Below are 72089 nucleotides of genomic sequence, written 5' to 3' on the forward strand. Positions count from 1 at the left end.
CACCGACCCTGGAAAGAGCCGGAGACATAGAAGTTGAGGGCAATCGTGACCTTCAACGCTATTGGCACGGGGTGTCCACCCACACAGTTGGCACAGATCTCCATCTGACAGATGGAGGTGGCTGCCTCCCTTGACAGTTGGAGCCTCCTTCGGCAATGCACTTCAGGCATATTGAGGTAGCTGCTCCGCTGCCTGTATACCCTGGCAGCAGGATAATGGCATCTTCTGTGGCCCCTTCCGCCTTGGCCCTGACCCCTTGTGCCTGCACCTCTCCTCCCAAAGTGGCTGCCCTGCAGGCTGAATCGCACGGGCCCCGAAAAATCACCGTCAATTGCTGCCTCAAGGGCCTTAAGTGGCCCGTTAATTAATGGCGGGCGAGCATTGGAGATCATCGCGCGCCCACCCACCGAATTATCGCGATGGCGCTCGGTGACATCGGGACGCTTGCCCGACATCACCTGGCCTCCTCCCCCTTCTGGTCCTCCCTTCCTCCTCAGGGGAGGTGTCTCCAGTGAATAGCACAGCTCCCATTCCCAGGCTAAGGGAAGGCTTCCTGAAGCCAGCAAAGCCCCAGAAATGATGTTTACTCAGAGTCCTGACCTGAAGGCTGTTACTCCTGTCCAAGCAGAAGAGTTTTGAAGTATTCCTGCTCACACAGGCAAGTATCAGTAACTTTAAGCATTAAATGTCTGACAAATAACCCTCGTGACCCTACTCACCCCTCTTATCATGCCCGTGGATGAGGCTTTTACAAATGTGGCCTACCCGCCTACCCGTTGCACCTGTGCAACGACCTGAAGATCACATGGGCCCCGAAAAATCACTGTCAATTGCTGCCTCAAGGGCCTTAAGTGGCCCGTTAATTAATGGTGGGCGAGCATCGGAGATCATCGCGCACCCACCCATCGAAATATCGCAATGGCACTTGGTGACATCGGGACGCTTGCCCGACGTCACTGCACGTCATTTTACGCAGTGTGGGCGCCCCCACACACCGACGAGAAAATTAGAGTCATAGAGGTCTACAGCACAGAAAAAGGCCCTTCAGCCCATCAGGTCTGCGCTGGTCAAACAAGTACCTAACTATTCTAATCCCATTTTCCAGCACTAGGCCTATAGCCTTGTATGCCATGGTATCGCAAGTGCACATCCAAATACTTCTTAAATGTTATGAGGTTTCTGCCTCTACCACACTTTCAGGAAGTGAGTTCCAGATTCCCACCACCCTCTGGGTGAAAAAACTCTTCCTCACATGCCCTCTAAACCTCCTGCCCCTTACCTTAAATCTATGCCCCCTGGTTATTGATCCCTCCACCAAGGAGAAAAGTTCCTTCCTGTCTGCCCTATCTAAGCCCCTCATAATTTTATACACCTCAATCATGTCCCCCCTCAATCTCCTCTGCTCCAAGGAAAATAACCCCTGTCTATCCAATCTCCCCTCAAAACTAAAACTCTCCAGCCCAGGCAACATCCTGGTAAATCTCCTCTGCACTCTCTCCAGTGCAATCACATCCTTCCTATAAAGCCGATTCCAGAACTGCACACAATATTCTAGCTGTGGCCAAACCAGCATTTTACAGTTTCAGCATAACCTCCCTTCTATTCTATGCCTCGGCTAATAAAGGCAAGTATCCCATATGCCTTCTTAACCACCTTATCTACCTGTCCTGCTACCTTAAGTGACTGGTGGGCATGCATACCAAAGTCCCTCTGATCCTCGGTACTTCCCAGGGTCCTACCATTCATTGTGTATTCCTGTGCCTTGTTTGTCCTACCCAAATACATCACCTCACACTTATCCGGATTAAATTCCATTTGCCACTGATCAGCCCATCTGACCAGCCAATCTATATCCTCCTGCAATCTAAGGCAAAAATCCTCACTATTTACCACCCCACCAATCATCGTGTCATCCGCGAACTTACTGATCAATCCTCCTACATTCAAGTCTAAATTGTTTATATATACCACAACAGCAAGGGATCCAACACCGATCCCTGTGGAACCCCACTGGACACAGGCATCCAGTCACAAAAACACCCCTCGACCATCACCCTCTGCTTCCTGCCATGCAGCCAATTCTGGATCCAATTTACCAAACTGCCTTACTATAATGCAGATTCCAGAACTGCTCTTACCTTCATTATCAGTCTCCCATGCTGGATTTGCTCCAACGAAAATAACCCCTGTCTATCCAATCTCTCCTCAGAACTAAAACTCTACAGCCCAGGCAACATCCTGGTAAATCTCCTCTGCACTCTCTCTAGTGCAATCACATCCTTCCTATAATGTTGATTCCAGAACTGCACGCATTACTTTAGCTGTGGCCGAACCAGCGTTTTATACAGTTCCAGCATAACCTCCCTGCTCTTATATTCTATGCCTCGGTCAATAAAGGCATGTATCCCATATGCTTTCTTAACTACCTTATCTACCTGTCCTGTCTCCCATGCTGGACCTTACCAAAAGCCTTGCTGAAGTCCAAGTAGATTACGTCAAATGCATTGCCCTCATCAACACGCCTGGTCACCTTTTCAAAAAATTCAATTAAATTGGTCAAACATGACGTCCCCTTAACAAAACCATGCTGACTGTCTTTGATTAATCCCTGCCTGTCCAAGTGTAGATTAATTCTGTCCCTCAGAATTGCTTCCAATAGTTTCCCCACCACTGAGGTTAGGCTGACTGGCCTGTAGTTCCCTGGTTTATCCCTTCCTCCCTTCTTGAATAACGGTACCACATTGGCTGTCCTCCAGTCCTCTGGCACCTCTCCTGTGGTAGAGAGTATTGAAAATTATTGCCAGCGCCCCTGCTATCTCCTCCCTTGCCCCACTCAACAGTTTGGGATACATTTCATCCAGGCCTGGAGATTTATCTGCTTTTAAGCCTGCCAGACCACTCAGAACCTCCTCCCTTTCAATGCTAATTTCTTTAATTATATCACAGTCCTGCTTGATTTCCATACCCATGTCATCCCTCTCACTTGTGAACACCGACACAAAGTATTCATTTAGAACCCTACCTACATCTTCTGGCTCCACACACAAATTATCACTATGGTCCTTAATGGGCCCTACTCTTTCCCTAGTTATCCTCTTACTCTAAATGTACTTGAAAAATAACTTTGGATTTTCCTTTATTTATCTGCCAATGTTTTCTCATGCCCCTTTTTGCTCTCCTAATTTCCTTTTTAAGTTCCCCTCTACACATTCTGTACTCCTCTAGGGCTTCTGCTATTTTGAGCCCTCAGTATCTGCCATAAGCCTCCCTTTTTCTCTTTATCCAATCCTGTATATACCTCAACATCCAGGGTTCCCTGGATTTGTTGGTCCCACCCTTTGTCTTTACTGGAATATGCTGGCCCTGTACTCTCCGTGTTTCCTTTTTGAATGAGTCCCACTGCTCTGATGCAGATTTACCTAAAAGTAGCTGCTCCCAGTTCACTCTGGCCAAATCATATCTGATCTTATTAAAATCAGCCTACCCCCAATTTAGAACTCTGATTTCTGGCCCATCCTTGTCCTTTTCCAAAACAACCTTGAATCTAAAGGAGTTATAATCACTATCTGCAAAATGCTCCTCCACTGATACCTCTATCACTTGCCCTGGCTTCATTCCCTAAAATTAAGTCCAGGACCACCCCCTCTCTTGTGGGACCTTCTAAGTACTGACTTAAAAAGCTCTCCTCGATGCATTTTAAGAATTCCGCTTCCTCTGAACCTCAGCTCATCTGCCTTATTCGTCAGACTCCTTGCATTAAAATAAATACCATCCAACCTTGCCAAACTCCCTTGTGCCTTAACTGGCCTATAATTTCTATGCCTTCTAGACTCACTTGCTCTCTCTTCTAATTTTGGCTGTGCATCTCTCCTTGCTGAACCTCCTCTCAGGATTCCATCCCCCTGCCAAGTTAGTTTAAACCGTCCCCAACAGCACTGGAAAACCTCCCCGCAAGGATGTTGGTCCCATTCCGGTTCAGGTGCAACCTGTCCACCTTGTACAGATCACACCGCCCCCAGAAACAGTCCCAATGTCCCAGAAATCTAAAGCCCTCCCTCCTGCACCATCTCTCCAGCCACGCATTCATCTAGACTAACCTCCTATTTCTATACTCACTAGCGTGTGGCGCCGGAAGTAATCCAGAGATTACTACCTTTGAAGTTCTGCTTTTTTAATCTGCTTCCTAGCTCCCCAGATTCTGCATGCAGGGCCTCATTCCTCTTTCTACCTATGTCATTGGCACCAATATGTACCACGATCTCTGTCTGTTTGCCCTCCCCCTTTAGAATGCCCTGCAGCCATTCAGTGACATCCTTGACTCTGGCACCAGGGAGGTAACATAGCACCCTGGAGTCACGTCTAGAGCCGCAGAAAATTCTGGCCATGGAGTAGCTGGTTCCTCACTGGTGTGTGTTAAGTTTACTGTGGTATAGTGACAGGATCCTTACTGATGTGCGTTTATTTACAGTAGTTTAGTGACTGGATTCTTTCTGGCTTATGTTATATTTACTGTGGTTTGGTGACTGGATCCTCACTGATGTGAGTTATATTTATTGCAGCTTAGAGACTGAATTCTCACTGGTGTGTTATTGTTACTGTGGTTTAAAGATGGGAATCATGCTGGTATGAGTTATATTGACAGTAGTTTAGAGGCTGGAGTCACACTGGTATGTGTTATATTTTCTGTAGTTTAGAGACTGTAGTTTAGTGTCTGGATCCTTACTGGATAGAGTTATATTTACTGTAGTTTAGAGACTGGATTCCTGATTGTGTGTGTAATATATACTGTAGTTTAGAGACAGGATCCTCACTGGTGAGCGTTATATTTACTGTTATGGAGCAGCTGGTTCCTCACTGGTGTGTGTCGTGTTTACTGTAGTTTAGTGACTGAATCTGCACTGATGTGTGATATATTTACTGTAGTTTAGCGACTGTATGCCCACTAGTGTCTAATATATTTACTGTAGTTTAGAGACTGGATCCTTACTGGATAGAGTTATATTTACTGTAGTTTAGAAACTAGATTCTCACCTGTGTGTGTTATACATTTACTGTAGTTTAGAGACTGGATCATCACTGGTGTATGTTATACTTACTGTGGGTTAGAGACTGAATTCTCACTGGTGTGAGTTCCATTTACAGTAGTTTAGAGACTGGATCTTCACTGGTATGTGTTATATTTACTGTAGTTTCAAGACAGGATCCTCGCTTGTGTGGGTTATATTTAATGTAGTTTAGAGACAGGATCCTCACTGGTGAGTGTTATATTTAATGTAATGGAGTGGCTGATTCCTCACTGGTGTGTGTTATATTCGTTGTAATTTAGTGACTAGATCCGCACTGGTGTGTTTTCTTTACCTTAGTTTAGGGAATGGATACTCACTGGTGATTGATATATTTACTATAGTCCATAAACTGGAAGCTCACAGGTGTGTATTATATTTACTGTAGTTTATTGACTGGATCCTCACTGGTGTGTGTTATATTTACTATATAAAAGCAAAATACTGCGGATGCTGGAAGTCGGAAACAAAAACAAAAATTGCTGGAAAAACTAAGCAGATCTGACAGCATCTGTGGAGAGAAAGACTGAGTTAATGTTTTGAGTCCAAATGACTCTTCTTCAGAACTAAAGAGAGGAGGAAATGTGATGAAATATATACTGTTAAAGAGGGTGGGGAAAGGTGAAGCCTGATAGAAGGCCAGTGACAGATGGAGGCAAGGGAGGGATAGCAAAAGATGTCATAAACAAAAGGTCGAAGGGGTGTTGATGGTGGTGATACTGGCTAAAGGAGGTGCTAAGGAGGTACTAATCGTGACATAAAGAGTAGAAAGCTGGATGAGCAAGTGACAGATGGCCCTGGTGGGGGTGGAGTGGGGTGGGAGGAGGGGACGTTATGGCCAACTCCAGCATGATGCACCACCAAACACATCTTCCCTTCACCCCCCCGACGGCATTCCATAGGGATCGTTCCCTCTGGGACACCCTGGTCCACTCCTCCATCACCCCCTATATCTCAACCCCCTCCCACAGCACCTTCCCATGCAACCGCTATTAGGTTAAAGGTGGTGATAAAACAATGAATGGAGATAAATTTAATTTAAAAAATAATAATTGAAATAGGTGGGGGGAAAATATATATGAAAATTAAAAAATAAATGTTGAAAAAAAGGGGATCAAAAAAGGGTGAGGATGGACGAGAGACTTCATGACCTGAAGTTGTTGAACTCGTTAAGTCCGGAAGGCTGTAAAGTGCCCAATCGGAAGATGAGGTGCTGTTCCTCCAGTTTGCATTGGGCTTCACTGGAACATTGCAGCAGGCCAATGACGGACATGTGGGCATGAGAGCAGGGCGGAGTGTTGAAATGGCAAGTGACAGGGAGGTCTGGGTCATGCTTGCGGACAGACGGAAGGTGTTCCACAAAGTGGTCACACAGTCTGCGTTTGGTCTCTCCAATGTAGAGGAAACCGCATTGGGAGCAGCGAATGCAGTAGACCAAATTGAGGGAAGTGCAAGTGAAATGCTGCTTCACCAGAAAGGAGTGTTTGGGCCCTTGGACAGTGAGGAGGGGGTAAGTAAAGGGGCAGGCGTTGCACCTTCTGCGGTTGCATGGGAAGGTGCTGTGGGAGGGGGTTGAGGTATAGGGGGCGACGGAGGAGAGTACCAGGGTGTCCCGGAGGGAACAGTCCCTACGGAAAGCCGACAGTGGGGGGTGAAGGGAAGATGTGTTTGGTGGTGGCATCATGCTGGAGTTGGTGGAAATAGTGGAGGATGATCCTTTGAATGTGGAGGCTGGTGGGGTGATAAGTGACGCCAACGGGGACCCTATCATGTTTCTGGGAGGGAGAGGAAGGTGTGAGGATGGATGCGTGGAAGATGGGTTGGACACAGTTGAGGGCCCTGTCAACCACCGTGGGTGGAAAACCTCGGTTAAGGAAGAAGGAAGACATGTCAGAGGAACTGTTTTGGAAAGTGGCATCATCAGAACGGATGCAGCAGAGGTGAAGGAACTGAGAGAATGGGATGGAGCCCTTATTGGAAGCGGGGTGAGAGGAGTTGTAGTTGAGGTAGCTGTGGGAGTCAGTGGGCTTGTAATGAATATTGGTGGACAGTCTATCACCAGAAATTGAGGCAGAGAGGTCAAGGAAGGGAAGGGAAGTGTCAGTGATGGACCATTGAAAGTGATGGAGGGGTGGAAATTGGAAGCAAAATTAATAAATTTTTCCAGGTCCAGACGAGAGCATGAAGTGGCACCGAAACAGTCATCGATGTACCAGAGAAAGAGTTGTGGGAGGGGGCCTGAGTAGGACTGGAACAAAGAATGTTCCACATACCCCATAAAGAGACAGGCATAACTGGGGCCCATGCGGGTCCCCATGGCCACACCTTTTATTTGGAGAAAGTGAGACGAGTTTAAGGAGAAATTGTTCAGTGAGAGAACAAGTTCAGCCAGATGGAAGAGAGTAGTGGTGGATGAGTATTGGTGGATGGGGATTGGGCCTCTATTCAAGGAAGAAGCAGAGAGCCCTCAGACCATCCTGGTGGGGGATGGAGGTATAGAGGGATTGGACATCCATGGTGAAGAGGCGGCGGTTGGAGTCAGGGAACTGGAAATTGTTGATATGATGTAGGGTGTCAGAGGAATTGCGGATATAGGTGGGGAGAGACTGGACAATGGGAGAGAGAATGGAGTCAAGATACTTTATGTACACTTTAATCACCTATTTACTTCCCCCCTCCTCACTGTCCAAGGGCCCAAACACTCCTTTCAAGTGAAGCAGCGCTTCACTTGCACTTCCCTCAATTTGGTCTACTGCATTTGCTGCTCCCAATGCGGATGTTGGAGAGACAAAATGCACACTGGGTGACCGCTTTGTGGAGCACCTTCGGTCTGTCCACAAGCGTGACCCAAACCTTCCTGTCGCTTGCCATTTCAACACACCATCCTGCTCTCATGCCCACATGTCTGTCCTTGGCCTGCTTCAATGTTCCAGTGAACCCCAACGCAAACTGGGGGAACAGCACCTCATCTTCTGATTAGGCATTTTACAGCCTTCCGGACTTAACCTTGAGTTCAAAAACTTCAGATCATGAACTCTCTCGTTCATCCTCACCCCCTTTTTGATCCTCTTTTTTTCAACATTTACTTTTTAATTTTCATATATATTTTCCCCCCACCTATTTCTATTATTGTTTTTTAAACTAAATTTATCTCCATTCATTGTTTTATCCCCACCTTTTAGCTTATTTTGATTTTTTTCCCACACCATCCCCTCTCCCCACCCCACCCTAGGACCATCTGTCACTCGCTCATCCTGCTTTCTACTCTTTATGTCACCATTAGCACCTCCTTTAGCCAGTATCATTACCATCAACTCCCCTTCAACCTTTTGTTTATGACATCTTTTGCTATCTCTCCCTTGCCTCCATCTGTCACTGGCCTTCTACCCAGCTTCACCTTTCCCCACCCTCTTTAACAGTATATATTTCATCACATTTCTACCTCTTTAGTTCTGAAGAAGTCATTCAGACTCGAAACGTTAACTCTGTATTTCTCTCCATAGATGCTGTCAGACCAGCTGAGTTTTTCCAGCAATTTTTGTGTTTGTGTTATATTTACTGTAGTTCGGAGATAGGATCTTCACTCGTGTGTGTTATAATTACTGTAGTTTAGTTGCTGGTTCCTCACTAGTGAGTGCTCTGTTTCTTGTAGTTTAGAGACTGGATCCCACCTGGTATGCGTAACAATTACTGTAGTTTAGTAACTCAATCCTTACAGGTTTGCATTATATTTATTGTACTTCAGTGACTGGATCCACAGGGGTGTGTGTTAGATTTACAATGGTTTTGAGACTGGATTCACACTGGTGTGTGTTATATTTACTGTGGTTTAGTGACTGAATCTTCACTGGTGAGTGTTATAGCGACAGTAGTTCAGTTACTAGATCCTCACTGGTGTGTCTTATATGTACAGTAATTTAGAGACTGGATTCTCACTGGTATGTGTTATATTTACTGTAGTTTAGAGATTGGATCCTGACTGCTGTGTATAATTTTCTATAATTTAGTTGTTGGGTCCTCGCAGGTGTGTTTTATTTACTGTTGTTAACTGACTGGATCCTCATTGGTATGTGTTTTATTTACAATATTTTCGAGATTAGATGCTCACAGGTGTGTATTATATTTTCAGTATTTTGTTGACTAGGTTCTCACTGGTGTGTGTTATATTTACTGTAGTTTAGAGATTGGATCCCTACTGGTGTGTATTATACTTACGGTAGTTTGGACTGGAACCTCACTGGTGTGTGTTATATTTACATAGTTTAGAGACTGGATCCTCACTGGTGAGAGTTATATTTACTGCAGTTCAGAGACTGGATCCTCACTAGTGTGTGTTATATTTACATAGTTTAGAGACTGGATCCTCACTGGTGATAGTTATATTTACCGTAGTTCAGAGACTAGATCCTCAGTGGTGTGTGTTATATTTACTGTAGTTTAGAGACAGGATCCTCACTGGTGCGTGTTATATTCATTGTAGTTTAGTGACTGGATCCTTACTGTATAGTGTTATATTTACTATCATTTAGAAACTGAAGCCTAAATGGTGAGTATTATATTTACTGTAGTTTAGTTGCTGATTCCTCACCGACGAGGGCTATATTTACTGTAGCTTAGAGACTAGATCCTGCCTGATGTGCTTCACATTTTCTGTAGTTTAGTGACATGATCCTGAGAGGTGTGCATTATATTTGCTGTAGTTCAGTGACTGAATCTACAGGGGTGTGTGTTATATTTACAATAGTTTTGAGACTGGCTCCTCACTGGTGGGTATTACTTTTGCTGTATTTTCGTGACTGAATTACCATTGGTGTGCATTATATTTAGTATAATTTAGTGACAGGATCCCCACTGGTATGTGTTATATTTACTGTAGTCTAGTTACTAGTTCTTCACTGGTGTGCTATATAACTGTAGTTTAGAGACTGGATCATCATTGGTGTGTATATTTACTGTAGGTTAGACACTGGATTCTCACCGGTGTGTTATATTTACAGTAGTTTATGGACTGGATGCTCACAGGTATGTATACAGTATTATATTTACTGTATCTCAGTGACTGGAGCCTCAATGGTGTGTGTTACATTTACTGTAGTTTAGTGTCTGTATCCTCATTATTGTGTGTTATATTTATTGTAGTTTAGTGATTGGATCTCTACTGGTTAGTGTTATATTTACTATAGTTTAGAGACTGGATACGCATTGGTGTGTGTTATATTTAGATTAGTTTAGAGACTGAACGTTCAATGCTGTGTGTTTTATTTACAATAGTTGAGAGATTGTATCCTCACTGGTGAATGTTATATTTACTGTAGTTTAGAGGCTGGATCCTCACTGGTCTGTTATATTTACTGTAGCTTAGGGACTGGATTCTCACTGGTCTGTTATATTTACTGTAGCTTAGGGACTGGATTCTCACTGGTCTGTTATATTTACTGTAGCTTAGGGACTGGATCCTCACTGGTCTGTTATATTTACTGTAGCTTAGGGACTGGATTCTCACTGGTCTGTTATATTTACTGTAGCTTAGGGACTGGATTCTCACTGGTCTGTTATATTTACTGTAGCTTAGGGACTGGATTCTCACTGGTGCGCATTATATTACCTGTAATTTAGAGTTTGGATCCTCAAAAGTCAGTGTTATATTTACCATGGTTTAGTGGCGGGTTCCTCACTGGTGTATGTTATATTTGCTGTAGTTTAGTGACTGGATTGTCAGAGGTGTGTTAGATTTACAATAGTTGCAAGACTGGATCCTCACTGGTGCATGTGATATTTACTCTAATTTATTCATTGGATCCTTACTGGATGGTGTTATATTTACTGTAGTTTAGAGACTGGATCCTCACTGGTATGTTTTATATTTACTGTAGTTTAGAGTGTGGATCCTCATTGATGTGTGTTATATTTACTGTAGTTTAGACTCTGGATCCTCACTGGTGTGTGTTATATTTGCTGTGGTTTAGAGACTGGATCCTCACTGGTGTGTGTTCCATTTACTGTAATTTGGTGGCTGGTTACTGACTGGCAAGTGTTATATTTACTGTAGTTTGGAGACTGGATCCCCGCTGGTATCTGTCATATTTACTTTGATTTTGTGACTGGATCCTCACTTCTTCTTCCTCTTTATGCTTCTTCCATTGCAGCCTTTGTCACCACAATGATGGTTGAACACCCTTCACAAGCTTCCCTTAGCAGTCACCCATTCCTTTTCCAATCCCACTGTGATTAAGTTAGTTGCACCGCATCTGTCCATCTGGTCTGATGCCTTCCTCTTCTACTTACTGGCAGTCCCATCTCTATCACTCAACACGCCACAATTTCTCTCTCGCTCCGCAGCAGATGATCATGCCATTTTAGTCTTTCTCAGCTACTCTCTTCCATGCTTCCCCCAATCTTCACTGACCTCATGATTTACTGGTTGCTAATTTTGTTCCTTCTCATTACTTCACAAATCCTCATTGGTTAATTCTTCCTTAACCAAGGTTTTCCACCCACGGTGTTTGACAGGGCACTCAACCATGTCCGGCCCATCTCCCGCGCATCCGCCTTCACACCTTCCTCTCCCTCCCAGAACCATGATAGGGTCCCCCTTGTCCTCACTTACCACCCCACCAGCCTCCACATTCAAAGGATCATCCTCCGCCATTTCCTCCAACTCCAGCATGATGCCACCGCCAAACACATCTTCCCTTCATCCCCCCTGACGGCATTCCGCAGGGATCATTCCCTCCGGGACACCCTGGTCCACTCCTCCATCACCCCCTACATCTCAACCCCTTCCCGCGGCACCTTCCCATGCAACCGCAGAAGATGCAACACCTGTCCCTTTACCTCCCCTCTCCTCACTGTCCAAGGGCCCAAACACTCCTTTCAAGTGAAGCAGCATTTCACTTACACTTCCCTCAATTTAGTCTATTGCATTCGCTGCTCCCAATGCGGTTTCCTCTACATTGGAGAGACCAAACGCAGACTGGGTGACTGCTTTGTGGAACACCTTCGGTCTGTCCACGAGCATGACCCAGACCTCCCTGTCGCTTGCCATTTCAACACTCCACCCTGCTCTAGTGCCCACATGTCCGTCCTTGGCCTGTTACATTGTTCCAGTGAAGCTCAACGCAAACTGGAGGAACAGCACCTCATCTTCCGACTAGGCACTTTACAGCCTTCCGGACTGAATATTGAGTTCAACAATTTTAGATCATGAACTCTCTTCTCCATTCCCACCTCCTTTTCGATCCCCCTTTTTTTTCCCAATAATTTATTTAGATTTTTCTTTTCCCACCTATTTCCATTATTTTTTAATGTATTTCCATCCATTGTTTTATCTCTACCTTTTAGCCTATTTCGATCCCTTCCCCCCACCCCACCCCCACTAGGGCTATCTTTACCTTGCTCATCCTGCTTTCTACCCTTAATGTCACTTATTATCACATTCCATAGATAATATCACCACCTTCAACGCCTCTTTCTCCTTTTGTCTATGACATCTTTTGGTTATCTCCACCTATCACTGGCCCTCTATCCAGCTCTACCTGTCCCACCGCCCCCCCCCCCTTAAACCAGCTTATATTTCACCTCTTTTCTATTTTTCCTTAGTTCTGTTGAAGAGTCATACAGACTCGAAACGTTAACTGTGTTTCTCTCCGCATGCTGCCAGACCTGCTGAGTTTTTCCAGGTATTTTTATTTTTATTTTGGATTTCCAGCATCCGCAGTTTTTTGCTTTTAACTGAGCATCCACTGTTGACATGCATATCGCTCCAAAACGTTGCAAATAAAAGGGCCGAATTTTATGGCCCATCCTGTCAGCAGGATTTTCCGGTCCTGCCAAAGTCACTGGACTTTTGAACGCCTCTCTGCACTTTACAGCCCTGCCCCTGCCACGATAGGGCCGTAAAATTCTGCTCAAACTTGGGAGTCCAGTGTTATGAGGGACAGGCAGGAAAATGGAGTTGAAGGCCACAATCAGATCAGCCATGATCTTACTGAATGGTGGAGCAGACTTAATAGACTCACTCTTGGTCTACTCTTGCTCCTATTATTATGATCTACATTATGGTATCTGCTCTGAACCATCGTTCAGAGATTTGCAAGAATGTTTCCAGGGCCTGAAAATTGCAGCTCTGAGGAGAGATTGGATAGACTAGGGTTGTTTTCCTCAGAACAGAGAACTAAGGTGTGACCTAATTGAGGTGTACAAAATTATGAGGGGCCAAGATAGGGTAGACAGGAAAGACATGTTTCCCCTAGCTGAGGGATCAATTACCAGGAGGCATAGGTTTAAGGTGATTGGTAAAAGGATTAATGGGGACATGAGGAAAAAACATTTTTACCCAGCAGGTTATGGGCATCTGGAATTCACTGCCTAAGTTGGTGGTTAAATGCTTAACTCAGCTCAAAGGACTAAGCGTGATGCAAGGAAAATCTTTTCACCCAGAGTGTGGTTGGAGTCTGGAACAAACTTCCTGAAAGGGTGGTGGAGGCAGGTTCGATCGGGGTATTCAAAAAGGATTGCTACCTGAATAGGGAGAACGTGCAAGGTTATGGAACAAGGCAGGGGAGTGAGACTAAGTGGAATGCTCTTTCAGAGAGCCAGTGCAGACTCGATGGGCCGAATAGCCTCCTTCTGCATTGTAAAGATACTGTGAACTAATTTAAAACGTACAAGGATCTGTATCTGAAGTGCAGTAACCCGCAAGGCTACGGACCAGGTGCTGGAAAATGGGATTAAAACCAGCGGCTAGTTTTTTTCTGGCTGGCGCAGACATGATGGGCTGAATAGCCTTTTTGTGCACTGTAACTTTTCTATGATTCTGTGGTTCATTTCAAAATCACTCCTGTACAGTGAACAAGAGCAATCTTGATTGCCCGGCCACGTTTACAAGCATTGTAGCAAGAGTCACTGAATGCTGGATGTTTTGAAACTTTATGGAGGAATGGTGGGAAGTTTGGAAAAGAATTAGGCCAAGTAGCACATCCCTGTGTTGTCTGTTATATAGTAGAGATATTTTAAACTACATTGTTCTGTATTGCTTTCTGCTGCTCAGGAAATTGTGGATTGTTTTTGTGTTCTTTTTTTCCACTGGTTAATCAGGTCTTACATTTTTGCTCAGGTTTTAGTTAGAATTCACCATTTAGTACATCTTGGGATTGGATGCACCACCCTGTCTGCTAATTTGCCAAACCTTTGTTGTCTTTTGTCAGACATATTTGAACAACAATTCTGGTGATTTAAGTGGTGAGGTGTGCCTTTTGTTCTGCTATGTTCATTCTTAGAAAAAAATACATTTAGCTCCGCAATAAATCTGATCTGTGCCTTGTCACTGGTTTCACTGTCACTGGGGAAGGGTAGTAAGTCCAGCCCTAAGCTTTGCTGCACAGAGACAAAGGTGGAAGGAAGAGCAAGTACTGGGGAAAGGGGGGAAATGCGCACGCGCATGGTCAGCACGGTTCCCATCCCCCTCTCTCTGCACATGCGCAGTTCGCTCTCCAGCGGGACCACGCCGACATTAACCCGAAGCCGCCATCACAGTCGAGACACCCGAGAGGGTTAAAGAACATGCAAAGGGCGTTGCTGCAGACCCGATACTTACGGGAGTCGATGCATCGCGGTGCCAATGCTGCATTTCGAGGGCGGAATGCTGGAAAGCGGTGGTCGGGGAGGAAGAAAAAGTGTTTTAAAGCCGGTGGCACGTCACGTGACCGACAGGCGGCCAATGGGCGGGCGCCTGCGGGGCGAGCGCTGACGTAGCCGAGGATTTTCTTTGTTAACATTTTGTGGAAAATGGAGGACAAAAGGCTGTTAAAAGCGGGCTCCCGGAGCCGGGCTCGACGCAGGGGACGGAAGAGGACGCGGCTGAGGCGAGGGGAGTTTGGCCGCCGGGCGAAAGGTGAGAAATGGGCTCGATTTTGGGGTGAGTTGTCGGCGAGGGGAGGCTGCGGGGTCATGTGACCGGCCGCAGCCAATTAGCCGTCGAGCTGGCTGCTCCGGCAGCCGTTAGGAAATGGAAGCTGGAGGAAAATTTCAAATCCAATTCCAAATTCCTGACAGCTTAACGGAATTTAACGGTGCAAAAACAAAACCCATCGTCGTCCCTTTGAAAACACCCGCTGTAAAAACCCTTGGACTGTCTGCTCGACGGCCATTCACTTATTGAGAGGAAATTTTTAAAATGTCAATTTTTTTTAAAAGTCATAAGTTAAAATACATATTTCGACTTGTTGAAAAACTGAGGCGAAATATGTGGGTTTGAAGAAAATCCTTCAGGCTTTTGATTTGGCTGATCTGGCTTGGGGGAGGGAGGAAGCAAAGCATCAACTAATTAAATCGATCAACTTTTTAAAAAAAACATTTTTCTTCTCCAATTTCAACATGGCCAAGAGCAGTTGGAAATATGCCCATGGATTAGAGTTTAATAATTTGGCAGTGATTTGGTTTGAGTTGCTGGTTTAAATTGGGGTTATTGGGGGAGGGGGAAGGAGGTTAGGGCTTCCATGGCTCCCCCTTTGCCCCACACCATGCTACGGCCCCTTAACCCTCTTGAGGGAATTACAGGGTGAGGTAGCTGCTCTTGCCTTAGGGCCTGAGCTGTTTGCGACACTCTCCTTTCCCCGCCGCGCCTCTCCTGTGGCAGCCCTTGTCTTGTGTTTTTGCTGTGTAATGTTCCCAAAGATGGCGGCGGGCCTGTGCTTTGTAGCCTGAGGCCTGGCTCCAGCCGGCGCCGCCTCTTACATTCCCGCGTTCCCCTGTTGAAACCCCCACTCTGTCGATGTATGTTAAGCCACAGGGTCTTATCTATCATTGGCTTCGCTCCCCGTTTTCTTTACTGGGGAAAAAAGACGTGCGGAATGAAGGAACCGTGTTAATTCCTCCAGGGAGTGAAGCTGGTGGGCTGGGTACTTTCTTCTCCTCCTGCCCCTATCTGACTCCACCTCGGTGGCTGCAGTGTGTATATATGGAAAGCCGGGGTTTCGGCTCCGGGTGCAGTATCCCTGCCCCCCCTGTAATATGTGTCTCCCCTCCCTGTTGTGTAATGGCTGACTTGTCCTTTCTCTCCCTCTCGGCTGACGGCCGCCACCGGCTCGGCCGCGTGACTCGGCCGCTCCGTCCAATCACAGCGCGCCCGGCCGCGGGGCCTGCGCTCACGTGTCGTTCCTCGGCCAATGGTGGGCGGCGGCGTGTGACGGGCAGGCGGGCTGCCGGCCGGCCTCGCCCAATCAGCTGCAGCGGCCGGGCGGTGGGCGGTATAAAAGGGCGGGCTGGAGCGTCGCGGCGCCATTTGCTTTTGCCGAAACCGGAGAGGGAGAGACGTGGGGGAGAGAATCGAGTGGACGGGCAATCAGGCGGCATCTGATGGAAACGGCCACTCATCCGGGGCTCGACAGGTACGGCAGAGCAATGCAGATCCCCGGCCGTGTAATGGAAGCAGTATTGAAGAGAAATGCAAGGGCAAGCAGGCAGAAAATCCCGGAGGCGGAGTGAGAGAGAGTGCCCAGGGAGCAGGAGCAGGCCCGGCAGCCGGGGCCGCCATTTTCTGCCATTCACAAACAGTATACATACAGTACACATCCGGGCTGGGATGCAGGGGAGCGGGGATTCACTGAACTGGGGGGAGGGAGGCGATATCCAAATTAATAAATGATCATTTCCAAAACAGATTATACTCATCTCTCCACAAGTGTAGTGATACTTCGTTTTGCAGCTGTGGATATTTTTTTTTATTTTTCTGAACCACATTTCCAAATTTTTGGTCTGTAACTTGTCAATGCTATTCGCATTATGTCTACATTAAATGGATCGCTCTTCACTAATATTTGCAGAATGTGTTTTATATAATCTGCAATTCTCAGGATATTTTCTGCTGCAGAACTTCTGTAATTTAAATGAATCGCAGGAGTTCTGTCATCATTGTGTTTTTGACCATCTTTTCGGCTGAGTTATTGGAAAACTGAGCCATGCTGTTTATTTTTGGTAAGGGTGCTATATTTGTAAAAGGACAAAGGGGACATTTACTGTTAATTGTAACATCTAATCTTAGACCCTTTGCCATTCCTTGATGTCTATGGTTCAGACCAGAACTTGATTACCTCTTGGTGATGAGAAAATATAGTTTGCGTTTAATTTAGACGTACATCAAAGGTGCACAGCCTGATGCACTTTTAGTGGGAATACACGTGGGTTCAAGTACACAAATTTCAGAATTATGTCTAATGATGAAAAAACTAATGGAAAGCAATCTTCTATAGTATGCTGTATCTCTTCGGTGTTCAACTATTTGCACTGTACTTCTATATACCTCTTAAATTAAAAATTACCAAACTGGCTTGTTGAGCTGTTTCATTTTTATTGGATTTATTTTAAATTTCAGTGCTATTTACATTGTCATGCATATGTTTGTAACAGCTTATATATTTTTTGGGCACAGTGCAGATTGTCTTCATAACGCAGGAGAAAATTGTTTTTTTTTGGGTAATAATCAGAATATTTGAACTGTTATTGTTGGAAAGAGGGAGGGGCTCCAGGACAAAGTAGCCATGTGGAAATGTATCTGATGTCACTTGTAGCAGAGTGGGCGTGTGTAGCAGAGCATTTAGATCTGATGCCAAGGGTTTTTCTGCCTCACCCGAGCCTTAACTGTACACAGTATTTGATCAGTTACTAGAGTTTTACACATTACACATAAAATTTCCCTGAGATTTGTGCAGGTGTGCATCCTTTCAAAATTGAAGGCAAGCAAATAATATTAGATTGCACAAGTGGACAGCAAGTAAAGTTTATTAGGATGGAAAAGTAGCCTACTCATTTTCTGCTTTAAGCAAATGTTGTTCAACTGTCTACTGGATGTGTTTTTCCATCTTTCCAGCCCAAAGATGTGATGAGGAACAGGTCTAACTGATCCCTTAAGCAAGCAGTCCTAACCTTAATTCCTTTCTATCTTTATCTTACATCACATTTCTTTACAATCATTTATTTGTAGTAGTTTTTTCTTCTGATCTGCAAATGCTGTGCAGTGTAGATTTGGCCTGAGATGTGTATTTTACCCTGCATTGCTTTTCATTTGAGAGTCTTGTAATTCACACTAAAGTTAGCTGTATAGGTGAACATTTTTTTCCTTATTTCATTTCTGATTCTATTCCCCTCCCACAGTACAGTTTTATTTTCATCTAAATGCTTCCACCCACAAAGTTTTGTAATTTTGTGCACCTTAAATTTTGATTACACTCTGACCAGCTTGAGGACTACCTGAAAACATTGAAATTAACATAATACATATCCTTAAATGATTTTTTTCAGTCCATTATTGAATGTCTTGTTTACAATGGGGCAGCCTCAGCGACACAATGTTATTATTCCATATTTTGGCTTCAATAAGCCCAATGGATCAGCCCAAGCAGCACGTATATTAACAGTGGATTGTGGATCCCATGTGTTCCTGTGAAATCTGATTCATTGCTGGCTAAGTCATGACATTGAATGTGTGTCCACATAGGATGACAAATTCTAGGACTGGGATTCCAACCAAAAATGTTTCTAATGCAAAGCTTCTGAATTTTATTTTGGGTTAAAAAGAAATTGAACCATTGATTCTCACAACTTGGGAATGTCATGCTAGGTTCTTAACACTGAATAAGTGGGTGTTAGCTTCCACAAAAGAGGTTGGGCTGCAGCGTTTAGTAGGAGACTGGAATTGCATTCATCTGTGTAGTTACATCTCCTATGTTTTGGTGGATGAAAAATCCTGCATTTGATGAAGCAGCTGTTCTCCTTGGCAAAAAGCTCTTGCTGTGCTGTCATTGGGGTTGCAACTGGGCCCCTGCGTTTCTTTAAATATTGCTGTTGCATTGGCTGGTGGGGCTGGACAGATGGTCTTGCTGACTATGTTGAGGGTACAAGCTGCAATGGGAAGACTACAGTCACTGCCATTGAATTGGCCTTGTGTGCATCTTAGTTGGTGATTCTCGAGCAAATTGCACTGTACTTGTATGCAACATGTTGCATACTTTAACTAGAAGGGAGGAGACGTGTTGTGACTTAATACAAACTGGATTGATTTGACCTGCAGAAAAAATGTATAGAGCTGGTCAGTTTAATATACCAGTGACTTCATTACCCTAGCTAGTGGATGCATCAATTCATTCGCACATCAGTGATCGATGAAACAATTCTCATTTAGCACTTTGGGTAAGAGTGTTTCCCTTTAGAGGTTCCTGGTTTGTTAAACAGTGCTACAGTGTTTCATGTATTCGTATTGGAGTATTTTGAGGCTGCTTTGTAACTACTGCATATACCAGGTACAACAAATGTTTACAGTTCTCTTACTGACAGCACAGAATAGCTGCTTTGTGTTGAGATAGATGAACTATGGATCATGTCCTGATCCTAGCATTAGTTACCATATAACCCATATAGGGTTAGTTACTTGCCTACTTTGGCAGATAGTGACCAAATAATCCTGGAAACTTGTGCTTTTACTGCACCTTGCCATTGGTCACATAGCAAAGTTGGAACTGTTTGCTTCAGAACACTGGTTTACAGTGAACTATTGTGCTGTTCATGTAGGCTGCAACATTCACTATGGAATTGAGCTTTTAAACATGGATGGAATCCAGTTTTTCCTTTGACTCTCATTCCTGTTTGTGTTTTTAAGCATGGAATGCTTTGACTGCAGTAATGAGTCATCCATGCATTATAGTAGAAACATATTGATCAAGTTTGTGAAGAAATCTATAGCAATTTTTTCCTCTTGTTCCTGCTCTAAAAAAACTTGTTAGCCATTGGAAATGCATCATTACACATGCATCAAAGTTACCTCAAAGACACTTTTGACAACCTGTAGTTTGGATTGGTTTTCGGTGTTTCCATTTTGAGTAATTTGGTAAATAACACTAATGGAGTTTGTAATATTGGAACCTGTTGGGGGAAAGGAGTGAAATGGATGTTTGAGTGATGTGACGGAGGATCTAATTTTGATAGGATATGGGGAGGGGAAAAAAGGTAGTAATCATTTTGGTGGGAGCATGTTTTTCCATCAATAACCCCATTTCTTTTGAGTGATTTTGAGTTGAGGCCCTTTTTTCACCTGTTGACCATGATGGATTATGATCAAGTAATACTATTAACTTGATGCCTTACAATGTGCAAATGCAGCTTTTATGATTCATTGCAGTCTTGAGTTGCCTGTTTTCCTGTGGCTCTGGAGGTGCTTGGTGGCCTGGTTTCTGGAAGTCATGCCTTGTGAGACTTTCTTCTTCCCTTGTGATGACAATCTATTCAAGCTGGTCATGGTGCTACCCTTGCTAGCCAATGTTCAGAAGGATTACTGAGTGCTGATTTACTTTGTGGGTGATAAAAAGTGACAAATGAAATTCTGCTGCTTTCAAAAAGGTGTTTGAACATTCTGTATTTTTTTTGTTTCTTATAGCAAAATTTCCCATGACGAACTTAGAATTATCAGGACTGAACAGTACTGACGGCAGAGAAGACGATCTACAGCCAGGCCTTTATGTAGTTGCCTCTCTATAGGGATCCTCAGAAAATCAAGCGACTGTTAGCCTGATTCCTAGTGGTTGGTATTTTTTATTTTATTTTATTATTTTTGCACCAGTACAACTCAGTCAGGTTGGAGAAGTAGTTTCCATCAGGCTGATAGCAGTAAACCGGTGGGAGGGGATGCCTGGGATTCCTTATGGTAAACGGGGTCTTGTCAATATAGTCCACATGGCATTAAGTCTGTCCTGGTGCAATGTGCAGTGTAGATGTGGCATTTAAACATTATGGGAGGAGGGACAGTCTGGATGGTGTCTTTGAACAGTCTTCTGAACATGATCCTTATGGAATTAAATAAACCTTGGAGTCTGGCTGTATCGGGCTAAATAGATGCAATCAGACAATTTTGTAAATTTTAGAGCTGCATTAGGATGTTTAATGCAGTGAACATTGAGCTGTTTTTGTTTTATTGAAGGTTGCAGGGGGACGCTGGTAATGGGATAACTGGCCTGTCTGCTGATCCAGGGTCTGGGAAGCGCATCCGCAAGCCATCTATGCTGTATGAAGATTTTGAGAGTCCCACAATGTCCATGTCTACTTCAATTCATTCTCAGAACAATTTTGTCATTAGTCCTCCTCCACCTGAGGTGTCCAACCCCAAGAAACCTGGCCGAGTGACTAACCAGGTCCAGTACATGCAAAAAGTTTTGATGAAAGCTCTTTGGAAACACCAGTTTGCGTGGCCGTTCTATCAACCAGTGGATGCAGTGAAACTCAGTCTCCCGGTGAGTGAGGATACCTGCAGGGCAAGTGTTGTGTGGTATCAGTTGTCATATAATGTGTTAATAATGTACTCCGGCTGCATATAGAAGTATGGGTAGGGAGTTGAGAGTATTGTGCACTTGAGTATGGTGAAATAAGTGACAAAAAGTAATGAGAAGTTTTTAAACATTGCTCTCAGTGTAAGCTAATTTATGACTGGCTAAGTAGATGTGGGATTTACTGCACCTACTACTGGGTATCGTAAAAGTGGGTCTCAAAGATAAATCTCAAATCACTTGTTCTAAGCAAGAGGTTATCTATTTTTTCTAATTTAATCTGGAAATTAAGTTCACACTTAAATGCTATCATACTGCAATTTCAATGACTGAGTCTGATTGCTTAAGATTTTGTTCACTGACCTGTGGGTGCCCCTGTTAACATGCAGTAAAGTTTCCTTTTCTTGTTTAAAGAATGGTGCTTGGAGGAGGAAGGACCTCATTGCACTACACTGTTTTATGATGATCACATGCGTGTCAGCTGATCCCAGAGTTTGCCAGGTGACTGGCTGCTTGCTGATGTTTTGTTAGTGAGCAATGTTGGTTACTGAAGGATTTTGGGAACATGATCATGCTATCTTTTCTGAAAACAGTTTTTGCATATGTGGTAGGATATTTGGATCAGAAGCCAGATTTTTTGAAGTGATATTTCTGTTGGAAACCAATAAACTGGATCCTTGTGTTTCATTTATTCAATTTGGAACACTAAAGTTGTCGATGGGTTTTTGCCTGGCTTTGCCTCAGTTTTCATTGTCTGCTATAACACTTTTGCAAATAAACATCAAATATGATTTCTGGCCTGTGTTCAATTAACTAATCTCTGCCAGAATGACAGTGGAGATAACACAATTTTATCTTGGTCTCCTGCAACTGCTGAGTGGTTTAGGTTTTAATACTATAGTTCCTGATCCTGATTGAATTAACAGAAATGCGCTTCAATCCTGTGTGATACAGTGTTTGTTTCTTTCTTTGTAAAAGAATAAGCAATACAGGGAAAGTTAACCTGATATTAAGCATGCTTTAAATTCAAATGAATAGATAAGTCACCGTGCAATTTAAATTAAGTTGTCGTGGCCCCCCTCCCCCATATCTAGCCCTTTGCAGGGCATCCCATGGCAGTTGAAAAGGGAGCTCAATTACTTTTGAGTGTGCTCACTTGTAGGAAAGGCAGCCCTACAATCTACAAAAACTGATGATGGTTTGATCTATTCTGATGAATGGTAGCTGGAAGTACTTCCCTGCTCTTTGGATGTTATTGTGGCACTTTTTCCATATGTACCCAAGCAGTATTTCTGAAAATACAGCATTCCCTCAAACTGCTTTGAAGCGTCAGCTTAGGGACTGTGCTCAAATGTTAGAAAAAGACATGAACCTGCAATAACGGAGTTGTGCACCTTTATTTGTGAATCCTAGTTAAGTTTATCATGATTTGTATGGTGATGTAGGCCACTATGTCTTGTGATTTGGTAGAGCTGCTGAGTTAGTTACCAGCTTGTCATCTGTGATATTGTGCTTATGCAGTATAATAACTGGGCAGTTTTATCTAGAAACACTTTATTAAATCTTATTCTTTTGCAGGATTACCACAAGATAATCAAGCAGCCAATGGACATGGGCACTATCAAGAAGCGTTTAGAAAATAACTATTACTGGAGTGCCAGCGAGTGCATGCAAGACTTCAACACAATGTTTACTAACTGTTACATTTACAACAAGGTATACTTTGGAGCTCTTCATTAATCCATGTGCTTTTTTTTCCCTTTTGGCTTACTGATTTTAATTTAGTTATATTCTGAAGTGTGTTGTGCAGTTTATGGCAGTAAGATTTTCCTTGATGTAGTGATTTGACTTTGTCTTACACAGCCTACGGATGACATTGTGCTGATGGCTCAGACTTTGGAAAAGCTTTTTCTGCAGAAGGTGGCGCAGATGCCCCAGGAGGAAGTGGAACTAACACCTGCACCAAAATCAAAGCAGTCAAAGGGCCGTAAAACGGGAGGTATGGTTAACCAGTTGGGATGGGGCAGTGTCGTGTTTTTAATTATGTGCACAAATTTGACAATTTGGAACAGGCCATCTCCCTGCTCAAGTGTCAGTGTTATGTCATTGTGACATCTAATGTAGAATTCCCATCCAGATTTGGAAATAGCAGTGCTTGTGGTCAGAATGTGATTTCTAAGTTTCGAAACTGGCTGGATGGCCCTTTTGGCTATTTCCTGATGTGTGATGGGACAGGTGTGCGTGTTTTCTGTGTTAGTACCAACTGTTTTTCACCAGTTTCAATGTATGAACTTGATGCACCTGAAGTTTCTGACTGCCATGGTAAATGGTGAACGTGGGAATACTCCCATTTTCACCCCTGAACTTGGACAGACATTAATTTATAATGGTGCGCACCTCAGTGTGTGGCCCTTGTGAGAGTTTGGACAGAATGTTGGCAGCTACATTCCGACAAGGATGTCACAAATGAACTCATTCTCATCCTTTGTTGCCCACACTGTTAAGCATCTGGGCAGCTTTCACTCAAACATGAACTTCCTTCACTGTCAGATCAAAATCCAGGAACTCCCTCCCTAACAGCACTGTGGGTTACCTACACCACATGGACTGCAGCGGTTCAAGAAGGCAGCTCACCCCCACCTCCTCGAGCCCAATTAGGGATGGGCAGCAAATGCTAGTGCCACATTCATCCCATGAAAAAATTAAAAAGATCAGCATGGACAACTTGCTTGCCATCATCATCAAGAAGTTTTACGTTTAATTGTATATGAAAATATGTTGCTTACTGTTAGTGGGAATGGAGAGGAGCTCTGCACTGCACTGTTTTGTGATGATCACATGCGTGTCAACTGATCCCAGCGGTTGTCTGGTAGCTAGCACCTTACTGATGTTTTATCAGTGAGTGATGTTGATTACTGGAGGATTCTGGGAGTATGATCATGCTATTCACTTCTGAAAATGGTTGCAGTGCTGATAAGGCTTGAAGGTGGGGATAGGGAGGGAGGTATTTGTTTAAAACAAAACATTGAACCCTTTTTTGCATTCAGTTAAATGGTTGCAGTAAGGTGAAGACTCTGGTGCTAATGGGTTCTTATTCACAGGGGTGCCATCTGTCCAAGGAGGAGTGACCATGTCTCAGGTCCCAATGGTATCTTCTGTGTCTCAGCCAACAGCCTACTCTCCTCCGACACCAGAAGTGCCCACACCTATTCTTGATGTGTCTCAGACGTCGGTCATCTCTACACCAATTGTGCATAAGCCCTCACATTCTCCTCCTCAGTCTGTATTAGCTGTACCACCACCTGCACAGCCTGTCACCAAGGTAAGCAGGTTTCTTTGCATACAAGCCAATACTTGGCTAAATTATACTTCCATTCTTGGTTTGCTCATAACTTGGCCTAATAAATTTGGTATATCAAGAATGAGTGACCTGAAAATGAGCTGCCAGTGGTAATTCAGTGGGGTGATTCTGATAAATTGGGAGTACACTTGAGGATCAGTGTAATATTGAATAATTAGAGCTTATACCCCCTGACTACTAAGGGGGTTTGATGACCTTACCACTTCCAAAAGAATGTTACGAGTACCTTTCCAGAATAGTGGTTTTGGTCCCTGAATTGTTTCAGGAAGTATAAATTCTGAGCGGTAAGAATGTCTTGCTATGGGATGGAAGTGAATGAACGATGTATCCAGTGACCTATATTGTGTCCTGTAAATGATGGGGTTGATGCCTGTAATCCACTTAACTGAAATGCCTTGTAGGTGGTGGTTGAACCTGTTGGAGTGCTAAAGGAATAGAATCGTTTTTGATTGGTGCCAGTGTGATTTTTTTTTTTAAGCATGAAGTGAGGTGTGCTTTTGCATGTTTTGGCAAGTTCCCAGTTGGATGGGATATTGGGGGTATAGTACAGCTCCTTCGTCAGCACAGCTTAGTAATTGCCAGCTGGTTGTTAACACATTTAAAATGATGCTGGTGCAGTTGATAGGCAGATCCCTGTTTGTATGTTTTTAATTACTTTAAATCCGTTTGAGCTGTATCAGGCTTAGTGGTGTACTGGGAATTCTGTTATGATATAAAGAAGTATTTGGATCTCTTCGCAATATAGAAGTTGTGCTTGTATGTGGATTGGTAAAGTATGTTAATGTTCCAACAGGATGAAGTTTGAAACCTCGTCAGCAGTTCCCACACTAGTACTTTGAAAGATCTCAGGATAAGTTGCCCTGTGGAGTTTTTCATTTTTGGTGCCTAGCTTAGAGCAAAACAACTGTTTGGAGAGCAGATTGCCTCCCTATTGGGTTGTGGGAAATGATGACATGATTGCAGTGAGTAATAATGTTTTTCTTTTACAGAAGAAAGGAGTGAAGAGGAAAGCAGATACAACAACTCCAACCACTTCTGTTGTCACCACAAGTGGGGAGTCATCCCCGTCGGTAGCAGAAAGTAAGGCTGCAAAGATTCCAGTTAGACGGGAAAGTGGCAGACCGATCAAACCGCCAAAGAAAGACTTGCCAGACTCCCAGCAACACCAGAGTTCGAAGAAAGGCAAACTGAGTGAACAACTCAAGTACTGTAATGGCATCTTGAAAGAGCTGCTGTCAAAAAAGCACGCAGCATACGCCTGGCCCTTTTATAAACCTGTGGACGCCAAAGCCCTGGGGCTTCACGACTACCATGACATAATCAAGCATCCCATGGACCTGAGCACTATCAAAGTATGTCGCGTCCAAGCAACACATTGTCTTAACGCCATACCGTTTGTACACGGATACAGTGAAACCTGTACGTTAAACTGACTCCTGTCTTCATGGTGCTCTTTCCCAGCCAAGGGCTTTACTCTGAATTAATTTATGTCTAGGTCCTGGAGTTAGCCGCCTGCCTGAGGTCACACTTGCTGCTTCTAAAAAATAAGAGCTAGCAATTTAAGGGAATGGAACTTGCACCTGGATTAATCAACACTTAGACACTGACTCCAAAGTAGTAAATTTTCAGCGTGGCTGGGTTGAGCTGTAATACTTTCCAGGATTCAGATGCTGTCTGTCTTTTTTTCCTTCAGTCTTAAAGGTGACTGCTAAATGCAGGTTTCACTGTACCATATAACTGAACCCCTCCCATAGCTACTTCAGAGAGATGATGTTGGGTTAGGGAATGTGCACATTTATTTGCTCATAAGCATTTTAAATGACTTATTTGGACAGATAACAGTGAAGCGTTTCAAGTCTTATGCAGATCCTCTTTTACTGCCTTTGGACATCGCAGCATTCCCCAACTGAATGAACAGCTAACATCAGTTACAGGACTAGAAGAATCCCTGATCCATGACACCATAAATCATAGATGTGGGTAGCATTATCGGGAGAATTGTATCCCTTGAGCTCTGAAACTCTCAACTATTGCATGTATTTTTAAAAATCTACAGAAACTGCTCAACTCGTAGACAGAAACATTAAAATACATACTGATGGAACAGAAGCTTGAATCACCTGTTGGATACATAAAGCAGGTGGCTGCTGTTCTCCAGCTCTGAACTACAAACCCTGACATAGTTCTGGTTTGAAAATATGTATAAGATTGACCTGTAGTAGGCCAACTCTTTCTTGTTTATATCCCAGTATCTGGTGCCATTTCGTTTTACTGTGAGGAGGGTGGGTCTTTGTTACACATTTTAGCACATGGGGATTGTTGCATGTTTTGGAGCCGTTTTACTTACTGGTATTCTGGCTAATTGCTGAGTTACATAGCAAATTGTGGATTTTGCCTGTGTTCTGCCGCTCGTGTTAGAAGCCTGTTTTAGCGGTAAAGATCACCTGACCCTCAACAATTTTAGATTGGTTGCTGCTTCTGGCGCTGTACGAACTTGAGGCTCTTCTGTGAAATCTGAAATTCACTTGTTACATCTCATTGTATATAAGGCAGTTGAGCATCCTGTCACTAAAATTCATCAACTGTCCTGGCATTGTATTTTCCAGTAAATAAATCTACTTATGGAGAGGTGTGCAGGATCGCATCTGCAAGATAGCATTTGTCCTAAACAGCTACACTTTATGTAGGCACTGTCCTTCTAAATATTCAGTGAATTTTGTTTTTTAAAGACATCTCATAGATGAATTGTCAGCACAGATAACTTCCTTTCTTGGAGTTGATGCATCTTCAGTTGAGTAGAAAATATTCAAAAGTGACTGAAATCAGGAATGTTGCTACTGTATTGCTTATGTCTCAAGGGAGGGATGAGCAATGTAGCCCCTTTAAGTTTTGATGGACTGTTCGCTGAGAAATCCATGCTCTCTGTTTGTGGTGCAGCTTGATAATCTGTCTTGTACTTTTCTCCCCCTGTAGAGGAAGATGGATGAGCGGGAATACCAGGATGCACAAGAATTTGCAGCCGATGTGAGATTAATGTTCTCGAATTGTTACAAGTATAACCCACCAGACCATGATGTGGTTGCCATGGCCAGAAAACTGCAGGTACCTTCAGCCTTAGTATTTGAGAGAGGAGTGTGTGTATTTACAAGCCTCTTCAGAACCTGATTTTCTACTGCTATGTGACATGACATCCATCCACCCACCCACCTTTATTTGAAGAAGCATTGAGGTCTATAACTTCTGCATTAGCGGCAAGATGTTCTATTTCAGTAGTGGGGTTTCACTTTTTTAAACTTTAATTTTAGTTCCAACTGTTAAGGATTTCAACCCTTTTAAACTGGCAGTGGTTTTGTGATGTTTATTCATTTATTAGTAGTAGCAGTAGTTGACCATTTGTGAACTGTAGCCTGATCCTCATCCCCACCAACTTGTTTTCATCCAGTTCTGGCTTTACATGAACCAGCAAATTTTTTCATATTAGGAACACAGGACTTAGGGCTGAATGGCCTACTCCTGCTCCACCATTCAGTAAGATGATCTGATTGTGGTCTGAACTCTACTTTCCTGTTAGAAACCCCACCCCCCAGTAACCTTTGAATGTTATCTATCAAAACCGGTCTTATTCTGCCTTGAATATATTCAGTGACCCAGCCTCCAATGCTTTCTGGGGAAGAGATTTCCACAGACTAATGATCCTCTGCATAGAGTACTCTTGTCCTTGCCTTGAAATCTTGCATGGTTTTACCTCTCCACACCTCTGCAACCTCATCCAGTCATATGTAGCTACCTGCAAAAAAGGCATTTTTCTGGTCTGGCTCATTCTTTCTGTAGCCAATGTAAATGACACCCTCTCTTCCCTGCTCTCTGGGCAGTTTTGGCTACATGCCCACATCCCTGTAATCTTTACAGTGTTTGTGCTGAGCATTATAGAATTGTGCGTTTAATGTTTTTATAGCTTTCATTTCTCTTCACACCATACTGAATATAGTGTCTTGGCTGTGTCAGAGAGTTGTATCATCAAATCTCTTCATTTGAAGAGCCCTGTTTTTGTTTCAGGATGTCTTTGAATTCCGTTTTGCCAAGATGCCGGATGAACCTATAGAATTCACACCTCCACCTGTACCAACTCCTCTTCCTCCTGTTGTGACCAAATCATCATCTGATTCTTCTAGTAACAGCAGCAGTGAGAGCTCGTCGGACACTGAGACCTCTGATGATTCAGAGGAGGAGCGAGCTAATCGCTTGGCGGAACTACAGGAGCAGGTAATCAATAATCCTGGTGATTTCTTAAATAACAACTGATTTCTCTTCCTACTATTGGTGATGCCTTGCCTGCAAAATGGATTAGCCACTGCTTGCCATGTTCTGGTTGTTACTGACTCGTGTTCTAGTAGTTAGCTGCAAGAATGACCATGAAGATGGAACTGGGAAGATGTAGTGTCTGTTCTACCCACCCCACAACCTCTTAGAGTTTAAAGAACTACAAGTAATGACTAAATTAAGGGGGAAAAGCAAAACACTGTGGATGATGGAAATCGGAAATAAAAACAGAAAATGCTGGAAAAGCTCAGCATGTCTGGCAGCATCTGAGGAGAGAGAAACAGTTAATGTTTCAAATCCATATAACTTCAGCTAAAGAGAAGTAGAAATGTGATGATATGCTGGTTAAGAGGGGATGGAGCAAAGTCGAAGGTCAGGTGTAGGTGGGAGCTCAGGTCAGATTGACAAAGATGTCATGGACACAAGACAAAAGGAGCGTAAATGGTTGGGTTAAAGACCAAAGAAGGTGTTGATCGTGGAAAAAAGGTAAGATAGCAATGTGTTTAGGAGAGTGAAGGTCAGCGCTCTGTGAAAGCACAACATAGAAACAAGTGACAGATTGCCCTGTGAGGGGAGAGGAGAGGGTTGGGGAAAAGGATAAATATACTAAAAAAATTAATATAATAAATTGAAAATAAAATTTAAAAATCAATTTTTAAAAAATGGATTTGAAAAGGGGTCAAGATGAGGGGAGGTTTCATGGTCTGAAGTCAGTGTCAAGTCCAGAAGGCTGTAAAGTGCCCAATCGGAAGATGAGGTGCTGTTCCTCCTGTTTGTGTTGGGCTTCACTGGACCATTGCAGCAGGCCAAGGACAGACATGTTAGCATGAGTTTGAAATGGCAAACGACAGGAAGGTCTGGGTCACGTTTGTGGACTGAGCGAAGGTGTTCCGCAAAGTGGTCAACCAGTCTGTTTAGTCTCGTCAATGTAGAGGAGACCACTTTGAAAGCAGCGAATATTGTAGACTAAATTGAAACGCTGCTTCACCTGAAATGTGTTTGGGGATGGTGAGGAGTTAATGTGGTAGGTGTTTCACCTTCTGCGATTAAAGTTGATGAGGAATTGGGGGTGATGGAGGAGTGGACCAGGGTATCACACAGGGAACGGTTCCTATGGAACGTTGAATGGTGGGGTGAAAAGTGAGGAAGTATAAAAACTGTCACATTTCTACTACTTTAGCTTTGAAGAAGAGTCATATGCACTAGACGTTATTTCTGTTTCTCTCTCCACAGATGCTGCCAGACCTGTGAGCTTTCCTAGTGTTTTTTTTATTAAATTAAGGGAATTTCTTTTCCCTCTTGGCTTCAGTCCCTGCCGTACCAAAAACTTGTGGAGCACCGTAACTTTTTTTTGAACGTTAGAAAAGATTTTATTTCAGAGCATTAGCAGTAAGGCATGTCTGCCTTGTACATGTGTAGATTCTTGTATCTGCTATTTATTGCCTAATTTGTTTACAGCATGATGTGGATGATAGGATGTTGTTGCAAATGTGACCAAGTCCTGTTAGAAAATTCTGAGCAAGCACCATATTGGAGTGATATATTTCTTTCTACAGCTAAGGGCTGTCCATGAGCAGTTAGCTGCCCTCTCGCAGGCTCCTATGTCCAAACCAAAGAAAAAACGGGACAAGAAAGAGAAGAAAGACAAAAAGAAGAGGAAAGAGAAGCACAAGGTTAAAGATGAGGAGGAAAAAGCATCCAAGCCATCCAAATCGAAACCAGCACCGAAAAAACAGTCAAAGAAAGCATCTGGAGGCAGCAGTTCAGGGAGTAACAATAAGTAAGTGTGTGTCTGTGCATGCCTGCTCACCCAGCTGCCCAATACAGTGGCCTGTTTAATCATATCTCAATGCTGTGTCTTTGTACCTTACAAATCTGGATTGGGGAAATTTATGCTAGTATTGATCTAAATATTGTGGGTTTGCTCAGTCTATGTCTGAACTCTGCAAAGAACATGCTCAACCGAAGCATCGCATCTAAGCCCAGCTGGTGAGACGAATAGCATTTAGTCACTGTGGCTCAATGATGACTATACTTTTTTCCCCATCGGATCGGCCATGTCGACATGCTATATTTTAAGCCAAAAATGTCTGATGGTGACAGTGACTCAATTCGTGTTGACCTCTCGTGAAACTGATTTATAGATGTTACTGAGAGACCAGGAATTGCTTGCATTTGCTTCAGAGTAGAGCCAGCTTCATTTAACTTTTCCACTTTCGGATTTACTGTTCGCAGGCAACCCAAGAAAGTAAAACAGCCTCCACCACAACCACCACCACCACCTCCTGGCTATGATTCAGAAGAGGAAGATAACTGCAGGCCCATGACATATGACGAAAAGCGACAGTTGAGCTTGGACATTAATAAACTACCTGGCGACAAGTTGGGTCGTGTGGTACATATCATCCAATCACGAGAGCCGTCGCTTAGAGACTCCAACCCTGATGAGATTGAGATAGACTTTGAAACTCTTAAACCATCTACCCTTCGGGAGCTTGAACGCTATGTTATGTCCTGTTTAAGGAAGAAACCTCGGAAACCTTACTGTAAGTACAGAATGGGTGCCTGTAATGTTATGCTGTTATTCTGGGGCCTTTGTTCATTTAACCCAAGTTTTGTATAACCCAAGTGATTTGACCTGGAAAGCATGGAATGTTGCACTTGTTCACCAGAACCATTTGCTTTCTATTTAGGTGTTCAACAGTCAGCAAAGTGGGTTTTGTGCAAAGCAGGCATTCTACAAACTGACTTGTGTGTACAGGAATCCTTGTTAGGTGGGAGCTGGTGTAAATAATGACCAGTTTTTATTGAAGTGCTTTCTAGTGTGCCCCAGCTTCTCACCATATGACTAATGTCAACATTGCTAATCAGACAGACTGACTGACTAGATTTGTCTGGTATTAGATAAAAAACCAGATATTTTTGAGATTTATCGATTTTGAAGATTTCTGTTCACGTGAGTGATCTTTACCCAAGTATTGAGTAAGAAATGCTGTGTTTGTAGTTAACATGTGTAACACCTGGCCTCAGCACCAATTATATGCATGAGTGGAGATAATTCTGCTTTATATCCTCTAAATTTAAGGAAGAGCTTATGACTTGGGTGCAGTTTAAGAGAAAGCTAGAAAATCACATGGGATACAGGGTGAGATGAAGTGGGGTGGGAAGAGTCTGTGGCTCTGAGCTGCAAATCTAAAGGAACTGATTCCAAAACTTTTTAAAACTCTTGACATTGAGGCTTTGATTCCAGCCATCCTGTTACCCACTTTGTTGCCCTTATCTGTCCAAATTGGGGAAATAATTTTACTAACCTGTTGCCTTGATCTTCCAGCCAAGAAACAAGCGGGGAAAACCAAGGAAGAATTGGCTCTGGAGAAGAAGAAAGAGTTAGAAAAACGACTGCAGGATGTGAGCGGACAGCTGAATCCCAGTAAAAAACCTCCCAAGAAAGGTATTGTTTAATAGCCAATGCCTGATGTTAGCAATTTGTAGTGAAATTTGTAGTGAAATATACTGAGGGTAAGTTATAATTACGCTATTAGCCTTTGACTTCCACTAGAACTCTTCAGATATCCTTTCTTTTGATTGAATCCCTTTTTGTTCTATCTGTATTTATGACTGATCTCCAATGTTAAAATCCAGTCTCTGCTTATCATACATAATTTATATCTAATTAGGATTAACTGCTAGGTGAAGAGCAGACTGCAGTGTGTGTTATCATTCTAGGTTGGATCCAGTTTAAATTGATCTGAACCAAATACTAAAGTACCATCTTGAGCATTTCCTACTCTTCTCTTAAAAGAAGCTGACAACAGAAGATTGCAAGTTTGTTTTGGGGAGGGGTGGAGATGGGGGCAGGGCATGGAGGTGGGATAAGAGAAAGTAATGCAAAATTGCATAGGGTAAATGTGTTCAAGGAACTCAAATGTTCAGCAAGCTCTTGAGATAGTAAAGAATTGTGCCTTTCTAAACAGGGTTACTGCAGTATGAGAATTGATACTTCTTAGACTGCCTTAGAGTAAGAAACACTAATAAGCTTTCTCTCTTTGCAGCAACTGAAAAGCCAGATCCTGTTCAGCCAGTAGGCCCTTCACGCCTGAGTGCCAGCAGCAGCAGTTCTTCAGGATCTGACACTAGTAGCACTTCCAGTGGATCGAGTTCATCAGACACCAGTGATTCTGACTCTGGTTAGAATTGGCAAATGCATTGCCAGGTTTCTGGCGGGGGGAAATTGGTGTAGGATTGGTTCGAACTAATCTGCAGGGTCGGACGAAGTATGAACCAGACTGTTGGGAGATGGCCTGTCCCCACTTGCCCGCCATTACTGACTGCAGTGTACATGGTTTGATGTGATTTGGTTTTTTTATATAAAAAACTACACAGCGATGCATCGCAAGGACAGACATGGTAGAGGATTGTACCACTCCCCTTACATATCAGCTAGATCTCTTAATTCGTCTGTCACAAAAACGTGTGCCGTGTGCAAGGCCAAACAGGGGCCAAGGGGTATTCGAGGCTGAGGTTTGGTTCCTTCTTACTCTCCATAGTGGAAGGCAACTCGAGGTCAGGACAGAAGAGAGACTGCAGCCTCTAAACCCAGAACCCTCCTCTTTGTTGCATAAAATCATGTGCAGGATCCAGTGTGATATTTGTAGAGGGGCGAGCAGCTTTGAACCCATGTGTAGAGTCGCAGTAAGCAGTTTTTTTTTGGAAAATTTTTCCAGTTTGAAAGCATTTTAAGCTGTTGGTCTCTGAACTGTCACTCTGAAACCCATGTTATATAGCAATGTTCAGTGGAAGAATTGTTTTTCTTTATACAGATTTTAGTTCATTACATCTTTTAAAGATGGTTCATAAGGATTGTGCTCCATCTCAACTTGTGTTCAGCCACTGTCCAGAGGCCACTGGCTCCTCTTGCTAACTTTACTGATTCTAGTTAGCATGGCAATTTGAGAAGCATTTTGAAAAGGCAGTAGTCTGGCTGAACGTGAGCAGATAATGCTGAGTTCTGCCCAATGCTTTTTTTTTTCTGATACATCCGATACTTGAATGCAGAGCAGTAACGCTGTAACCATGGTAGTGTTGGTCAGTGCACAGTCTGTAAGCAATTGCTTGATGTGCCTACCTTATTTCCCCTCCCTTTTTTGGTTTGGACTAGGCTGATGGGATAGTCTTGCTGATTATCTTCTAATTGGTGCCCTGTCTCGTTCAGTTGCACGACTTGGCTTGGAGCAACGGATTGTTTTTAATGTGTACAGTTTAGTTGTAGTCTTCATTTCTGCAGAGGTTACAGGAAAAGCTGACAGCTGAATTTAATCTTTTTTTTCATCCAGTTACCTGGTGTTTTATTTATTTTGTTACAAAATAATTATGTTTTATATTGTAAAGACTGAACCAATGTGCCTGTTGATGCAGGTCACAAGAGAGTGTAGAGTGAGATTTTAACAAGTATTGTATATACGAAGATGCACAATTGAGAAGCATGTTTCTTAATGTAAAGGTGATTTTATTTTTTATCTTAATCTGTAAAGTTTTTTTCTACAGTCCGTTTCTCCGTTTTTTGTTATTTGTAGAATTGGACCTCATGTAGCAGTTAACAACTTGTATGTGACAATGTGTATTTGTTAAACCTTCAGTTCTCAAACCTGTACAGTAAAAGTGTTCTTTAAAACTAGTTTGTGTGTTTGTTGACAAAACTGATTGTTGGAATTGGTGTTTGTCAGAAGTGAAGAGTTAAAACCTGATGAATAATATGTGTAATGTTGGGTGGAAGGCTGAAATGTGTTTGATATGAAATCGGAAGGACAATAATAGGGGCAATGGGGCAACCCTAGACACTGAACTAAGATACATTCAAAATCAGGAAGATTACAAGGTTTAAAAACTGCCCACTGTCAGAATGATGCAGATTTTCTTGGGGGAGCCATTTCTGCCCAATTTCTTAAATGGCTTACTTACACTATATTCAGTGGCTTTCATTAGTCTGAACTTCAATCATTGGGTGCGGTGAAAGGCAACTGGTTCTTCAAGACATTGAATCATACAGCAGAAGAAGTCATTTGGTCTAAGGTGTCTGTGCTAACTCAACTACCAATTGGTCTCTCAACTTGTTCTTTCAACAGGAATGGATCTGATTTTTATTGGCTTCCATGAACTTGTCTTGTCAGCTTTAGCACTGATGCTTGGGGACACACTTGCCATCAGTCTGAAGAACAATTCACCACTCTAATTTCTGATTAATTTTTTGTCCATGCTGATCCTTAAATAGTTTAGGCTTCAATATCATCTGCATTGTTCCCATCAACCCACTTGATTTGAGTTCTTTTGACCAAGTTAGTGAAAGATCATCAAGTCCATGCTGACTTTCATTTATGAGTCCATACTTTTCCAGAATGCCAATTAATCGTCTCTGGGATTGTTGTCTCTCCATTGTTAGGCTGGCCTGTAGTTGTCTGATTTATCCCTTTAACAGGTGTAGCACTTATATTCTTCCAGTCCTCAGGCGCCACCCTCGTATCTAGGGAAGATCATAAGCCTGGTCAGAGGCTTTGCTATTTGAACCTTGGCGACCCAGACCAGGTGACCTTTCTACTTTCTCATCCTATCCCATATTGCTGCCACCTTTTATTTCTATATTGGTATCATTCTCTTTAGTGAAGAAAAATGCAAAGTACTGCAACTTTTAGACTACTGTTTTACTATTTATAAAATACTTGGGTTTCCTTTTTCCTTGTTCACTGCTAATCTATTCTCATACCCTTTGCACCTCTTAACCTCTTTTGGATTTTTCTATACTCAGCTTGGTTCTTTACTATATTGTGTGGCATACCTTTGTCATAAACCTCTTCCTGTTTTAATTTTTGTCATTTAGGGACCTTGAGCTTTGAATGTCCTTCCTTTTCCCCCCTTGTGTTTATTCTAACCCTGCACAATCTCTTTTTAAAGACCTTCCATTGTTCAATTACTGTTTTCGGCTACCAATTTTTGATTCCTGTCACCTGGCCAGACTTCACCTGACTTGAAGTTGGCAGCCCTCCCTCCAGTTTTTAGTATTTTTGCACTTGATTGTGCCTTGCCCTTTTTTTCAGAACCATTCAAAACTTGATGTCACTGTCCTTTTTTAATATTTGTTCATGGAATGTGAGCATCACTGGCTAGGACAGCATTTATTCCCCATCGCTAATTGCCCTCTAAAGTGGTGCACTGCCTTGAACCGCTGCAATCTGTGTTGTAGGAACAACCTCAATGCTGTCAGGGAGAGAGTTTCAGGATTTTGACTGGGCGACAGTGAAGGAATGGTGATTACAGTTCCAAGTCAGGATGGTGAGTGACTTGAAGAGGAACCTGCAGGTGATGGTGTTAATCATGCATCTGCTGCCATTGTTCTAGGTGGTAGAGGTCACAGGTTTGGAAGGGGCTGTCAAAGGAGCCTTGGTGAATTGCTGCTGTGAATCTCTTAGATGGTACACACTGCTGTCACTGTCATGCTGGAGGAAGTAGTCCTTGGGGTGTCAATCAAGTGGAGTGATTGATCCTGGATGGTGTTGAGCATCTTGTGTTGTTGGAGCTGTACTTATCAGGCAAGTGGAGAGTATTCCATCAAACTCATGATTTATGCCTTGTAGATGGTGGACAGACTTTAGGGAGTCAGAAGATGAGTTACTCTGCAGGATTCTCAGCCCCTGCCTTGCTCTTGTAGCCAGTTTCTGGTCAATGGTAACCCCCAGGATGTTGATAGTGGGGATTCAGTGATGGCAATGCCATTGAATGTCATGGGGAGATGGTTAGATTCTCTTTTTAGAGATGGTCATTGCCTGGCACTTGTGTGGTGTGATAGGCCCTCACTGAAACATGCCTCATTCATTTCCGAGAACTAAATCCAACACTGCTTCCTTCCTGGTTAACTGAATCAGACTGATCGAGAAAGTTCTGTACCCGGACACTGGTTAGAATGTGGAACTTCTTACCATAGAAAAGCTGAGGCACCAAGAATAGATGCATTTTAGAAACTAGATTAAAAACAATAAGGAAAAAGGACCATGAAGGATAAGGAGGCTTGTGCAGATAGCATGCACAGTACAGGAATAGACCATGTATGAATTCCTTATCTTTGCACTTAGCCTGATACTATCAGGTCAGTTTTAGGAATGTTTGAAATCCCCATTACTTGCTCAGAACATGGAGCAAGAGTTGGTAATTTGGTCTGTCGAGCCTGTTCTGCCATTCAGGTAGATCATGGCTGATCGTCTACTTGAATTCCATTTTGCCATGCTATCCCCATAACCCTTGATGTGATTAATATCCAGAAATCAATAGATTTCTGTCTTGAGCATACGCAATGACTTAGCCTCCACAACCCACGGAGGGGGTAATTAATTCCAAGATTCACTACCGTCTGAGTGAAGAAATTCCTGCCTACCTCAGTCCTAAATGGCTTGCCCCTTATTCTGACTGTCCTCTAGTTCCAGACACCTTCCAGCCAGGGGAAACATCCTGCATGTACACTGCCCAGCCCTTAGAGTTTTCAGTTCTTTGTTCCCCATATCATTCAGCTCTTCATGCTCAGTTAATTTTATCAATACTGCCACAGCCTACCTTTTCCTTTCCAGAATAGTTTGGAGCCAGAAACATTAAATTCCTGACGATCCACTTCTTGAGATGGATCTTTGTCCCATGTGATGATTTGCAGCCGTATCCCACCAACCTTATTTATCATAAAAACAAATTGCTGGAAAATCTCAGCATGTCTGACAGTATCTGTGAAGCGAAAGACAGAGTTAACATTTCGAGTCCAAATGAATGTCAGAACTAAAGAGAAATAGAAATGTGGTGAAATTTAAGCTGTTTTAAGGGGGATGGGACAGGTGGAGCTGGAAAGAGGGCCAGTGATAGGTGGAGGCAAAGGAGAGATTACCAAAGATGTCAAACAAAAGGTCAAAAGGGTGTTGAAGGTGGTGATGTTAGCTAAAGGATGTGCTAATGGTGACATTAAGAGTAGAAAGCAGGATGAGCAAGTGACAGATGGCCCTAGTGGGGGGGGAGGGGACTGAAATAGGCAAAAAGGTGGAGGTAAAACAATGGATGGAAAGAAATTTAAAAATAATAGAAATAGGTGGGAAAAGAAAAAAAAATTATTAGAAAAAAGGGGGTAAGGATGGAGGAGAGAGTTCATGATCTGAAGTTGTTGATCTCAATGTTAAGTCCGGAAGGCTGTAAAGTGCCTAATTGGAAGATGACATGCTGTTTTTCCAGTTTGTGTTGAGCTTTACTGGAACACTGCAGCAGGCCAAGAATGGACATGTGGACATGAGAGCAGGATGGGTGTTGAAATGGCAAGCGACAGGAAGGTCTGGGTCATGCTTGCGGACAGAGCAAAGGTGTTCCGCAAAGCGGTCACCCAGTCTGCGTTTGGTGTCTCCAATGTAAAGGAAACCACATTGGGAGTAGCGAATATAGTAGGCTAAATTGAGGGAAGTGCAAGTGAATTGCTGCATCACTTGAAAGGAGTGTTTGGGCCCTTGGATGAAGAGGAGGGGAAGTAAAGGGGCAGGTGTTGCACCTTCTGTGGTTGCATGGGAGGGGGCTGTGGTGTAGGAGGTGATGGAGGAGTGGACCAGGGTGTCCTGGAGGGAACAGTCCCTACAGAATGCCGATGGGGGGGTGGGGGAAGAGGTGAAGGGAAGATCTGTTTGGAGTTGGCGGAAATGGCGGAGGATGATCCTTTGAATGAGGAGGCTGGTGGGATGATAAGTGAGCACAAGGGGGACCCTATCGTGGTTCTGGGAGGGAGAGGAAGGCGTGAGGGCAGATGCGGATATTATTTCTCATATGTTCTCATGCACTTCAAAGATTGTTTTGCATTTTTCCCTGGTCTGATCTGTCCATTTTTAAATTGTTTAATGCTATTTCTGCCCCATGTCCTCAGTTCACTATGCTCCACTTTTTCAATGTTTAATTCTATGGCCCAACCCCAGCTAAATTAGTTTAAAACCTCCCTTTTAGAACTTGTTAATCAGCCTACAATGAACACTTACCTTTTGGAACTTGCTATCCAGGAAATTCTGTTTCCTGTGTGCCTTGCTGTGACTCTAGCTGCTCCTCAAGCTCTCATTCTGAGCTTGAGTTTGAAGAACAGGAGACACTTCCTGCACGTGGGACTCTCCCAGAACATGAATCATCCTTTAGTTCTCCCATGGTATAGGAATTGCAAGCAACTGACCTCGGTTGTTCCAACATTTTGCAGATAAATAGGTAGACTTTTAAAGTTTTTTAGTTTAGCATCCCTTTAATCCAATTAATCAATTGTGTACCAGATTTTTAATTGCATTATTTACTCCAATTTAAGGAGAAAATTAGAATTATGAATTTGTTCCATGTTATTTACTATTGCCTCAGTTTAAAGTATTTAGCACTTCTTCTGCACTGAATTCCCAACACCCTAAATTCTGAATCTGTTTAGCAGATTCTCCTATATCTGCATTGACCAGTTGTAATCAGTGCCTGCAAATTGCCAGCTTCAATAATTTAACACCTAGTCAGGGACCCACTTTACAGCTAGCTGGTTGACGACTAACTGCCACTGCCTTCAGTAAAGTCAAGGAAAGAAAATTAATTACTTTGATTAGTACAGATTGTGTTATCTGCGGGTTTCCACTTAAAAGAATTTGTGTTGTCACTGGTTAGCATATTCACTCAGCTGGGTGACACTTTTTAGCCTTTTGAAAGTCAGTACACACAATCAAAATGGGGGTAATATGTTAACACAGATAATGGATTGTTTAATGAATGAAGTTATTTTCCGATTAGCAGGCTGTTTCTAATGGGGTGCTACAAGGATCAGTACTGGGCCCTCCCACTCTTAGATGAAGGGTCTGAGTGTAATGTATGCAAGGTTGCTGATGCAAAACTAGGCGGTAGTGAGGAGAGCAGAATCTGCAAATGGATGTATAGGTCAAGCTAGTGTGCAAGAAGGTGGTGTATAGAGTATAAGTGAAGAAATGAGTTTATTCACCTTTTTTTGTAGTAAAGCAGAATATTCAATGTTTGCTTGGAGAGAGTTGGTAAACTTGTATAAGAAACCATGAAAGTTAACAAGCAGGTTCAGCAAACAAGGAAGGCAAATAGTATAAATGAAAGGAAGACTTGAATTTATCTAGCACCTTTCACCATCACAGGATGTTACAACTTGCTTTCCAGCCAATGAACTTTTGAAGTGTAGTCACTGTTGTAATTTAGAAAACTATGGACATTTGTACTCCAAAACCCATTCAATAAAGGCCAGAGCAAGGTGGTCTTGGAGTGATTGGTGAGACCATGCCTCTGAAGTAATGGGTACAGTTTTGGTCTCTGCACCTAAGGAGGGATATATTTACCTTAGATGGGGTACAACAAATGTTCAGTAAGGTGGACCAATAAGGAGAGACCAAATAGATTGGCCTACACTCAGGAGTTTAGAAGAATGGGAGGTGATAAGATTTTCAGGGTTTGACAGGGTAGATGCTGAGATGCTGCTTCCCTTGACTGCAGAGCCTAGAACTAGGGGACATAGTATCAGGATAAGGGGTCAGCCATTTTGGATTGAAATGAGAAATTTCTTCGAATGGTGAATTTTTGGAATTCTCTACTGCAGACGAGAGGGCTGTGGATGCTCTGACATTGTGTATGTCAAAGGCTGTGATTGATAGATTAAACCAATAGGAAAATTGAGCGGTGTGAAGATATGGCGTGTTGAAGACGAGGATGACATAAATTGAATGGGACCGTATGGCCGCCTTCCCTTTCTTGCACTCAATTGTACTACCTGCTCTGGTAGCCGCCTGTGACCTGAATTATAAATTCATTTTTAGCTACCCATAACTGTCACCTTCAGTCCACAGCTATTTCAATATTCCATTAGGTGAGTTCCTATCTCCTGCCCCTCACCATATGTGAATGTTATGTCACCAAAACTGCCCCCTGTATTTTATCCAGCCTTTCCCTCTCAAAACCACCCCCCTCCCCAGCCAAACTCTGTTCCTAGACTCTTGGTTTTTGTACATTCCACCTTTTTCACCTAAGACAAGTGGCTGCACCTTCCAATGCCTCAGCCCCAGACTCTGGATTTCTTCCTCTAAACTACTACTCTTCTCCTTAAAAACCACCTCACCCCTCCTAATATCTCCTTTGGCTTAGCGTCTAGTTTAGAAATAAGAAATACGACCAAGGAACCATGAAGTTTCTCGAGCTTGCACTGCCATTTAACAGGATCGTGGCTGATCTTTGACCTCAATTCCGCTTTCCACCCTATTCACTAACAATCAGTCAATCTCAGCCTGAATATACTTAACAAGTGAATGTCCACAGCCCTCTGGAATAGAGAATTACAAGGATTCACAACCTTCTAAGCGCAGAAATTTCTCTACATCTTAGTCCAGAATGTCTGACTCCTTATCAACAACTTATCATGAGACCCTCTAGCCAGGCGATACTGGCTCTCAGAATCTTGTATATTATAAATGTGATCACAACCTCTTAACTCCAGAGAGTATAGTCCCATTCTACTCGATCACTGCTAGAAGGACAGTTCCATCATCCCAGGGAACAATCTAGTAAACCTTCACTGCACCACCTGTAAGGCAAGTATATCCTACCTTAGGTACATAAACTACACTGTATTCCAGCTGTGGTCTTACCACAGCCTTGCATATTTTCAGCAAGGCATCCCTTCTCTTGTACTCCAATCCCCTTTCAATAAAGGACAATATACCATTTGCCTTTCTAAATGCTTGTACTGGCCTTTTAACTCTGTTTTGTATACAGGGACACCCAAATTCCTTTGAACATCAAAATGTAATAGCTTCTCACCATTTTAAAAAATCTGTTTTTCTATTCTTCCCACCAAAGTAAATAACTTCATTTCCTCACCTTTAATTCCAGCTGTCATGTTCATTCTGGCTCCTGTCTTCCTTTATTGTAGAGGTTCTGACAAGTTATTTACATTTCTTGCTATTTTATTCTTATTCTATTTTCTCCCTGTTTTAACAAATATTTTGCTCATACTTTGCTGGTATCTAAAACTCTCCCCAACCCCAAACTTACTACTCTTCTTGGTAGCATTCTAAGTTATTTGAAACCGATATAATCCTTAACCTCTTAAGTTAGCCACAAATGGATCACTTTTCCTGTGGAATTTTTCTTTCTCAATGGGATATAGATTTGTTGAAAGTTATGAAATATTTCTTTAAATGTTTGCCATTGCTCATCTACCATCTTTCCATTTACCTTAACCAACTTGCCCCACATACTTGGGTGATTAGCTTTATTTTAAGCTTAGTACTCTTGTTTTGGATCTATATATAATGTTCTCAAACTTTAGAGAAATGCCATCATATATTATCATTCTTTCCCAGAGGATTTCTTACTAAGACATTACTGATTAAACCTGTCTCACTACATGAATCAAGATATAAAATAGCCTCTTCCCTGATTGGTTCCATGGCCTTTTGTTCCAGGAAACTGCCTGGAATGTGTTCCACAAGCCTGTCCTTCACATTTGTCGATTTTCTTTGCCTAGTCTATACCAAGATTAAAGAACCCCCTCCCCCACCCCAGCTTGATCCTAGCACAAGGGAAGCAACAGGCTATCCTGGATTCATGTTTGTAGCTGCCAGAACCACATGTCTGTTTCCCTAACTATATAACCCCTGATCTCTATTGCTTTTCGATGTTTTCCCTATACAGCTATGGTGACATAGCCTTGGCTCTGGCTATGCTCCCCAGGTGCACTATCACTCACCAGTTTCCAGAAGAGTGGGATGCACTTGGGAGTTTGAAGGTCACCCATTCCCTCTCTGCATATCTATAAGCTGCAGGGTTATCACCTTCTGAAATGGACTATTCATGTGGCTCTCAACCTTACTGATAAACTACAGTGAGTCCAGCTCGGAAACCCTGAGCTTCATCCCCTGCAGCTGATGACACTTCCTGCACACATGGTTGACCAGGACAAAAGAAGCATCTGGAATTTCTATATGGAATATGTGGATGTGCGCTGAAAAGGACTGAGGTCGCCTGCCATGTCTTTATTTATTAGATTATCTAAATTTGCCAGAAAGAAACTTAAGACTCGTCCTTGACCTGGACATAAAAAAAAACACTCACTAGCTACTCAACAATCAGCTTCTTCCCTTACGCTGATTTAGCTATTTTTTTTGCCCCTCTCCTGCCTGTCCTCTGTTACCTCCTGGATCTCTGACTAAGCACCCTGATTGTAACTTGAGGTCATCCAAAGCTCAGAGGGTAGAATGTGGGAACCAACCAGGAGTATGTTGGAATAGTCAAGTCTAGAGGTAACAAAGGCATCAATGAGGGTTTCAGCAGTGCGCAGTAGACTAAGATACGAAAGAGGTGTTCAAAATTATGAAGCTTTTGAAAGAGTAAATAAGTGGCAGGAGGGTCAGCAACCAAAGGATACAGATTTAAAATAACCGGCAAAAGCAGTAGAAGGGTGGGGAGCGGATTTTTTTTTTAAAGAGCAAATTGTTGTAATCTGGAATTTGCTACTTTCGTGAATTTATTTTGACCATCCATTAACAACTTTCAAAAGGCAATTAGATAAATACAAGAAAAGGAAGTATTTACATAGGGAAGGAACTGGGCAGTGGGACAAATTGGATAGTTCTTTCAATGAGCCAGCACAGGTACAATTGGCTCCGTTGTGCAGGTTGCCACAGCAATGAATCATCCTTTTGTATTGACCAGGAAGTGTGACACAGTCCTTTATAATTCAACCTGTCTGCAGCCAGGTTATGCAGATTTCCATGGTGATCAGTCTTTTCTTTCAGCTTTGAGGTATAAATCAGCAGCGCTTTTCGTCCACCCCTTCTGGAGCTAATTTCACCCTTTGTATACAGCACCTACTTTATTATATATAATATAAAAACAGCAAAAGCTGAATATATTCAGCAATCAGCTGCATTTCAAAACAGTGATTTTACTTATACTTCCAATATAGCATATTGTATGCACAATATTCTCTCCCCTACGTTGAGGAGACAAATTCAGATTGGGTGATCGGTTTGATGAACAGCTCTGTTCAGTCCCCAAGCGTCAGCTTGAGCTTGCCATTTGAATTCTCTGCTCCACCCGCACTCTGACCTCCCTGCCCTCGGTCTCCTTTACTTCCATTGAAGCTCGAGGAACAGCACCTCATCTTTCGATTAATCACTTTACAGCCTCTGTACTCAATAATGACTTCAACAATTTCAGGTCATAATTGCTGTTGTCATTTTCTCAGACAGCAAGTGCTGGTTCTGCTATTGCCATTTTCAACTCCTCCAGACACATTTTTGTTTCTTGTCCTTTTGCCTTGCACCACCAATCTTTTTGTCATTTAATCTCATGCCTTCCACCCTATCACAGATCTTCCCTTTACCAACCCTCCCCCTTTCCCTTGCTTAAAACCTGTTGCATTTCTAATTTTTCTCAGTTCTGATGAATTAGCATTTCACGTCAATGACTAATCTGTTTCTCTTTGCAAGGATGCTGCCTGACCTGAGTATTTCCAGCATTTTCTGTTTTTATTGCACTTCAGAATAACTGTTTTGAGATGTTGAAATATAATAAATCACATTGATCCAATTTTATAGGGTTAAAATTGTTCTGAACTAATGTAAAATTGAGTAGAATCTTTTTAAATGTACAATTAAAATATTCTCAGGGAGCATTTGGGAAGAATAGTTACAATTTCTAAATGCTCCTATTTTCCTTTCTGAGCAATAGTGTCACTTCCCTGTCCATCTGACTGGGCAGTGAGTGCAATCATGACCCATTCACTAACTCAGCACACATCAGGCATTGAGCCTGGACGGTCTGTACGCCTGAGAGGTGATCTTTGGACCATTGCAATGGCAGAGATTGAGTTCTAAGCGGATGATAGGAAACTGGTTTGTGAAATGTAAGTGCCTGTAAACCAGTGGTGTAGTATGACAGCATCCATCAGAAACCACTCAACTGGCTGCTTTGTGGCTGCTTGCTGCAGCAGTATAATTAGAGTAATCTTTATGCCTTCTTAAAACATTATTGTCTTGACATGGTTCTGAATCTTGAGGAACAGTCCTGCACAATGCTGGTCTGATATCAATCCTCAGAACCCTGACCAGTTGCTTTGCAGCAAGAATAAACTGGAAAGGTTGACAGATCACTGACCACAGGGGGTCCAATGTGAAGAACAAGAGAACATTCTGATATAAATAAAAGCGAAAAACTGCGGATGCTGGAAATCCAAAACAAAAACAAAAATAACTGGAAAAACTCAGCAGGTCTGACAGCATCTGCGGAGAGGAACACAGTTAACGTTTCGAGTCCGTATGACTCTTCAACAGAACTAAGGAAACATAGAAAAGAGGTGAAATATAAGGTGGTTTAAGTGGGGGGTGGGGGGTGGGGGGGGGGGGGGGGCGGGGTGGGACAGGTAGAGCTGGATAGAGGGCCAGTGATAGATGGAGATAACCAAAAGATGTCATAGACAAAAGGACAAAGAGGTGTTGAAGGTGGTGATATTATCTAAGGAATGTGATAATAAAGGTACAGCCCTAGTGGGGTTGGGGTGGGGGGAAGGGATCGAAATAGGCTAAAAGGCAAAGATAAAACAATGGATGGAAATACATTTAAAAATAATGGAAATAGGTGGGAAAAGAAAAATCTATATAAATTATTGGAAAAAAGGGGGATCGGAAAGAGGGTGGAGATGGAAGAGAGAGTTCATGATCTAAAATTGTTGAACTCAATATTCAGTCCGGAAGGCTGTAAAGTGCCTAGTCGGAAGATGAGGTGCTGTTCCTCCAGTTTGCATTGAGCTTCACTGGAACAATGCAGCAGGCCAAGGATGGACATGTGGGCATGAGAGCAGGGTGGAGTGTTGAAATGGCAAGCGACAGGGAGGTCTGGGCCATGCTTGTGGACAGACCGAAGGTGTTCCACAAAGCGGTCACCCAGTCTGCATTTGGTCTCTCCAATGTAGAGGAAACCACATTGGGAGCAGCGAATGCAGTAGACTAAATTGAGGAAGTGCAAGTGAAATGCTGTTTCACTTGAAAGGAGTGTTTGGGCCTTGGACGGTGAGGAGAGGGGAAGTAAAGGGGCAGGTGTTGCACCTTCTGCGGTTGCATGGGAAGGTACTGTGGGAGGGGGTTGAGGTGTAAGGGGTGATGGAGGAGTGGACCAGGGTGTCCCGGAGGGAATGATCCCTGTGGAATGCCGCCGGGGGATGAAGGGAAGATGTGTTTGGTGGTGACATCATGCTGGAGTTGGCAGAAATGGCGGAGGATGATCCTTTGAATGCGGAGGCTGGTGGGGTGATAACTGAGGACAAGGAGGACCCTATCATGGTTCTGGGGGGGAGAGGAAGGTGTGTGCGCGGATGCGCGGGAGATGGGCCGGACACGGTTGAGGGCCCTGTCAACCACCATGGCTGGAAAACCTCGGTTCAGGAAGAAGAAAGACACGTCAGAGGAACTGTTTTTGAAAGTGGCATCATCAGAACAGATACAACAGAGGCGAAGGAACTGAGAGAATGGGATGGACTTCTTCCAGGAAGCAGGGTGTGAGGAGCTGTAGTCAAGGTAGCTGTGGGAGTTGGTAGGCTTGTAATGAATATTGGTGGACAGTCTATCACCAGAAATTGAGACAGAGAGGTCAAGGAAGGAAAGGGAAGTGTCAGAGATGGACCATGTGAAAATGATGGAGGGGTGGAAATTGGAAGCAAAATTAATAAATTTTTCCGGGTCCAGATGAGAGCATGAAGCAGCACCGAAGTAATCATCGATGTACCGGAGAAAGAGTCGTGGGAGGGGGCCAGAGTAGGACTGGAACATGGAATGTTCCACATACCCCATAAAGAGACAGGCATAACTGGGGCCCATGCAGGTACCCATAGCCACACCTTTTATTTGGAGGAAGTGAGAGGAGTTTAAGGAGAAATTGTTCAGTGTGAGAACAAGTTCAGCCAGACAGAGGAGAGTACTGGTGGATGGGGATTGTTCGGGCCTCTGTTCGAGGAAGAAACGGAGAGTGATCAGGCCATCCCAGTGGGATGGAGGTGTAGAGGGATTGGACGTCCATGGTGAAGAGGAGTAGTTGGGGCCAGGGAACTGAAAATTGTTGATATGATGTAAGGTGTCAGAGGAATCACGGATGTAGGTGGGAAGGGACTGGACGAGGGGAGAGAGAATGGAACCACTTACATTACTCTGTATTAAATTCCATCTGCCCATTCTGCTAGCCAATGTTCTGTTGCAGTAGATTGGTATCATCCTCACTGTTTGTCACACCTCTAAGTTTGGTATCAACAACAAATTTTGAAAAATCTACTCAGTATTCCAATATCAAAGTTGTTTATATATAGCAAAAGAAAGTAGTGATCCTAGCACTGACCTTTAGGGAACAACATTGTCGACCATCCTTCAGTCTGAAAAACAACCATTTACCATGACTCACTATTTTCTTTCCTTCAGCCATTTTTTTTAATCCAAGCTGACACTGACCCTTCTATTTCATAAGCCTCAGTTTTATTAACAAACCTTTTGTGTGGTATTTTGTCAAACAGTTTCTTATTAAAATCCACGAAGGCAACATTTGCATTCCCTTCATCAACTTTCTCTGTTACTTCATCAAAAAATTGGTCAAGCGTAATCTACCATTTACGAATTCATACTGGCTCTCATTTATTAACCCAAACCTCTCCAAGTGGATTTTTGTTTCTTTTCCCACGTGTTAAACTGACCAATCTATACTTACTAGGAATGTCCTTCTTAAATAAGGGAGTCACATTTGCCACTCTCCAACCCTCTGGCACCTCACCCGTATCAAGGAAAGCTTAGAAGATTATGGCAAGCCCTTCCGTTATCTCCACTCCCACTTCCTTTACCAACCTGGGATGCAATCCATCCAGACTTTGAATCTTAACTACTCTAAGCTAGCCTTTCTAGTACATCCTGCCTATCAATCTTCACCCCATCTATCACCTCTACTATCTCTGCTTCTACCAATATTTTGTCAGCATCCTTTTCCTTAATAAACACCAATACAAAGAACTTATTCAGTATTATAGCCTTGCCCTGTACCTGTAAACATATATCACCCTCTTTGTCCCTAATAGGCTCATCCCATTTCTTACTAGCTGCTTACTGTTCATATGCCAGTGGAAGATCTTTTTGGAATAAAAACAGAAAATGCTGGTAAAACTCAGCAGGTCTGGCAGCATCTGTGGAGAGAGAAACTAGAGTTAATGTTTCAAGTCCATATGACTCCTCTTCAGAGCTGAAGAGAAGTAGAAATGAGATGGAATTCATACTGTTTAAGGGAGGGTGGAGCAAGTAAAGCAGGATAGAAGGTCAACAATAGGTGGGAGCTGAGGAGACATTACAAAGGTGTCATGGACACAAGGCAAAGGGAGTGTTAATGGTAGTGGTGAAGATTAAAGAAGGTGCAGATAGTGCAGAAAGTTAATAATGTGTTGTAAGATATCCTGGGTTCCTTTTATGCCAACTGCCATTCCATTCTCAAATTCTCTCTTTGCCAGTCTTATTTTCCTCTTCACTTCCCCTCTAAAATTATTGTATTTGGTTTGGTTCTTGCTTGAAGAATTCACCTGACACCCATCATACACCTTTTTTTATTTCTTCATATTCTCTCTCTCGTTGATCATCCAAGGTGCTCTGACTTTGGTTCCTTTACCTTTTGGCCTTGTTAGAACGTACCTGGCCTGTACCTAAAACATCTCCTTTGTAAAGATCACCCATCTTCTTCTATGTGCTTGTGTTCATGAATAGATGGATAAGCTGAGCAAAACAAATTGGCCAATCTGAATACATTCACCTGCTATGTATATCTCACCGCTACAACAGTCTCATTGTCTTCTGCCTTTTATTCCTCCACAGCTTCCTCAATTCTCCCAGAACTAGTCCAAAGGGATTCTTAGCTCCCGAGGGTTTACTTCTGTTCTTTTCCTTCTACAGCCTGGCAAATTCAACTCTAGATCTATCTTTTACGGTGAGAGTTTTCCTGGAGATTCTACCTCTAGCCCAAGTTAGGTGAATCTTCCAGCCTTGTTTTAACTCATCATGAATTTGATCTTTTCAATTCGATTTGCGGGCACCACCACATTTCTGCATGGTGAATCAGAGTGACGTGCTGCCTCTATATGCCCTCTCTCAGATCCTGGTGGACTGTCTGACCTGTCTTTGAAATTATTTTTAGAGAATCTTGTACCCCAAGCACACAATGGCTTCCTAAGGACTCTCCCCATCTCAAAATTCATCCCCATGGCAACGTGAATTACATGGGCCTGGTATCAATGTAGAAATGCTAATTAATCATCCTCTAAACTCCCAATGTTACTCTATTTGAAATCACACAGACAATTAAAGTATAGTCGTTTATAAAACTTGACATTCTCAACACTTTTCTGCAACTTTGCAAACTAATAGTTTATCCACTGTTAGCACAGGTGCCTTTGCCATTGTCTACAGGCATAAACACTTTGCACCTTCTCCCCAGCAAAATAATTCAAGCATCCCTTTAAGCTTTAACAATCAAACCACCTAAGTTTGCTATCTGCAGAATTCAGAACAGGTCACATGACCGCCTTCACTCCCCCTAAGTTAAAACACACAGGGCAGAATTTTTTGTGCCTGCTGGCGTCGGGCGTGCTCGGTGGCGTGAGTGGTCAATACGGCGAGAAGGCCAGAAATTGGTTTCATGACATCGTGAAACCAGTTTAATTTATTCGTTCATGGGATGTGGGCATTATGTTCAGAGAGCATTTAAGAGTCAACCACATTGCTGTGGGTCTGAAGTTACATGTAGGCCAGATCAGTTAAGGATGGCAGATTTCCTTCCCTAAAGGGCATTAGTGAACCAGATGGGTTTTTACAACAATCGGCAATGATTTCATGGTCACCACCAGACCTTTTAATTCCAGATATTTTTTATTGAATTCAAATTTCACCATCTGCTGTGGTGGGATTTGAACCCAGGTCCCCAGAACTTTACCCTGGGTCTCTGGAATACTAGTCCAGTGATAATACCACAATGCCACCGCCTCCCCTAGTTTACAATTGTCCGCTCAGCCCTCCGATGGCGGGCCACATTGTAATACATCTGCATATCATTATGAGGCCAGTCCATTGGAATCATCCCCCCACTGCTGGATTGTCCCTCCATGTCAACGTGATTGCATGCTGAAGTGTTTCACAACAGCATATAAGGCATGCGCTTGGTGGGCTGTACTTTGAGGGGAACCCAGAGGTGAGTGCACAGTAACGTTGTGCAGAGCGCGCGAGGGTCGCCTGTTGGACTTCAAGGTTGAGGTGCGTTGGTGGGGGGGCGGGGGGCAGGAAAGAGCTGCCCTGTGGTTGATACAACTTGGGGTGGGGGGATGTAAGGGCTGCCCTGTGGTTGAAGTAGAGCGCAAGCACGTGTGGGGTTCTGGAGGGGGTGGGTGCACGGGGGAAGTGACCATTCCTCTGCAGCTGACACAGTTCAGGTGCAGCCACATTGACATGTGTGGAGCCGGGCCTCTAGTTTATCTGCCCACTCAAGCAATGCCAAGGCATGAAAGTGCCACCAAGTGCTCCAGAGCTTTTCATCTCTTGGGCACAGACTGCAAACTAATGTGCGTTTTAGTGGACTGTAGAACAGTTGGACGACTGCGCACATTGTACAATCTCCCTGCTAAAGCTGGCCATGGAGCAGTCACTGCTGGAGATGCTCACAGCCCCTTGCAATGTCATCATTCAAGTTTGGACCAGTCTCCCCCATGGTTCCAGCTAACAGTGCAGACTCGCAGCATGGGTTAGGAGAATGTCTACACCTGAACTGAGAGCACAGCATGTAGTCCAATGGGTAAGGCTGCAGCCAATCGGTCAGGTGGAGGAAGGTGAGGTATCGGGCAGCCATGCAGCGCACTACACAGTGGCCATTCAAGTGCCGGTCAGCACTCTCTGGGATGCGTTAAGGGTCCTTCAGACTTAACCAAGAGAAGTTCTTGGTACCCAAGCTAACCTACATGTCTCTCTCGTTCATCCTGAAAGGGGAGTACATCAAGATCATGGAGCCTGATGAACTAGCTGTATGCCTCATGGCTTACAGAGAGCAACTAAGGCACCTGGCTGCAGAGATAGAGGAGCAGCACCCTGAGAAAGAAGATTTGGATGGGGCTCCCACACATGCTGCCAGAGAGCCACAGCAAGCAATCGCTGGTCAGCGCCTAGCTAGACCCAGAGTCTATAGACAGCGCCTTTCATTCCTGCAGATGATCGAGAACCAGTGTCGCTGAAGACTGCACGTGTCTAGGGAACTGGTCGGTCACATCTGCCGCCTGCTGCAGGATTTGACGTCGCGTGGACATGGAGGCCAGTGGCCGTCAAAGCGACATTGGTGCTCAACCTTTACACAAGTGGCTCCTTTCAGGGCTTCACAGGTGACATATGTGGAATATCACAAGCCTCTACTCACAAATGGATCCGTGAGGTCACAGATGCCCTCTTTGCGAGGGTATATCGCCTGGGATCAGGACAGCCAGGATGCAAGGGCAATTGGATTTTCCCAGATCTCGGGTTTCCCACAGGTGCAGGGTGCGATCGACTGGACTCACGTATCACTCAGATCTCCCTCACAATACGCGGCAACTACATCAACCACAAGGGCTTCCATTTGCTGAATGTGCAGCTGGTGTGCAGCCACCACAAATGCATCCTGTAGGTCTGCGCACGGTGCTGGGAGCACACAGAGAGAATGAGGGAACTCTGTGACACCTGCCCACTACATTCTGGCAGCAATAACAAGCACCATCGAGATAAAGGCATCAGTAATATGTCCAGAGAGTGTGAGGCCGGACCATCAATTTGGTCTGAAGGCTGCACAAAGCACAGGGAAGATGCCCTGGACTGAGACACCTGCCTTTATCTTGTGCAGAAAGGTTTCCCATCTGAGTGACAAGAATACTGCTCATCAGAACAAGGAGCCATAGGCAGGGAGACATTCTTGGGAGTTTATTTACAATGATGAACATTAATTACTTGTACATAACACCAGTGGCCAGGCTGTGAAACTACATCTTCTTAACCTTCCTAACCCTGTCACTATGCCTTGGTGCTCCCCAGACATCCACAGTGGAGGTGGAGGCAGCCTGCTTACTGCTACGCCCTGTCTGTGAAGACCTTGACAGGTATCCTCTGGAGGGCTGAGGTCTGGAGGGCGATGGCCTGCTTTCGGGATCCTGTTGTGTGGCAGTGGCACCCTCCTCAGCCTGTGGAGCTGGAGCTGCTGAGGTCACAGCATGATGGCGGGCAGGTGAATGACAGCGCACCAGCCATTGAAGCGGCGTGTTTCCCGGGCACGCGGGAAATAATTAATGCGGCGGGTTTGGGACGATATGGCATGAGAAGCTGCCATTGTGGCTGGCGGGTAAAATGTTGTTTTTCCTGCCCGCTACTGCACTTAGTGCAAATCTGGGATGATTTCCCCCCACAGTCCCAAAACATAACAATCATATAAAACTTTACATGTGTAACAACACTAACACACTAACATACACACGTGAACTAACATCCACACACATGAAAAAGCTAACACACATACACAATTTAGGCATACATAAATAAACACAAAGACAGAAGGGCACACAGCCAACACACACAACCCAACACACACATCTTAAGTAACCCAAACTTGCAGAAACAAAGTAAACTACAGCACAAACTAACACAATGTCACAGATGTGATGGTCATAAATAATGAATGTGTGTTAATTGATTAACTTGAACTGTATAGAGCACAAATTATTGTGTTCAGAGAGCTGAAAAATTATTTTACGATGAATTGTGAGATTAATGCACTGGATATTGAGTGGTTAACTCCTGCCATCTGCTGGAATTTATTAGAACTATTCCAGTAATAATCTGTGCACAGTTAATGCTGATTTTTTTACAAGATCACAAATACACTCAATATGTGGGGTCCATGTTGTATTTAGACTACACACTTGCTAACTCACTCTTATCCTCATTTTCCAAAAATTTAACCCTTTAGAATACAAGGGGCATTTCACCACCAGAAGAGTACTCAAACTGAGCTTCAGGATATTTACCCAGGAACAATGAAGGAATGGTGATCTCGTTTCAAGTCAGGATGCATGGTGTGTGGCTTGGAGGGAAGCTTGTAAATGGTGGTGTTTGCTACACCTGTTGATCTCATTCTTCAAAGTGGAGGAAGTCACGGCTTTGGAAGGTATTATAGAAGGAGCATTGGCAAGTTGCTAATGTGCATCTTGTATATGGTAGGCACTGCTGCCACTACGTGCCATTGGAGGATGGAGTGAATGTTTAAGGTGGTGGACAACAGTAACAACAAGAACATGCATTTACATAGAATTTTCAACATCATAAAATGTCCCAAGGTGCTTTGCAAGAGCATGATAAATCAAAATTAGACACCGAGCCATGTAAAGTAGTATTAGAGTAGAAAAGCTTGGTCAAAGAGGTAGGTTTTAAAAAGTTTAAAGGTGGAAAGTAAGGTGGAGAGGGTTTAGGAAGGGACTTCCTGAGTTTGCGGCTGAGGCAACCAAAAACATGGCCACCAATGGTAGATCATTTAAAATTGGGAATACTCAAGAGGGCAAAATTAGATGAATGCAGGTATCTCAGAGGGTTGTAGGGCTGGAGGAGATTGCAGAAATAAGAAGGGATGAGGCCATGGAGGGACTTGGAAACGAAGATTTTAAAATCAAGATGTTGCTTGGCATGGAAGCCTATGGAGGTCAGCAAGCACATGCGTGACGGGGGAATGAGACATGCTGAGAGTTCATAAACAAGCAGCTAGGTTTTGGATGATTTCAAGTTTATGAAGAATAGAATGTGGGAGACCAGCTAGGAGTGCATTGGAATAGTCGAGTTTAGATATGAGGAAGACATGTACGAGGCTTTCAGCAGCTGATGAGCCGAGGCAGGGGCATAGTTGGTCAATATTATGGAGATGGGAATAGGCGAGCTTAGTGATGGTGTGGACATGCGGTTGCAAACTCAACTTGGGTTCAAATATGGCACCAAGATTACAAACTGGTTTGTACAAATCAATTACAAATTGGTTTGGTGCCAATCAGTAGGCCGCTTTGTTCAGGATAACATCAATTTTCTTGAGTGTTTTTGGAACTGCACTCATCCAGGCAAGTGGAGAGCATTCCATCACATTCCTGACTTGTGGCCTTGCAGATGGTGGACAGGTTTGGGGGCTCAGGAGGTGAGTTATTTGCCAAAGAATTCCTGATCTCTGACCTGGTCTTGTAGTCTTTAGCTGGTCCAGCTAAATTTCTGGTCAATGGTGACCCCCCAGGATGATAATTCAGTGATTATAATGCCATTGAAAGTCATGGGGAGATGGGTAGATTCTCTCCTATTGGAGATGCCCATTTCCTGGCACCTGTGTGACAAGAATGTTATTTGCCACTCCCCAGCCCAAGCCTAGTGTTGTCCAGATCTTGCTGCGATTGGACATGGACTGCTTCAGTATCTGAGGAGTCGCGAATGGTGTTGAACGCTGTGCAATCATCAGCGAACATCCCCACTTCTGACCTTACGAAGGAAGGAAGATCATTGATGAAGCAACTGAAGATGGCTGGGCTGAAGACACTACCCTGAGAAACTCCAGCAGAGATGTCGAAGGGCTGAAATAACTCCAATAACTACAACCATCTGCTAGTAATGACTCCAACCAGTGGAGAGTTTTCCCTTTGAATTCCATTGACTTCAATTTTGCTAAGTCTTATTGATATTACACTCAGTCAAAGGTTGCCTTGATGTCAATGGCAGTCACTCTCACCTCAGCTCTTGAGGTCAGCTCTATTGTCCATATCTGGACCAAGGCTGCAATGAGGTCAGGAGCTGAGTGGCCCTGACACAACCCAAACTGAGCATCACTGAGCAGGTTATTGTTTAGCAAGTATTACATGATAGCACTGTCCATAAGACTTTCCATTACTTTACTGATGATAGAGAGCAGACTGATGGGGTGGTAATTGGCTGGGTTGGATTTCTCCTGCTTTTTGTGGGCAGGACATACCTGGGTAATTTTCCACATATATGGGTAGATGCCAGCGTTGTAGCTGTACTGGAATAGCTTGGCTAGGGGTGCAACTAGTTCTGGAGCACAAGTCTTCAGCACTATAGCCAGGATGTTGTCAGGGCCCATTATCTTTGCAGCATCCAGTGCCTTCAGCTGTTTCTTGATATCACGTGATCACGTGGAATGAATTGCATTGGCTGAAGACTGGTACTCGTGATGCTGGGGACCTCAGGAGGAGACCAAGATGGATCATGAACTCAGCACTAAAATAAAAACAGAAATACCTGGAAAAACTCAGCAGGTCTGGCAGTAACGGCGGAGAAGAGCAAAGTTGACGTTTCGAGTCCTCATGACCCTTTAACAGAACTCAGCACTTCTGGTTGAAGATGGCTGCAAATGCTTGTGTTATCTTTTGCACTGATGTGCTGGGCTCCCTCATCAATGTTGGTGGGGATTTTTCTGGAGACTCCTCCTCCAGTTAGTTGTTTAATTGTTCACCGCCATTCACGACTAGATGTGGCAGGACTGCAGAACTTACATTTGATTCTAATCAAGATCGCTTGATACTCATGATAGGCATACCTATTGCATGCAAGTAGTCCTGTGTTGTAGCTTCACCAGGTTGACACCTCACTTTTAGGTATGCCTGGTGCTGCTCCTGGCATGCCCTCGTGCACTCTTCATTGAATCAGGGTTGATCCCTTGACTTATTAGTAATGGTAGAGTGAGTGAAATGCCCAGCTTTGAGTTTACAGATGGTGGTTTAATACAATTCTTCTGCTGCTGATAGCCTATAATGCTTCTTTTGAGAAATGCCTCCTTTGAGCTGCTAGATCTCTTCAGAATCTATCGCACTTAACATGGTGTTGGCACACCACAACATGATGTAGGGTATCCTCTGTGTGAAGATGAGACTTTATCTCAAAAAGACTGTCCAGTGGTCACTCTTATTGCTATGGCATAGCAGATGGACTACTTGCATGCAATAGATAAAGCTAAGCGATCTTCCTTAGAATCAGATGTAAGCTCTGCAGTCCTGCCACATCTAGTCGTGAATGACGGTGAACAATTAAACAACTAACTAGAGGATGAGGCTCCAGAAAAATCCACATCTACAATGATGAGGGAGCCCAGCACATAGGTGCAAAAGACAAAACTGAAGCATTTGCAGCCATCTTCAGCCAGAAGTGCTGAGTGCATCTTGGCCTCCTCCTGAGGTCCCCAGAATCATGAATACCAGTCTTCAGCCAATGCAATTCACTCCATGTATTATTGCAGTACAGCTACAACACTGGCATCTACCCATATATGTGGAAAATTACCTAGGTATTTCCTGCCCACAAAAAGCAGGACAAATCCAACCCAGCCAATTACCGCTCCATCAGTCTACTCTCGATCATCAGTAAAGATACGGCTGAAGGCACTGGATACTGCAAAGATAATGGACCCTGACAACATCCTGGCTATAGTGCTGAAGATTTGTGCTCCAGAACTAGCTGCACCCTTAACCAAGCTGTTCCATGGTAAATACTAAGCTGCTCAAATCCCAAAGGGAAAATGGAAACAACTGCCACAACTGTTTTGCAATTTGTATATTTATTTTGAGATGCCTGCCTTGAATTCAGTAATAATAAGTCCACTGAGTCTTAGAGAGTTTTTACAAAACTAAATTAAACATTTATTAATAAAAGAAATAAACTTAATATTTTTAAATAATAATTTAATAACAATTTTAAGCACATACTTAGGTCTACAAATTACTACTATGATAACTCTTTGCTCCCCTAATTAATCTGACTCCCAGTTACACCTCCGTTAAAGCAACAGTAAAAATAAAATAGATTTTAACAGACCCAGGCAAAGCAACACACAATACCCTGGACAGGGATGTTCAAAGTGAGTTTTCTTAACTTAAGTTCTTGCAGACAGCAATTTGAGGCCCAGTGCTGGAGGCTTTTCTTACTTGTTAGATCTTAAAATGCCTTCCCCTTACAAATAACCTCATCTCCTTTATACGTTTCTCCCTTTTTAATGTAGATCCCATCGTGTCAATGTGTCTTTGGACTTTACCTTTCTAATAATTAAAATCTTTCATAGTACCAATTTTATCAGTAAGCTTTGTGAAAAATAAACACACTATTTGGCTTCTTCTGGCTAAGCGTAACATATCACCTTCTCTTTGAAATTCACGACTACTCTGGTTTATATCAAAATGCAAATTTTCCATTTACCCTCACATTCTAAATCTTCAACCATGTTTACTTATTTAACATTTCAAACCTAGCTTCTCTTCTGACACATCAAAGCCTTCAGATCGGTTGTCTTTAATTTAGTTAAGTGCCCCCTACACACACTCCAGACCCCACTATTCCTACTTTACAATAAATCCAAGTAACATTGTGAAAATTATTATATTTTCATGACATTACCAATACTGTCAGGAGACTTATGACTGATTCCATAAAGTTCAGATTCAATATTGAGGACTCACAGGATCACTCTCTCCCAACTGTGCCACCACCTCTGGTGGGTCTGCTCAGTTGGTGAGACAGGACATACCCAAGGAGGGTGATGGGGCTGTCTGGGACATTATCTGTAAGGTATGATTGCTGTGTGTAACTATGTCAGGCTATTGCTTGTGTGACAGCTCTGCCAACTTTCGCACAAATCCTAGAAATTAGTAAGGAAGATTTACTGGGCTGGGTGTGCCTTTATCATTTCTGGTGCCTATGTTGATGCCGGGTGGTGTGTTCAGTTTCAGTCTTATTGGACTTTTCTGCTGTAGTTTGATACAGCGCAATGGCTTACTGTAGTAATGTGATATGTAATACATCTTTAAGACAAGTATTGTAATGTAAGGTTACATGATCTCAATACCCAATAGCAGAGTAGCATAGGCTACCTCTCTGTGTCAGGAGTCTAGAGGTAGTCACTGATGAGTGAAGACAGAGTTTTACGTTGAGAGCATACAAGTGTAGCTGCTGAGTTTAGTTTGTAAATAAACAGCATGTGTTTATTCTAACAACCATCTCCTGATGTTCTCTGTCTCTGTACCAACTCGGTCACCCTGATACAAGTGTGCAACCCGGATCCTTAAGCCCCAACAAACCTAAGGGCACTGGATCCAATATTTGCTCAGCTGTTTCGGGGGCAGTAAAGAGTCAGCCACATTGCTGTGGATCTGTAGTAATCTAGGCCAGGCCAGGTAAGGACGGCAAACTTCCTTTCCCTAAAAAACGCTAGTGAACTAGATTAATTTTTATGACAATCGTATAGTTTCATTGTCTCTGATACTTTTTAATACAGATTTATTAATTAATTGAATTTGTATGCACTTTCTGCCATGTTGAGATTTGAATTCATGTTTTACAGTGGATTAGTCCAAGGTTCCGCATGACTAGTCCAGTAATATAATCATTATGCTACTGTTCCTGATACATTACTGCTCTCAAACAAGGGCACCTGTAATTTGTGAGAAGAATGCGAGCAGGAGATCGAGCAGTTATGTATCAATGCAATTCAGTATAAACAAGCTGCAGGAAGACACTGCATACTGAGATGATTCTACAGTGTCCAGGTCACTACCACTCTCAGCATTCGCTGGCATAAAGGTTGGTCTTCAGTTGTTGCAAAAAACAGGCAATGGTTTGTTTATTTCATCCCTCGCTCACTGATGCATAAAGCGCAATGGAAAAGGAGATGTGATAGTGTGTAAAACCAGCTGCTCATTCCCTATTGTCCATTCTGTACTCCTCCCAGAGACAGATTTCTAAATATTCACGGTCCCAAGTCTGGCACTTGGTCAGATGAAGCTGATTCAATAGCATTTTGCAGACTTCCAATGACGAGAATCAAAATGGTACATCCATTTATATTAAATAACTCATTCAGAATCTCCCAACCCATCACTCTTACAGGTGGTGCTGGGGGGCGGGGGGTGGAATCATGTCTTGTAATTTCTCAGCCAATTGTTGGATGATTAGTTGTTCGATGTACTCGGGATGGAGTGGGTTAGACTGACACCAGTCATTCATCTCTTGGATGGGGATTCAGCTCCAAACCAGTCTAATAGGCTGAAGCAAAAACAGAATTACCTGGAAAAACTCAGCAGGTCTGGCAGCATCGGCGGAGAAGAAATCAGTTAACGTTTCGAGCCTTCATGGCCCTTCGGCAGAACCCGAAGGCTGAAGACTTGTTCAGTCTGTTGGTTGCAATGCCCTATTAAAATTGAGTGTGAACATCCTTAATGCAACCCTCACAACATAAAAACGTTATTGTCAATAAGTGTTAGTGACAACCTCGACTCAACTCAAACAGATTAAAGGGGCCTAGATTATTAGCTGAAATGCACAACAATACGACATTTGCCTTCTAGAACTACCTATCAGAATTTTTGACACAAGTTGGCCATGATTTTTCATCAACACTTAACAGCTAATAAAGTGTGCAAAGCACATCCTAATTTCCAACAGAAACTCCCAATGGGTGAAATTCCTTCTTGAGTGCGCAAGATAAATATCTGGGCCACGATTTCTGGTTTGTGAAAAAAGCAACATACTTGTGCAGTCGGGGTAACCTTCCGATTTTAGACAATGTAGTGCAGCTTTACTCTGTATCTAACCCCGTGTTGTACCTGTCCTAGGAGTGTTTGATGCGGACAGTGTAGAGGGAGCTTTACTCTGTATCTAACCCCGAGTTGTACCTGTCCTGGGAGTGTTTGATGGGGACAGTGTAGAGGGAGCTTTACTCTGTATCTAACCCTGTGTTGTACCTGTCCTGAGAGTGTTTGATGGGGACAGTGTAGAGGGAGCTTTACTCTGTATCTAACCCCATGCTGTAGCTTTCCTGGGAGTGTTTGATGTGGACAGCGTAGAGGGAGCTTTACTCTGTATCTAACCTGTGCTGTACCTGTCCTGGGAGTGTTTGATAGGGACAGTGTAGAGGGAGCTTTACTCTGTATCTAACCCTGTGCTGTACTTGCTCTTGGAGTGTTTGATGGGGACAGTGGAGAGGGAGCTTTACTCTCTATCTAACCCCTTACTGGACCTGTCCTGGGAGTATTTGATGGGGACAGTGTAGAGGGAGCTTTACTCTGTATCTAACCCCGTGCTGTACCTGTCCTGGGAGTGTTTGATGGGGACAGTGTAGAGAGAGCTTTACTCTGTATCTAACCCCATGCTGTAGCTTTCCTGGGAGTGTTTGATGCGGACAGTGTAGAGGGAGCTTTACTCTGTTTCTAACCTCCTGCTTTATCTGCCCTGGGAGTGTTTGATGGGACAGTACAGAGGAAATCTGTTTGTTGGTAGACCCAGCGTGTGACATTAATTACAGGTTTTGAACACGAGCCAGGCTGGCAGTAAACAATTACACACCCACTAAGATTTTGTCAGGATCAAGAGACAAATAAAATCTGTGTCTTTACCCTTAACTCAAGGTTTGACCCGATTTGAGGGGAAGCAGGGGGTTAGGAACACCTGATGAAAGAGAGACCGTCCATTGGGTAAAAGGAGCAAAATCAGAGATGTAGTCATTTTCAAACTTTGTGGGATTGTGATTTGTACTGACTGATTTCAGTGACTGAGTTTCTTGCGTAGCTGTCGGCAGCACCTTCAGGAGAGGGTCAAGGAGATAAAAAGCAAAATAAAAAAGGGGGGAGATTACTGGAATATTTGTTGAGATTCCACCAGGACCTTTATCCCAATAGATTGAATGTCCTGAGGAGGGATTTTGAGGAATACTGATGACAGATCATCAACCTGAATCATTAACCTGGTTTCTTTCTCCATAGATGCTGCCTGATCTGCTGAGTGTTTCCTGCATTTTCTGTTTTTATTTCTGATAAACACCAACTCCTGCCACCGACCAGAAGTGTGGCAGGAACAATTGTGCATACGCACTCAACCCACACTGCGACCATCAGTGCATGCGCAACTGTTCCTCACACCAGTGGCAGAATGGAATTTTTAATATCAGAATTACGATAGAGGGGTGAAACCCCTACCCCCCCGACAAAGAATACCAATTAACTTACAAAATCCATAATAAGCCAGACCATGAAAATAAAAAAAAAGATTTGATTTAAATGCTACTTTTCCACCAGCTTGTTAAGTCTTTGTGCAGGGATTCCTTCACAGCCCAGGTAGTTCAGTCAGATGATATGTCGGGCGTTTAATCACATGAGATAAAAAATTTCTTCTAAAATATTTTATTCAAAAAACTTTATTTTAATTGATTTTTTTAAACCGAAAAACCTTACAATCAATTTGCCACAGTCCGAGTTCTCTCATTTAATGAGATTTCTTGATTATATTTCTTCAGCATTCCCTCTGTAAAACGTACTTCGATGATTCCGTGAACAGTTGATAAAATGATGGGGAAGGTGGATACAAGAATTTGCAATTGGTAAAGACTTTACAGCATTGTTAGTCTGCGTCAAGCCAACTTGTTTTAATGTAGCAGTTGCCACTCTGGGCAGAATCTTGTCCTCTTGCTGGTGGTGAGCTTGGAGACAGGAAGGGCATGTAATTTGGTGGCAGAATTCCACCGCATTCTGGCCTTTGCCAGAATTATGGAGATTATGAAGGTCAACCTTCCCACTCCACTGCCAATTTTGGTCCTAAAGTGACCATTTAAAGGCCTCATCCTGCCACTGCTGGTATCAAACCAGTGATGTGGAGGTGTGCTGGGTGGAAGAGCTGCCTCGCGGCTCCAGCACTGTGTCCAAAAGTGAAAAAAAATCAAACATAAAACATCCTTCCATCCATCACCCTTCACCCCCCAACACAAAGACACTTCCCATGCCACTTTATTCCTCCCAACCAGCCCCTATGGCTCCTCATGCCAAGAGTATGCCTCCCACCGCTTTGGCCACTTATGCCCCAATGCCAACTAGTGCTCCTTCACCCAACCCACTGGCCCTTTATAGCCCCTATGCCCCTCCACCCACATGGCCCTTTATAGCTCCTAAGCCAACTTAATGCCAACTCATGCCCCCACCCAATGCCCTTTGCATTACCCATTCCATGCCAACACACCTAGTACCTAGCATAGGTAGATCACAGGACCCATGCAGAAATAAAATAAAGTTCTAAATGTCTATCACAGACTTTATCATATTGAAAAAAATTTCATAAAAAACCCATTTACATTCCTTCAACTAAATAACACCTTATAACAACTAACATTTCATACACGTGCACAATCCCTTATAACAGCAAGCATTAGCATTCATAGATAAAAGCAAAATACTGTGGATGCTGGAAATCTGAAACAAAAACAAAAATTGCTGGAAAAAACTCAGCAGATCTGACAGTGCCTGTGGACAGAAAGACAGAGTTAACGTTTCCGTATGACTCTTCTTCAGAACCCTGTGTTCTGTTGTGTTGTATTAGAGTTCATAGTGGGGTGACTTGTAGCTGTTAATCAAACTGTGAAACGGAAGGCACCCTGTGATATTGACAGATATTTTGACAGTTCCAATGAACTTGACAGTAATGGGTTTATGCACATTTTTCATAATTTTTGCCTAATTTTAACATTTCCAAAGAGTATCTGATCTACCTCAAATGGCTCCTGACCTCCCACCAAGGGTAACTTCCCCCAAAAGATGTCCCAGAACCAGATCCAAAGGGGTACCTTACCTCTCCAAAGGGGTACTCTGGCTGGCCATTCAAAGGAACCCACAAAGTTCAGACCTGCTCTTACCAAGTCTACTCTGCACACTTCAGGTTCCACCCTCCTGGTGAGGTGTCAGCTGTGGCTCAGTACATAGCACCCTCGCCTTTGAATCAGAGGGTTGTGGGTTCATGTCCCACTCCCGGAAACCAAGAACTGTGATTGTACTCGAAAGAGTTGCAATCTGTGACTGTTGATAACTAGAAAGAGTTTCCACCCTCCTGGTCTACCAAAGTCCCACTTCAGTGGAGGCAGCTGATGATTTGGCCAGCTGCCTCCTTAAACTACACATGCGAGAAATGTGGCCCGCCCCCCAATCCTGCCCTGTGAAAATTGGAAGCGCTGTCCTCAGGGAGCGGGACTTTCCTTTCCAGGCATTTCTCCGTCGCGGCGTAAATCTGGGCCCGACACTGTGCATGTGCAGGAAGTGCTCCCCCTAGTGTTGCAGCACAAAAATAGCCTTCGGGTAAATCCTGTTAAATCAAACAATGAATGCAGTAATCTCAGCTGGGAATATGGAATAGACATGGAGGAGAGCAGGGGGCACTGGAAACAGAGTAAAACCATTCACAGAAACTGTTTAGTTCAATACAAGTAAACAAATATCTCTTCACCTCCAAAAAATCTCTACTTAAAAAGATCTTCACCTCACTGCAATTCTTTCTCAAGTAAAACAAACTCGAAGTTCATTCAGAGCAGTCTTGAATTACACCTGGAAACAGCTGATGGAGGGGATCTCAATTTCTGATTGGTGTATTAACGCCAAAACACATGTCAATTGCAGAACGCGAGTGAGATAGAAACTTAACTTCAGGGACACACTGACAGAGAGGCACACTGGAAGTGGACAAAGACACCGGGTGAAGACATTGCATTTGGCAGGAACAAGAGGATTAGAATGGAAACTAGGAGTTACGTACTGTGTTGGTGCTGGTTTTAATTCATGGAGCCCGGGCTGAGAAACGAGTTATAAAACTGTAAAATGTAATAGTTTATAAATGTTAATGCCTGATCTCACTGGACTCTGGTGTTATTACGGGGAGTGTTAATTGTGCATCAACTGGGTGTTTAGTTGAATTCAGGTGTTGGGTATTAACTGGGGATATTCATTTTATATATATTACATAGGACCAGTTAGGAAGTTCATATCTGCAATATGTAGCTCTGCAAATAATTTTATTTGTATATAGGTGCAGACTGAAAATGTGGTTGATGGTATTATAGTTAGGTGCATGATATGTAATGTGTGTCTCTGTAAATAAAGGCTTGTAAGTATATAAAGATTAGGCTTCAGTTCTATGCTTCACCACCTGGCTATCTGGATTATAACATATTATTATATTTATATTGTAACACAACAACCACAACTTCCTAAAGGGTTTCACTAGGGATTAATCAGACAAGACTTGAAAGAGTCCAGGGAGGAATCACTGTAAGGGGTGACTTGCTTGGTCAAATTCATTGATTTTAAAGGAGCAGAGTGAAGTGGAATGTAAAAGTTTACGATTTAGGCAGCTGAAGCCATTTCCACCAATGGTGGGGTGTGAGAGGCCAGAGCTGGAGAAATTCCAAGTGCCTGGAGGATTGTAAATCTGGAAGAGGTTACAGAGACATGGAAACTCTTTCAAGTTACCAACAGTCACAGATTGCAACTCTTTTCAAGTACAATCACAGTTCTTGGTTTCCGGGAGTGGGACATGAACCCACAACCCTCTGATTCAAAGGCGAGGGTGCTATGAACTGAGCCACAGCTGACACCTCCAGAGACATGGAAACTCTTTCGAGTTACCAACAGTCACAGATTGCAACTTCTTTTGAGTACAATCACAGTTCTTGGTTTTCCAGGAGTGGGACATAAACCCACAACCCTCTGATTCAAAGGCAAGGGTGCTATGAACTGAGCCACAGCTGACACCTCCAGAGACATGGAAAGGGGAGGGTTACAAACAAATACTAATTTCCTAACAGCTGATAGAAATGAACTAATCACTAACAAGGCAGCTGGAATGGAAAGGTAGTGAGAGAATTTCACTGAGCTCCTCAGAGACTCCCAAATCTCAGCAGATTCTGTGTATCAAATTGAGTTGTTGCCCAAGAAGGAAAGAAAGCTTCTCTCTTCCTCTTTGCATTGAAGTGGTGATAAAGGCAATCAAAAAGTACGATCACCAAGGAATAAGTCTTCTTTCAATCTCAGGGGATCCTATTAAGCTGCCTACTAGACAGAATCGTAGAAGATGGCCTCCTGGAATCAGTGTTTTTAGGGCTAACCATGGGACAATCGATATGGTGTTTGCTGCATGATAAAAAGAAAAAAGCACAGACAGCAGCATCAAGATCTATACGCTGTTCACAGTCCTAACTGAAGCTTTTGACAGAGAGAGTTGACATGATTGATGGCACTTGCTCTCCAAGCTAGGATGCCCAAATAAGTTTGTCAAAATCATGTGCCTACTGCATGGTTGGACGTGTTTGCTCCTGGGGAGAGATATCTGATATGTTTGTGGCAACCAGCAGCGCAAAACAAAGATGTGTTGCAGATGCCCAGTTGTCAATCCCTTTGTTGCAATGTTTAAAGAAACCACTAGAGACATTCAGCTTCATTGGGCAGGCCATGTCTCCAATGTGGATGGTTACAGAATCCCCAAGCGGATCTTCCAATGGAACCGTCTTAGGGCAAACAACATTAACGGTGGTCAGTACAAATGATATGAGGGCATACACTAAAATAAAATGAAAATGTTATAAGCTGCTGCATTGTAGATCACCTGTCAGGAAAATACTGCAGCTGACCAATCCATGTAGAGGAAATCACTGAAGTTTGGTTCAATATGCTTTGAGAATCATCTATGCCAAACTTGCAACATCCAACTTGCCCAGAGGAAGGCCAGAAGTGGTGCAGCTGCAAAAGTTCCTCCAAACACCAACAACTGCTAGTTCTGTGGATGTCCATGCCAATTTTGTATTGCACTCTTCAATCATAAAAGTATCCACAGAAGACAATGAAGTAACTTACAGCTTGGTCATACTCAAATAATGTCAGAGTCCACTGTAGTATAAGGGCCAAGCACAGAAAGGGTCAACGTGAGACTGAGTACAGTACCACCCATACTATGATGTAAAGGAACACATGACCTGCACCTAGAGGTCAGTCTTGTACTGGACAGAGCTGTGTAGAAGCAAGCATGCAGACAGCTCCTAGCTTAGACCTTATACCGTACATATATGTATTGTTACTATTAGCTAATAAATACTTACTGTTGAACTACCCAAGAATATCTTAAATGAGACCTACCGAACGACACAACATCCAACACCACCTGGCATTAGCATCCTTATTTAATCTCTCCAGCCTTCCAACCTATTACAGACCTTCCCTTTGTTTGTTCCTTCCCATCCCTCTCCCCCACCCTTATCATGTCGCTGCTTAAAATCTGTTGCATCTTGAACTCTCCACCCCCTCCTCCCAGTTCTGATGGAGGGACACAGACGCTGCCAGATTTGAGTATTTCCTGCGTTTTCTGTTTTTGTTTCAGATTTCCAGCATCTGTACTATTTTATCTTTGTAAACTATCAACTTTGTTTCTTTAGTATTTGAACAAATTCAAATCCAGTGAGATTCACTCAATTCTCTGTGTCTCACATAACATAGCCTCTGATAATGATTGACACCAGCTCCAGACTGCATGTATAAAGTTAATCCGGAGCCTCAGCTCACTTCACTGACTGGAAGGAGAGTGAAAATCGTTCTACCTCTCACGGTTTCAAGCACAAAATAAAATTGAACAGAGGGAGATAAGACCATTTTATAAAAATGCTTTAATATTCTAAGTAATCCCACCTAAACGTACGTCTGTCTCTTGTCAACTCAATTAATGATTTGTTATCAGAACCCCAATTACAAAGTAACATCAAAAGTTCAACTAACAACTAACCCAGAACAGGTTGAAAAATTTCCGTAAACATTACAACTGTATCGGGACATGAGATGGCAAATGCTTCCTGCACGCCTCACAAATAAGATTTCCTATAAATCGGCAGAGACTTGGTGCGAAAATTTATTGAACAGTTAAGTCAATTACAAAATCACTGAAGACTCAAGGGGGTTTGTTAGGAGCTGAGCGCGGGAAAGATCAGAAAAAGCCCAAAGGGTTATTACCGAAACAGGGAGAGATGTTTAAGGGTATTACCCTGAACAAGCAGTAGAGGTCATGAGGACTCGAAACTCTTCTTCTCCACCGATGCTGCCAGACCTGCTGAGTTTTTCCAGGTAATTCTGTTTTTGTTTAGGATTTCCAGCATCCGCAGTTTTTTGTTTTTATTTAAGCAGCAATGATGTCCTGGCACTGGCCTCTGATAACTGCAGACTTTACAATGGAGGACACTGCAGGCTTTTACTTTGATTTCAGTTGTACGCCAGATCCACTCCATCCTCACACTCCCGGAGCTACTCTCCCCGGACACCCACTGACTGCAGTCCATCCTGCCACTCCGGGTGTATAACTCAGCTCTTTACCGGCCCGGGCCTCCCTTACTCTGGGTGCATAACTCAGGCTTTGGAGCAGAGACATTCCCAGGCAATCCGTTTAGCGACAAACTAAAAGCTGGAGTGAACCATGAGTTTTTAAATAGAGAGACTGACCAATAAGGACCCAGCAGAGACCAGTGAACACTAGAGGCGGGGCATGTCATTGTCACCTCCAAATTCCTTAGAAACGTGGACAGAAGGGTGCCGTCGACTAGTGCTAGTCCTTTGGAAGAGTTATCCAATTAATCTCAATGTCCCAATCTTTCTCCACAGCTCTGCAAACTAATTGAGTTCGCAGGGCACTCAAAACAATCTTGACCTCTTGCTACAGCTACAAGTATCCACTATAGCAATGGTCACTGAATGGTGATTAGGAGCAGGAATCCTGGGCTGATATATTTATTCCCCTTGGGATCCTCGGCGACACCCCGGACTGAAATCAACGAACTTGCTATGGAACAAGAGTCAGTCTCTCTGAGGATGCATGAAATTGATGTGACAATATTGATGCTGAGCGGGGACCACAGTTGCAGCCCCCAACTCTATCCTTTCTTAGTTAGAAACAATACATGTGGACAGAATTTAAAAACAACACCACAGACATAACCTTAAAAAATACTTTTTTTTTGTAAAGTACATGGCTGACTTACTATTTTGATCCATATTCTTCAAGAATGTCAATAGATAGATAGATAGGTAGAATCTGTAATCTCCCTCCCACCCTTCCTCCCCCCTTCCCTCCCTCTCCCTCTCCCTCTCCATCGCCCTCTCCCTCCACTGACACTGACTGAGCTGGGGCTCAGTCGTATTGTTCTGATCTCTGAGTCAGAAGGTGGTCCAACTCAGAGGCTTGAACACAAAACCTAGGCTGGCACTCCAGTGCAGTACTGAGGGAGTGCTACACTGTCAGACAGTCAGCATTGAAGGGAAGCTGCACTGTTGGAGGGACTGTACTGAGGAAGTGCTGCACTGTCAGAGAATCAATATTGGGAGATACTGGACTGTTGGAGGTTTGGTATTGGGGGGAACTGCACTGTTGGAGGATCACTGTTAGAGAGTCAGGACTGAGGGGGTGCTGAACTGTCAGCAGGCAGTACAGAAGGAACAATGCACTGTTGGAGGGACAGTACTGAGGGGGTGCTAATTACAAAAGGGCAGTACTGAGGGGTTGCTGCACTGTTGTAAGGTCAGTACTGATGTAGCACTGCCATGTCAGAGAGTCTGTATTGAGGGAGAGCTGCTCTGTCAGAGGTGCTGTCTTTTAGATGAAACAAGTGGATTTAAATTATCTAAGGACATTATTTGAAGTAAAGCAGGGGACTCCTCCCTGGTGTTGCAGGCAATATTTATCCCTCAACCAACATAATTAAGAGTTGACCTGGTCATTATCTCATTGCTATTTATGGGATCTCATCATGCACAAATTGTCGGCTGCATTTACCTATACTTCAAGAATAATCCTGAAGTGAAGATCAGTGCAGCCATGACATTGTGAACTATTTGTTAATGTGGAAGATTGCACAGGTAAAACCTCTTACACCAGAATCGGATAAACCTAACCCAGTGGATTAGTACCTATCAGCCTCCTCTTGTACATCAGTAAAGTGATGGTATCACTAACAGCAACACTGAGTGATCCCCAGTCACCAGCACTCAGTTTAATTTTCACCAGATGTATCTCCAGACTTCTTAACAACTATGATCCAAGCATTGGACACATGAGCTGAACTCCAGAGGAAGGGAGGTGAAATCAGCTGCTTCAACATCAAAGCAGATCTCAACCCAGACTCCCAGGAAGAACTGAACTCAATGTTGGGGAGGGTTTAAGCTAGATTGGGATTGGGATGGGAACCTTAGAGGGAGGTCACTGGAGGGAAACAAAACTTCTAACAAGAAGTAGAAAGGTAGTAAGCAAAATTAGAAGATAGATGAAGCAAAGGCAAGCATTAAATAAGATCAGTATGTGGAATAATGTTAAAAAGGCTGAAATAAAGGCACTCTATCCAAATGCATGCAGCATTCGCAACAACAATGATGATTTGAAGGCACAAACTAAGGTATATGGGTATGATTTAATTGCCATTGCAGAGACAGAGGCTATAGGGTGACTAAGATTAGAAACTGAATATCCAAGGATATTCATCATTTAGGAAGGATAGGCAAAATGGAAAATAAGGTGGGGTAGCACTCTTAATAAGGGATGAAATCAGTACATTAGCAAGAGAGGATCTTAGATTGAAGGATCAAGATGTAAAAGTGGTTTGTGTGGAGCTCAGAAACAGCTAGGGACAGCAAACATTGGTGGGAGTTGTTTACAGGTCACCAAACGGTAGTGGCAATGTTGGACATGGTATATAAATCAGGAAATTAGAGATGCATGTAATGTGGGCGATACAGTAATAATGGATGACTTCAATTTACTTATAGACTGGGCAAACCAAATTAGCATTAATGCTGTGGAGGATAAATTCCTGGAGTGTGTACGAGATGGTTTTCTGGAGCAGCACTATAGTAGATTTAATGGGCTATATTAGATTTAGTATTACGTAATGAGTGTTATGATCCCAGCTGAGGTTACCCCTGGGCAAGCCTGGTCCTAGGGTGGAACCCAGCTTGATAGATCCTAACTTTTATTTGTTTGTTTAGATACCTGAAGAGGGGCTACTGAACAGAGTCACCAGAGTCAGCTAATGAACTTTTAACAAAAGCATAACATATTTATTAAACAAGATGAACCCTATGTTACAATACTCCTTCATTCACAACTATACCTTTACAGATATATACAGATTTGTAAGGATAACACAAGTTACAAAGCCATCTTATACTCTAATGTTCGCAATAAGTACACAGCCCATGTACCAATGGGCACCCTGTGGTCAGACACACCATACTCTGAAACCAAGTGATAGATGCTACCTCAATTAGGTGCTATGGATCTCTCATCAACTCCCCCAGATGCTTGTCCCACCATGAGCAAACTGGTCTCACTGAACTCCGTCCTTCACATGAGGGTTACCAATCTCTACTCTCCAAAAACTCACTTCGGAATCTTCTCCCAAACCAATGCTTTCTCTCAGATGCCTTCCGCAAGTGTTAACCTCCAGGGTTTTGAACTCTCCTTCCAATGTTCATCTTCCCTGGATCACCACATGCATTCAAGTTTTCTTCCATGCACTCTCTCTCACCAACTGAGCTGTAAACAGTACTCCACTACTTCACATACAAAAGAGTTACAGACTTTCAGTCATCTCTTTGGACCTTCTTGCCTCTTGCAAGCTGTTCTCACTTTAAGTCTGCTTTCTGCAGCTTTTGTCTCTTTAAACCTGAAGCTTGGAGCCTTTCTCACTGCCCCTCACTCTTAACTTCATTAACAGGACCTGTTCCAGCTTCCTGTCCTTCCTTTGACTAAAAGGTCTACTTGGGACTTTCCCCTGTTTTCCCTGAATTTTGGGGTCTTTTCTTTAGCTTGGGTCTTGCTATCTGTCCCTTTTGCTCCAGTCTCTCCTGGCAGCTACTTTCAACCAACTTTAGCTTGGGACTAGCTATCTGTCCCTTCTGGGTTGCTTCTGCTTGACAGCTATCTTCAAAAACTGAACTCAAAACTGCTTTTCTAGTTCTTTCTGTGTGTTTCTGTGGGAGGAACCTGCCTCTCTTAACTCCTTTTGCTAGGCAACAGTACTGTGTTTTCTACTCTTGTTTGTTTAACTTAGCTGCAACAATCGTAAAGCTCTCATTAGAAATGCAAGTATCTCTTAAACTGAAAATAAAACTCAATTTGACCTTTCTTAACACATAGATACAGAAATACAAATCAAACTTATACACTAAAGCTAAAGCTCATTCCTAAAACCCGCAAATACAAGTATAATTTACTTAAACTATCTCTGTTTCCTAACATGAGATAGGACTAATTTATAAAGATGCTGTAAAGGAGCAGCTGGGTAATAGTGACCATAATATGTAGAATTTCACATTAAGACTGAATGCGATATATTTCATTCTGAAACGAGGGTCTTAAACCTGAACAAAGGAACCAATGAAGGTATGAGGGACAAGTTGGCCATGGTGGATTGGGAAAACACACGAAAATTTGACGGTATCCAGGCAATGACTAGTATTTAAAGAAGTATTATATAGGGTGGAATCGTCCCAGATTGCCATAAAGTGCAGTAGTGGGTGGGAAAAAAAGTCTGTTTACCTGCTGACCACAATGGTGGGTTTTCACGCCATATCATCCCCTTCCTGGTGGATTTCACCTCATTAATAATGCATTCACAGCGCGAATTAGCCTGCCACGCTGTAACCTCAGCACCTCCTTGCTCCAGACACCATATTTAAAGTGCACCTGAGCGAATGCCTACTTCATGTCTTCAGACCAAGACTGCTCCAGGTGACAGATGGCCCCAAAAGCATTAAAGACGGCAGCCCCCAAATTTAGTGACACTTCTCTGGGGCACCTACTGAATGCAGTGGAAGGCTGCTGTGATGTCCTCTACCCCTGTTCTGGCCACAGGATGTCCACCAGAGTCACCAATCCAGCCTGGTTATATTTTCTTATGTTAGAGATAATCGTTGCCTGGCACTTGTGTGGCACAAATATTACTTACCACTTATCAGCCCAAGCCTGAATGTTGTCCAGGTCATGCTGCATGTGGAATAGATTGCCCCAGATTTCAAGAAATTGCAAATGATACTAAACACTGTGCAATCATCAATGAACATCCCAACTTCTGACCTTA

General features: G+C 43.2%; 1 protein-coding gene and 3 non-coding genes across 7 annotated transcripts; all 4 read left to right on the forward strand.

Moving 5' to 3' along the window:
- Window positions 1–14559: 14559 nt before the first annotated feature.
- On the forward strand, window positions 14560–34725 carry LOC144695840 (bromodomain-containing protein 2-like). Of its 4 annotated transcripts, XM_078566868.1 has the most exons (13): window positions 14685–14955; window positions 20488–20631; window positions 21028–21337; window positions 22949–23086; window positions 23234–23369; window positions 24472–24692; window positions 25721–26083; window positions 27705–27833; window positions 28788–28994; window positions 30608–30831; window positions 31287–31597; window positions 32383–32502; window positions 33104–34725. In XM_078566868.1, the coding sequence occupies exons 3-13, from the start codon at window positions 21107–21109 to the stop codon at window positions 33241–33243; spliced, it is 2220 nt and encodes a 739-aa protein (XP_078422994.1). In that variant the 5' UTR covers window positions 14685–14955; window positions 20488–20631; window positions 21028–21106; the 3' UTR covers window positions 33244–34725. The 4 variants fall into 4 exon arrangements, with proteins under 4 accessions (XP_078422995.1, XP_078422994.1, XP_078422992.1 ...); XM_078566869.1 differs by lacking the exon at window positions 20488–20631 and having other exon boundaries at window positions 14560–14955; XM_078566866.1 differs by lacking the exons at window positions 14685–14955; window positions 20488–20631 and adding an exon at window positions 15395–16450.
- LOC144696192 (small nucleolar RNA SNORD10) lies at window positions 21825–21961 on the forward strand. The gene has a single exon (XR_013580106.1). It is a non-coding gene; the product is annotated as a small nucleolar RNA SNORD10 (small nucleolar RNA).
- On the forward strand, window positions 24193–24330 carry LOC144696191 (small nucleolar RNA SNORD10). Its single transcript, XR_013580105.1, has one exon. It is a non-coding gene; the product is annotated as a small nucleolar RNA SNORD10 (small nucleolar RNA).
- LOC144696187 (small nucleolar SNORD12/SNORD106) lies at window positions 31064–31154 on the forward strand. Its single transcript, XR_013580101.1, has one exon. It is a non-coding gene; the product is annotated as a small nucleolar SNORD12/SNORD106 (small nucleolar RNA).
- Window positions 34726–72089: the final 37364 nt, after the last annotated feature.

Source organism: Cetorhinus maximus, chromosome 21 (genome assembly GCF_964194155.1).
Source record: "Cetorhinus maximus chromosome 21, sCetMax3.hap1.1, whole genome shotgun sequence".
NCBI classification, from domain to species: Eukaryota; Metazoa; Chordata; class Chondrichthyes; order Lamniformes; family Cetorhinidae; genus Cetorhinus; species Cetorhinus maximus.

Coding starts and splice junctions, on each gene's coding strand:
- LOC144695840 (XM_078566866.1), top strand. CDS start 16,419: ATGGAAACGGCCACTCATCCGGGGCTCGACAG. Junction 26,084..27,704: donor TGGACCTGAGCACTATCAAA/GTATGTCGCGTC, acceptor CTCCCCCTGTAG/AGGAAGATGGATGAGCGGGA. Junction 28,995..30,607: donor TGGCGGAACTACAGGAGCAG/GTAATCAATAAT, acceptor TTCTTTCTACAG/CTAAGGGCTGTCCATGAGCA.